The 67,580-nt window shown below is 45.3% G+C and overlaps 1 long non-coding RNA gene across 1 annotated transcript; it reads left to right on the top strand.

The window, feature by feature from the left end:
- The first annotated feature begins 7,405 nt into the window (after positions 1-7,405).
- LOC140906360 (uncharacterized) lies at positions 7,406-41,176 on the top strand. The gene is made up of 3 exons (XR_012157081.1): positions 7,406-7,584; positions 34,703-34,830; positions 36,546-41,176. It is a non-coding gene; the product is annotated as an uncharacterized lncRNA (long non-coding RNA).
- Positions 41,177-67,580: the final 26,404 nt, after the last annotated feature.

Raw genomic sequence — 67,580 nt, 5'->3', positions numbered from 1 at the left:
GCACTAGAAATGCAGAAAAGTACTGCACCACTGCTGTAGTGTAGCCACTTGGGGCTTGGCTACACTGGCGAGTTACAGCGCAAGAAAGGAGCCCCGGGCGCACTAGCTCACTCCCCGTCCACACTGGCAAGGCACGTAGAGCGCGCTGACTCCGCGGCTACGGCGCTGCTGGTACTCCACCTCGGCAAGTGGAATAGCGTTTGCTGCGCCCCCGCTGGAGCTCCGCGGCACCAGTGTGAACGAGGTGTTGCATTACTGCGCTCTGATCAGCCTCCGGAAACGTCCCATAATCCCCGTAAGTCAAGTGGCCACTTGTCATTGTTTTTGAATTGCTGCAGGAATGCGGATATGCCCTTTGAAAGCTCTGTTTCTGACAGCCGGCTGCTTATCTCCTCCGAGACAAAGCGACCATTACTGTGGAATGCTGTGTGTGAGAGAGAGGTGTGGGGGAGGAGGGTCTGCTGCTGTCTGAACCTACAGGACAGCATGCTGACATGCTCTCAGCCCCCCAAAAACCCACTCTTTCTCCCCCCACATACACACAACACACTCCACCCCCCACCCCATTTGAAAAGCATGTTGCAGTCACGTGCATGCTGGGACAGCTGCCCAGAATGCACCGCACCCAGTGCCGCTGCAAGTGCCGCAGATGTGGCCACGCCAGTGCACTTGAAACTATCAGTGTGGACAGACGGCAGCGCTTTCCCTACTGTGCTCTACGAGGGTTGGTTTAACTCAAAGCACTCTACATCTGCAAGTGTAGCCATGCCCTGAGGGCTGATCCACAGGAAAAAGTTACATCAGCACAGCTACATCTCTCACAGGTTGCCACCCTGAGCAACATAGTTAAGGTGACCTCATCCACGGTGTGGATGGTACTAGGTTAACAGAAGAATTCTTCTGTCAACCTAGCCACGGCCTCTCGGAGAGGTGGATTACCGACAGTGATAGGAGAACCCCCGTGTCACTGTGGTAAGTGTCTATACTGAAATTCTACAGTGTTTCAGGGTTAAGTGCAGGGTGGATTTGATTTAAATCACTCATTAGGAAGACTCAATTTAATCCTGGATTTCTACATAAAAGTGCATTTTTGTTGGTTGTTATAACTTTAATAAATATTCTTCACAACTCAGAGATAGATGTAGGTTTCATTTTTAGAAGGTACACCCTACATTTTTAAGGTGATTTATTTTGAAAACTTTTCAGATTAGTTTTACAGCTATATCGGAAAATGAATGATTGGTTATTTCATTTACCAAAGGTAATTGAGGCAGATATTTATGAAGTCACTGGGAAGTGAACTGTCTCCAATTCAACAGGTTAATCATTAATATTTGGAAGATTTTCTTGCCATGCTGTATTAGGAGGAGAACATCACCAGACAGACATTTTAAATTGTTTTATTTAACTAAAACAATGTTACATATTCTGGATTTTTTTTTCAACAGCAAACATATAATATTTTAACAAAACAAGCATATGAATTTTTGATTTTTAGTTAAACATTCAGGTTTTTCAAAATCAGGGTTGTTTTTTGTTAAAATTGTTAAACTAAAACAGTTAAATGAAATCTTTAAAAAACAAACTTTGTCAAAAAAAACAACCACCATTTTTGCTGTTAACAAGCATGTTGTCTCTGGAGATACAAATCCACAGTTTGAGAACTGCAAAACTAAGCATCTCTGATGGTATCTTCTAGACTGAGCACTGAGTCCCATTGGGTAGATAGAAAGATTAACCTAAAGTATCTATACAGAAGCCCCTGGAACCCCATAAGATTGGGTCCCTAATCCACGAACTATTGGAACTCATTTACAAACTTTTCTTAAACGTTACATGAATGTATTGTCTCATGCTAAGAATTCGAATTTATAATCCCTATTCCATGATGAGATATCTTTGAGTTTTAAGGTGTCTTAATTAAAACTATCTTAGGATAAGTTTTTTCCTCAAAAAGCATTTTATCAAAAATATCCAATTTAAATAAAAAAAATCCATTTTTTAAAATTGATTTTTATCCACCCTGGTTAAGTGTAGACATATCCTTACCACAGTGGTGGGAGGTGTTCTTCCATCGCTGTAGTTTTCTGTCTACACCAGGTTTTAGGTAGGTTTAATTACATTGCACAGGGTGTTTATGTAATGAAGTGTAGATCAGCCCTATGTCTGGAACTGATGAGTTGGGTTTCTTCAGTTTACAGGAATCCTGTTACAAGCATCTAATTATATATAATGGTATAAAATATACCATTCTCAGCAAAGCAGTGTTTGTGCTAGATTATAGTTGAAGTTAATTCAGTTCAAACGCAACCTTTATTTTTCACATGATGGTTATTAAAAAAAAAATTAAAATGCAGTTTTGATGGATTATTTCAAAATAGAGAAACCAATAGAAACATATCAAAGCAATAGACTGAAAAGTATGTTTGCAAATAAAATACATGCCAGAGAATTTGCAAGGAGAGGGGGGGCTGAGCGTTCCTGGTTCAATTTTAAATGTCCATCTTTCCAGAGGGGCTGTTGCTCTAGTGTAGTGCTTCCCAAACGGTGGGTCCCAGGTGCTCTGACCACTACCTCTGTGTTCTGATTTGCCCTGGGCAGCAGAAGTTCGGAGGAAGCGGCTGGAGTCAGCAAGCAGACAGAAAAGGAGTACTTGTGGCACCTTAGAGATTAACCAATTTATTTGAGCATGAGCTTTCATGAGCTACAGCTCACTTCATCGTATGCATACCGTGGAAACTGCAGTAGACATTATATACACACAGAGACCATGAAACAATACCCCCTCCCACCCCACTGTCCTGCTGACTGTCAGCAGTCTGGTAGTGACTGCAGCTCAATAGTAGGGGGAGAGAGAGGCCGGCTGGCACTGCAGGAAGGGGCAGGGCTGGGAGAGCAATGGGATTGGGATGCTGAGGAGCTTGGGGGCCGGACAAAGTGGGGAGTGGAGGGGGAGGCGGGGTAATGGTGGATCCCCAAAACCACCATACAGTTGGTGGATTGCCTCAGTGTAAAAAATAAAAAAAAAAAAGTTTGGGAACCAGTGTTCTGGTGCAGGACATCTGTGTATTTCAGAGATTTTGGCCAATGACCCAAAAGGTGGCTCATTGGTCTCAATATGGCATGTGAAAAATTCCTTGGAACTTCTAGTTCAAATCCCAACACAGCCTTTCATCCTACTCGGGGGTGTGTGTGTTTATATATATATATATATAGAGAGAGAGAGAGAGAGATCGATCTTTTATATGGAACTTTTCATCAGTAGATCTCAAAGCACTGTATAAAGGATATCAGGATCATTATCCCTATTTTACAGATGGGGAAACTGAAGCACAGGGTGGGAAGAGACTTGCCCAAGCTCATTCAGCAGAGCTAGGAATAGAACCCAGGTCTTCTGCACCCAGTCCAGTGCTCTGTCCACTAGGCGACGCTGCCTCCTGTTTAAATTAAATTCCCAGTCTTTCAAGACTAGATCTCCTCCTAAAAAATGTGTTTTAATCTGATCAGAAGTTACTGGGCTTGATGTACGTATTACTGGGTGCAATTCTGTGTGGCCTGTGTTATGCAGGAGGTCAAGCTAGATGATCCTAATGAGCTCTTCTGACCTTTAAAATCTGTGGAAGTGCTGTTATAAGGAACAAACAAGCATTGTAGTCTTTACAGGTAAGAGTCTAAATGGGTAAGAATGAGATTCAGGTGTGTGCAGAGGGCCAGCAGAATGGTTGTGTCTCCCCTTAAGCTAATCTTAAATGAGATTTAAATGGTGCATAGGCCTTAAATTTACTCCCAATAAATTCTGTTATACAACAAAGTACAAAGAGCAGGGAAATGCTCTGATCTACGCGTTGGTGACAACATATTTTTGCAGGTCTTATCAGGTAATAAGTAAGTGGCCATCTTGGAGCTTAGTGATGGCAGGGGTGGGACTCAGATCCTCCTCTTACCAATACAAAGATCCCTGACACTTGAATAGTAAGAGGGTGTGGTGTTCCGCTCACCCCCTTCCCCCCCTTTGAATCACCAGTTGTCAGACCCTCAGTTTTGCATCCAGGGAGGGAGGAAGTGTCGCACTGTGGCTTCAGTGTGTTACATCCCCCTCTAGTGGCTGCTCCCCATAGAGGTATTACTTCTCTAGCTCAGGAGGTAGAGAGAGGGGGTTGTGGTTTTGGTTTTGGTCCTGAAGAGCTGAGGTTCAGTCCCCGCTGAGACTCGTCATGAGCCCAAGTGCTCTTGTGGGGAATTTGGTTCTGAACTGACACAGAAGTAGTAATGCTACATACAGAATCAACCACTTCATGACCAATAACACCCTGGGTTTTCTTAGAGCTGTCCTGTCCTAACTGAGTGCAGACCTTCTGCCCTTCTTAGACTGTGAGAGTTGATAAGATAATAGCCTCCAATAGTTTACAAGGGTGTTTTTTTTTATTTAATGCAGTAATTGTCCATTTTTTATCTATATGAATATTCTATTTTTTCAGGTCCTCAGTGAGAATAGTTTGAAGTTTATGTGCAGAAGCTTTGCTACCCCCTTCTTAAAACTGCTTAAATATTATAAATGCCAATTTTATGTCAGGAATGTTTCACTCATTATTTGCTTTTTTTGGAAAAATTATTTGCATGGCCATCTTGAGAGAGAGAGAGATTCTTACACCTACCTCAGAAACCAAACCTGCTGTTCTTTGGTCTGGGGAGTTTTTGCAATAGCTCATGTGAAATGGTTCAGTGACTCTCCATTAAAGATTTCAGGGGCAGGGTAAGGGGGAGAGTACAATGCATGTGATTCATATGTGGGATTTTCTCTTCCTTTGTGCAGTGTGAAGTTGTGGAGGTGTTTGGGGTTTTTTTTGCCCCCCCGAAGCACCCGTGTGAAACCTCCGATGGAGGCATGTGCTATGACTCAGCCCCCTTGGGAGACCCTTTAGGTGTTCCCCCCACCCCATCATCAGAGATTTCACATGTTGAGAAAGTCCTCTAAGAGGGTTTTGACTTTTAAATTTTGCATCTCAGCAGACTTTGCCAAAATGCAGTCAGTGGATGGAAAGGTCATACATTAATGGGTGTGAAAGATTAAGAATTTGCTTTTAGCTGTTGCCTAAGTTAATAAGATGTGTGAAAAAAAGAATAATTTGTTAGTAATCCCAAAGTCTGGCTGCTGTTTTGGCTATAGACAATGCATTGCCAGGAAAGGATCCTGACCAAGTGACCTGCTGCTGTAATGAATCTACTCACAACATGAACCTAGGGTTGTTCCTTTTTCCAGTCTCTCTTTCTTAGGCTAGCAGGGACTGGGAGCATGACAGTCAGAAACGCTGCAGTCTGTGAGTTGTAGAGAGGGCAGCTTAATGCATGCTTTAGGCCCCGATTCAGTAAAACACTTAAGCACATTCTCAGTTTTAAACACATGAGTAATGCCAGCCCTATTCACCAAAGCAGTGGAAGTCTCTGAGGGCTAGGGTTAGGCTTATGCTTAAAGTTAAGTACATACTTTAGGCCTGCTTTACACATGGATTTTGTATTGGTATGACTATTTTGGTTAATTGTTGCTACTGAGAGAGAGACCACTATAATTCCTGATGTGGATGCGGTTGGCGTACTGGACTGGGACTCAGGAGACCTTATTCTATTCCAGGCTCTGCTGCTGGCCTGCTGGGTGATCTCAGGTAGATCACTTCAATTGCTCCGTGCCTCAGTTTCCCCTTCTATAAGATGGCGATAATGACCTTCTTTGTAAACCGTTCAGGCTCCATGGATGAAAAGCATGATGTAAGGGTTAGGTATTACTGTACCAGTATAGCTTATTCCCTTGATAGGAGAGGCTATACTGTAATAAACATTTTTATGCAGCTATTGCTGTGCCCACACCAGGGATCCGAGGGGGTAGATTGTAACACTTTGATTCTACTGATATACTGAAAGGAATTAATTTTTTTACTGTGTGTGTAGACAAGGCTTTAAGTGCTTTGCTGACAAGTAACGGCATTACTCATGTGCTTAAAGTTAAGGATGTCCTTTTTCTTAAATGCTTTGCTGAATTGGGGCCTTCATGCTGCCATTGGCCATGTTGGTCCCTAACTAGTGCAATGTCTGGGTAACAGTTGTCTTTCGTGGAACACTGTCAGACCAATGAAACTCACTCAGTTACTGTTCATGCCAAGGTGATTGTTTTTAATTACACTGTTCCTCTGGGACTTCTGCAATCAGATCTTGGAGGGCACTTGGCACCGAAGCAGCGGGATATTTGCACACAATCTATTTCTGTCAGGGGTGATGTCTAGAGCAGTTTATGAGCCTTCTACTACTCTGTTTACAACCATAAAAACATTATGGAATATGTGATCTAGCTGCTGGATTTTAGCCCGATTGCTTAGTGCTCCCAAACTGGTACAGCTTCGAAATGCGAGCGAGCACAGCTAATGAAAGGGTCTTGTCCCAATATATTGAAAACCCTCCTTTGCCCAGGCAGGGGAGCAGACCCGTCATTGGGATCTAATGTTTTATTCTCCGTGCTTGCAGAAATCCTAAGCTTTCTGTGTTTAAAGAAGTATGTTTGAGTTAGGCCCTCAGACACTATGTTGATGGGCCCAGTATAAGGATCAGAATGACATAGAATAAAACTTGTAACACATTTGCTTGGTGACTTTGGGGTTTTATATGGAGTTGATATTGTATCCATCTTCACCAGTAAATACCGATACCTGATCCCTTTTGCCTTTGAACCTAATGAAGTCAATGGCGCCCTTGAGGTGAGAAAATGCACAGATGTGAATCATATACCTCGCTTCAGAACAGCTGCTTATAACAGGTTATTTAATAGAGAGTCAAAGCAGAATTGTCCTGTTTCTCTCTTTTTTGTGGGGTTTTGGACTGGCTCCAATTCCTTTAGTGAGTGTGTGTTTTTACAGTAAGATATTTTTCAGATGATTCTCCCGTCCGTTTACTTTCTGCAGTCGTGATTGCCTCTAGATCCTCTGTCATGCTCCATTATTACTGTCCCAGCTGTGCCCTCTAAATGCTTTCTTGATTTTACTTCTCTATTAATGTTTCCTTTCTTCTTGTTTTCTTAACAGATCTGTCTGGAAAATGTGAACCATGAGACAAGCTGGGTCACCATTAGATAAGTATTACGGATGACTCACATTGTTATGATGTTGATAGGCATGTAGAGTTTGTGTGTGTTTACTTAACAGTACTTAAGTACTGGAGCATAAGTATATATTAAAATATGAGAGACAGTTGTCCAGTGGCTAGAACACAGAGCTGGGAGGTAGGAATCTTGTCTTTTGCCCCTCACTGTTTGGCCATGTGTCCTTTGGCAAGTCATTTAATTTCTTTGTCCCTCAGTTTATATGTCTATATAGTTAATGCTGATATACTCACCTCCCTCAAGTGGGGCATGGGGAGGGTTAGTTAATTAATATTTGTAAAGTATCTTGAGACCTACAAATGAAAACACTAGAAGTGCTAAATTATTGTAGTTGTAAATATTTTTAATACTGGCAGTTAGTGGCTTTCCTGTTTGTTTTTTTTTCTTTCCAGCACCTTATTCCCTTCTCCAGAATAGCGACTGAAAGAGTCCTGAAGCAGGTAAGGAGACAGCTGTTTTGTTGGGAGCATATTACATTTGATGCACAAGGGGTGAAACCTGGCCCCATTAACATCAATGACAAAACTCTCATTGAATACAGTGAAGATAGGATTTTACCCTGGGGATCTGTGCTTATTATTTCATCTGAATTCTTGAATACATTCAGAGAAGAAGGTCCAGGTGATCTGGAACCAGGCTGCTTAATGTGTCCATGTCTGCAAGAGCACAACCAAAGAGTGGCAGAACTTTTTGTACGTCACAAAAGGTTGAAGCTTGAGGCTAAGCTTCAGATTGGTGCATTTTTATTTCAAATTTAAGTTTCTCCTCTAGAACCGTCAGCAAGAGATTCTCCTTTGGAGCTTCCTTCTCTTTACCCCTGTGTGGAAATACAAGTACACACAAACACGAATAAAACGTGTGTTTCTGGGATGAGTCACTGTCTAGTAGAATTTGCAGATCATCATCCTTATACTCTTTGCCTATGCACTAGCCTTCCATGCCAAGAGTTGTTATAGTTAAAACTGATGACATAGGTGATATATAGGACCTGGTGTAGTGGGGCCCTGTTCCTGAATGAGGCCTCTGTGCATTACCACAATACAAAAAACAAGTAATAATAACAATCAAGAAGCTTCGGCCAGGGAGAACAAATATGTTCGAAGGTGATAGTTGCAAAGACCTGAAGAACTGAATTGGAGCGATACAGGGCACCTAGGAGATGTCAGGAGCCGCGGAGGAGAAGGCTCTGGCATCACCAGCGTCAAAGCTGTGTGGAGGGACAGAATGGAGGTTGGCCTTAAATGAGCGAAGGGGGCAAAGATCTGTGAAGAAGTTGGAGGGAGTCGTGGAGTTTTAAAAACCAAGGCGAGCAGCTTTGACCTGGATGGTGAGCTCCTGAGGGAAGCGTGTGGAGTACAGGGAGCGAGGGAGTCATGTGTTTTTTACAGGAGAGAAGGCTGGCATGGGCATTCTGTCTTCATGCTTGCTTGTCCTGTTGCTTTGTTTAATTCACCAGTTTCGGATTTGAATCCCTGTTGTCCATCACAAGTTTCCCTGTCTCTTCTACCTCTAGCGCAGTGTTGGGATCCAGTTACAACCATGTTCCATGTAGTAGTGTAAATGGGAACTTTCCTATGTCCCTGAATGGGATATGCCCAAGACTTTAGCACCATTCAGCAGTATAGGTACAATATTATGCCCTACCCTTGCTACAAAAATGACCCATGTTGTTACTAGCTCAGGGGAAGTGTGTTGTAACAGGGTCCTCAGTCTGATTTTATTTGTTATGTAGATATGGCTATGTTGTTTGACAGTGAAGCAGAGATTGCTTCTATAAACCTTTCGGTTCAGGAATCATCATCATCTGTTCATCTGAGGCTGACTCTTCTCACTGCAAAAATGCTGAAATTGGAATCATATCATTGCCCTTAAAAAAAAAAAAACCAAAACAACATTTTGCTTTCCAGAGAATCTAGATCTTATCTCTCCTCAGTCAATGAGTGCAGGGCACTGGTCTCAGGAATGTTATTGGGAGAGATTCTCCAATTTGACATGTCATCCTGCTCCACTGATGGTAAAAATGAGTTTTTAAGAGCTGCTAAAGGCTCTTTGCCATTGCTTGATGGAAATACTCTGAGGGTAAGGCAATGGAAATCCCAGCCCCTCCCCTCTTTACCTTTTTGGGTATTCTCTGTGGAGGGGAGGATTCCAACCGGAAGTGATATTCTGGTGCTTCCCCTGTGCACTGTCAGAGGTAGAGTTATTCAAATATGGCTCTCAGGCGTATCGCCCTGCTGCACAGTGCAGCTCTGAGTTTGAGGTGGCTAATCAAAGGGGCTTTCCAGTCACATAGGCCATTATTAGTAAGTTAGCACTTAATATGTCTGTGGGTTAAATCTGCGAACTGCGAATGACTTTTACAAACGGCCGCTCAGCCCTGTAAATAATAGACTCTCGCAAAGTTTCCGAGAAGCGTTAACAACTTTCCTAAATATTTTTACCCTCGTGAATTCTCAAATGTTCCTTTGCACTGAGAAGTTTTTGAGAACAATACAGAGCGCGCGCTCTCTCTCTCTCTCTCTCTCTCTGAAAAGCTCATCAAGAGGGTGGACAAGGACACCCTTTGTTTAGCAAGGTTTCTCTGTGGTTTCAGTGGCTGGCTAGTGGATACAATTAGAACAGTTTGAATGACTTATGTAGTATATTTATAGGCATTTAAAGGCTGCCATACCAGGTAAGGATAACATTTTCAAAAGCACCTAAGTCCCCTTTTCAAAAGTGGGTATACTTTCTAAATCACGTAGGCCCTTTTGAGAAGGATACTTAAGCTCCTAAGTCACTTAGATGTTTTTGAGAATTTCACCCTACACCTTTACTCCAACTGGTGCAGTGTCCTACTCCTGCCACCTGCAAATACACCCTCAGGCACCAATAATCATCTGGATACATAGCACTTTTCATTCTAGGATCTCAAAGCATTTTACAAAACTGGTAAATATTGTCATCCCCAATTTTTATTACGGGTTAACCTGAGGCTCTGAAACGGAGAAAAGATGTGTGAGGCTAGAAGTAGACGCCCGTGCTGTACACCAGAACTGCACCAGCGGGGCTCCCAGCACCAGCCACTATCATGGTCCCCTGTTATACCAGGGAGAGGGTTGTGGAGGAAGATGTGCATGAGCAAAGCAGCCAAGAGATACTGGTACCGGGACCACAGAGGTGCTATAGCGCTAGGTGTTTACTTTACAAAAGCTGGTTGCGTAAATCTTAGTGAATTGAGTGTCTCTTCTGTGTTTGACACTGAAGATCCTCAGGAAACCAAGAGCAGTTTCTCCTTCTCCCAGGGGCCGCTGCATTGATACAAAGTTGCCATTTTCAGTTCAAATGACTTTGACTACGAGCTATCTCAATACTCCACTTTTTAGGATGCTTTAAGTTGCAGAGTGGGATTTCTGTCCATCCTTTTGCTAGACACTGTTGTGAGTTATTGCAGGATCTGATGCAGGAAACTTCTCTCCTGATTGTCAAAACTCTCCTTAAACCCACTCTCTAATCTCTGACCCACTATCCACTTTCTCCCTGTGTGCTGAGGCTGTGCTTTGCAATCCTAGCTTCCTCCTGATCCCCACCCATTCTCCCCATGCCAGAGACTCTTTCCGTTTTGGGTGTTTGCCGTCGTGAGATCATTACCCACTTGCAACTTCATCAATTTTTAAGCCTCTTCCCTTCCTCCACTGGACCCCCTCAGTCACTTCCCCTCTCTGTTTTTCCCAAACCCGCCGTTTAGTTGGTTTCACTCTCCTTCTCTAGCTTTTTTTGAGAGAGAGAACTGTGAGGGATATTTTTTTTTTTAAAGGAAGTTCTTTGAGGCCCTCTCACAGGGAGACCCCAAGCTCCATTCAGCCACATAAAGGAAAAAGTTAATATATCTTAGAACTGGGTAGTTCTGTGCATGTTTCAGAACAGAGATCAAGCTCTGTGTGGGGACGAGAGGAAGAGATTTGTATTGGATGGTGTTTGTAAGGCCTTGTCTACAGTAGGTATAAGTATTCCCGTATCCTGTATTGGCAAAGCGCACTCCGAGAGTGGACATAGCTTATACCAGCAGCAGTGAGCCCACCCCCATTCCTCTCCCCTCTCCACGCAAAATAAGCTATACCAGCAAAAGCACAGTTTTGCCATCATAACAGGTAGATTTCAGAGTAGCAGCCGTGTTAGTCTGTATCCGCAAAAAGAAAAGGAGTACTTGTGGCACCTTAGAGACTAACCAATTTGTTAGCATAAATTTGTTAGCCTCTAAGGTGCCACAAGTACTCCTTTTCTCATAACAGCTAGGGCCTTCTTCCAGCTGGGGACCATGCCTCGTCACACCTCTCTGAGTGATAGCTGTGCAGGCAGAAGTTTGTAATGTAGACGTGGTCTTAGAAACCACTTCAACACATGTAGGAACGGAATCCAGTGTGCAAGTCTGGGACCTGGAGGGGCTGCTGTGTTCACGTTTAGCCTTCAGGGCATGCTGCAAGAATCCGCTTTGCTTGGGGGCTTGTTAGAGGAATGTTGCTTGAGGCAGACTTTAAGGAAGGTGGTGAATATTTTCCTTTTGCTCTGAGGTTTAATTAGTTACTGCTGTTCTTGGTGGAGATTGCTTTGAGTATTGGTCAGGCTTCCTGGATGTTAGGATAAGTGCCTTTTGGGGGGGGTGGTGGTGTTGTAAATCTAAATAACTAACAAACACAAAATAGACAAAGGAGAACACTTTGGGGGTTGTATTCTTGTGCTCTACAAGTGAGACATAATTAAATCTGGTTGGGCATAGAGAATGGTTAAATCAGTGGTTAAATCAGTGGCTCCGACCCACATATATTGAGAGATCAAACTCATAAATGCAAAGTGTTTTTGAATCATGTCCATTTTAAGCAACTGCTGTAGGGTGAAGCCTTGAAATTGACAAGTCAGTAGAGGAACCGTTTTAAGTTGAGTCTGATTAAGGGAAGTGACAGGCTCAGAGCACGCCCTGGACACCCTCTCAGAAATGTGTCTTGCCCTGGTCAACATTGCATAGTCTTGTCTGATCTGTTTGCTCATGTTCCGTCTGTCTGTTGTGAGGTTTTATCCTGCTACCCATCATCGTAGTGTCTGAGCATCTTCCCTGTAAAATCAATAGCACTAGTGAAGTCCCTAGTGGACTGGTCTCCCTTTTCAGGGGTCAAGCTCTGCTTGCAGTGAGGTAAGGTTTTGCCGTTTTTATTTAAATGTTCAATGCACTTTCTCCATGGGATGAGCTTTTAAGCAACCTATCAGTCTACAGAAGAGTTTTTTTTCTTGTATGGTGAGGCGCATGCCAAAGACAGGAGGTTGAAAGATAAATCACCATGCTCTCAGCCACTTAGCCAATCACCAGGTACAATGGGTGAAATCTTGGGCTCCATTTGGGTCAATGGCAAAACTCCTAGTGACTTCAGTGGGACCAGGATTTCACCCATTGAGTTGTACCGTCCTTGTACCCCGGGTGAGGAGTGCCTGTTAAAGCACAGAGGCAGGATTCATAGATTCCAGGACCAGAAGGGACCATTGCGATTATCTAGTCTGATCTCCTGTATAACACAGGCCAGAGAACCTTCCCAAAATAAACCAGTGGTGCGTGGCTTTATCTCACTAAGCAGGGCTAACACACCAAGGTGTTGCTGATTAACCTCTGTGTCTTAACTCCAGTTAACTTTGCTGGGATCTCCACTTAGTAACTGTACCTTGAGTGAGGGCAGCCACACAGTGAAATATCACTTGAGCTGCTGTGTCCACATTGGCACTGCACTTACTCGCGTGTGTTGCTGGGGCTTCTGGAAGCACATCTCATGATTCTTAGTGCTGCGGTAATCTGAGACCTCCATGAATTATTTCCCAGCAAATTGTGGGAAAACTTCTCTGTCCTTCCTGGGCACACGGGGAATTGTGGGAAGGCACTGGAGGACTAGCAGCACTCGAATGGAACTAGCATGCATCCATGCATACAGCCAACAATCAGGAGCCCAAGCTCTGTGGACTCAGTGCAGAGGTGCTTCCGCAATCACGACTTTGGTTTCAAAACCAGTCCTGGCTCCCAGTGTCTGTGGAACGGAGCCCAGGTTACTCATTGTGTCAGAAGATGAACATTTAGTGGAAGCCTCCCCCACTGCAGTGTTCCGCTTTCCAGGATATGGAAAGATTCCTCTATCTTGGCTCGCTGCGATATGCATTTTGCCAGGCTGCTGTGTAGAGAGAGAAGCAGCGCCCAGTTCAAGGGGGTAATTTTTATTTTTATGTGGCCATAATCTTAAAATATACAGCAGCTCTTTCTGAGGAGTGACGGCCAGTTACTTTTATGCAAATGCAGGCATTTTCTGCTGCTTATAATTCAATCAATCTAGGAGCTGGCTTCACAGATGGTAGCAGAATCGATGGAGCTTTCAAGGGTACCGCACTGTAGTGTGGACTTGGAAAGAGATGCAAAGAGTTCCTTTCGTTATGCTTCAGGTTGTCAGTATCGGTTTCTTTCGCCACCCTCTGATTTCACATTGAGAAGTTGGGCGGGGGAGGAGGGGGACATCATAGGGAAAGAAAACTGAGACTTCATAAGGATCATCTAAGGACATAATGGTCTAAGAAAAGTGGAAAGCATTATATCTGGGTGCTAATTCCAGCCATGAGAACCCAGCACGATCCCCCATCCTGCTGTTAAAAACTGACCTCCCCTCACCACCAATTTCTGCCTGGTGCATACCAAATGATCCAGGGAAGCAGCTTGCTTATCCTGGCCGGTAGTTTGTGTAGGAAGATGTGCAGACACTCTTTTCTTAACCTCTGTATTATATAGTTTTTTAGCATTAGCTTTAATAAAAATTGTAAATATTTGAGTGAAGATGCCAATGGGCTTCTTGAGCTGCTACTGTTTCAGCAGCATAGTGTGTATTTTTACACTCCTGGTGATGTGCTGTCAAGCCTGCCTCATGCCAGGAATACCAATGAAGGGGAAGGAACATGACCCTGCCGGCTTGCTGTGCTCGGAGAACTCATGGGAGCATTCAGCATACGGAGCTGGCAAGCGGGAGGCGAGGGCTTGTACAGATGTTTGCAGTACGTCAGAAGACAGCAGCTCCCAGAGGCTGCCTCTCTACTGACCAAACTCAGACCCGTAATTCGTGGCCACTGGAAGCTGCAGTGTGGACAGGGCTCTCACATCTTTACCTTTGTGCCATCAAACCCTATTCTGAATTAAGGGTCTAACTCGATGTATCCAATTCATCCTGCTCTGGACAGGGCCTTAGAGGGCTACATGCGGCTTTCCTGTGTTTCCCTTTTCCAAAGGATGTGTTATGACTAGTTCATAGTCGTAAATGTTAAAGCTGACTTGCTCTGAGCTAAAGAGAGAATGAGAGCAGCAGCTCTCTTAATCCCCGGTTTTCGGTGGGTCCGTACTACAGCAGCACAGCTACGGTGCTGCACCTTAGCGCAGACATCGGCAGATGGGGTTTTCCCCTTGACGTCGTCAATCCACCTCCCCGAGAGGTGGTAGCTAGAATTCTTCCATCAGTCCAGCTATGTCCACGGTGGGGGTTAGGTTGATCTAACTCAGGTGCTCAGGGCATGACTTTTCTCAGAGCCCTGAGCTATGTAGCTAGGTCAATCTAATTTTTAGGTATCGACCAGGTGTTACATGTAGGCTGTGTGGATGAATGTGCACACACACAGAGTCTATAATATATGTAACCCACATACATACATATGTATTAACAGGGGGGAGGAGTATAGTAAATGGACAGTAATTCTGTGTACACAAATAATTTTCGACACAGAAACCCAAATCCCAATACCAGATCGATATAGCCAGGAAATCACAAGACCGTCATATTAATTTGTGTGAGAGCTGGTTGTGGCTCTCTAATGCTGCATAGATTAGAAGAGTTGAGGAGGTGGTGTAATTTATGCCATAAAGGTGCCTCAGGGTTTGTTCACATAGGAAAATACTTCCAATGTAGGTTTTTCTGCTCTGATATAGATTTAGCTATAGTGAAACATTGTGTCCATGACACTTTGATTAAAGTGTCCCAGCTTTCTTCCCTTGTGAATCCTTGTGTCCACACAGCTCCATGCTTTATATGAATAACTGCACAGCATTCTGGGTAGATATCCCATGGTGCAGTATTCCGCTGCGAGGCTCTAAGCATTCTGGGATTTTTCTCCCGGCCATGGTGATGACACCTGTGGGAAGCCAATGCAATCCTGGGGCTCAAATGAATGAACTCCCATGATTCGTTTACTGGCATCCCAAAATTCATCATTTTTTAGTGAGCCAGGGCCATTTCCAAACTGCTGTCAGGCAGCGTGGAGGGAGCACTCCTGGATGCTGGGCACTGATCATCTGTCACGTCTGCCTGACATTTTCCTGGGCTGGCTCTGGGCTGTTGGCTTGGCTAGCTAGCACTGACTGGTGGGACAGAATAGAGATGCTAAACTGGGACAGCCAGCATTGATGCTGGAACTGCTGGTGACTTTATTTCTTTAGAGGAGCATATTGCAGAATAGGGGAGCTCCACTCAACCGCACCCCCTCTCCCTCCTCTGAGATGCTCCCTATATAGTAGGTGGGAGGTGTGGCTGGGGCAGGGCCTAGCTCTGAGTCCGCTTTATAGTATCAAAGGGTTCCTCTATACAAGGGAATTCTTCACTAGCCACAGCAGTCTGAGCAGTGTCGTGTCCAACCGGGGAGGAGAATCCTGCCATAAACATTGCAGCAGTTTGTAGATTTGCCTTGAACAAGGGCGAGGGGAGGCACTTAAATGGCCTGGATGTCGTCTCCCACTTTGAAAGGGCTGAGTTGATTAGTAGGGAGGATTGTATGCTGAGTGGTTATGATGAAGTAAAGCCTGCTTGGCATAGGCAGCGATTTGGCATGAAAATCACAGGTGTCCAAGGTACTGGACTTGCTACATTCAGTCCAGAACCGGTGCCAAAAATCACCAGTAGATAGACATACCAATGATAGTTCGAATCCAATATATTGTGATCTGCCAGGGGTGGGTGCAAACGCCAAATGGCATGGGAGTCTTAGTTTTCTAGTGCTACACAACAGTTATTTCTAGCTCTGGCAGGTCAGGAGATATCTTAAAATCCTAGTCCTGATTACTGGCTGGCTTCCCTCCCTCCACCCCCTTTTAATGTGTTTTCAGAGGCTGCTATCTTGAGAAGCTCCAGAACCAGAAACCAGTGTCACAACTGTTACTCACGTGAAAGTGTAGACTCGGCTCTAAGGACACAAGAGCAGCTGCTAGAATAATATCAGAATGGAAGAGGGGAACAGAAAGTGAGACGGTGAGTACGTCTACACTGTAATAAAAGACGCACGGCCGCAGCTGGCTCTGACTCGGGCTGGCAGAGTTATAGAACTACAGAGTAGATGTTCGCGCTTGGACTGGAGCCCAGGCTCTGAGACTCTGTGAGGGGACAGTCTCAGAGCATAGCCCAAACCTGAATGTCTACGCTGCAATATTTAGCCCTGAGGCCCGAGCCTGCAGACTCAGGCTCTGAGACTTGATGCCACTGTTCTTGTTTATTGCAGTGTAGACGTAGCCAGTGATTAAGCGCTGATATGACTTGCTGTCAGGCTGGTGATGTGATAGTGCTAATTTTTTCTAAGCATTGATCTTGGGCCAATGATTTTATTGCTCATAGACTTTCCTGGGGTGCTTATCAATGTAGTATCTGAGTACTTCACAAACATAAACTCGTTAATCTCCCTGATACTCCTGTGAGGCTAGGTAATAATAGTATCCCCATTTTACAGATGGAGATCCAAAGCATGGAAAAGTTAAATGTCTTGCCCAAGGCCATGCAGGACGTCTCTGATAGAGCCCATAATTGTACCCAGATCCCAGTCCAACCATAATACCATCTCAACCACAAGAACATCCTTTCTCCGATCAGATGTTGCAGTGCTACATCTGGCATAAACAAGGGGGTTCACTCCTGGGGGAATTCAGCGCCACTGCGCAATGCGGAATTTTGCAGAAATTAACGTGTGCGCAGAATTTCCTTTTCCCTCACAGAAATGCGCTGCAGTGTTGCTAGCTGCCACTAGGGGCCACTGGACCCGGCAGAGCCCAGCTCACGCATAGAAGACACTGCCATGGGGAGGGGGAGGGTGCTAGAGGGTTCCTGGCAGCTGCGGTTCCCAGCATGCTCTGAAGGAAGGAGACCGTGGTGCGCAAGAAACTCCATGCAAGCCTGGGACCAAGCATCAGGCTGTTTCTCCCTCTTGATCCCTGGGCTCGGGGGGTGGGAGTGGGGCACCTCAGCTGGGCTCTGGGGGCTAGGGGGATGGGTATGTGGGCTGGGGGGGCACAGATGGGCTCTGGGGTGGAGATGGGGCAGGTGTCTGGGCTCTGGGGGGCAGGGGATATGGCTATCTGGGCAAGGGGTGCCCCCGTAGCTGGGCTCCGGGGGAGAGGGTGCAGGTATCTGGGCTGGGGGGGGGTGCTCCTGGGCTCTGGGGGGAGGCGGTGCTGGTGTCTGGACCGGGGGGGCCTCACGGCTGGGCTTTGATGGGGGAGGGGTTGTAGGTGGCTGGGCTCTGGGGCCAGGGAGGGGGGCAGAGAAACAGGAACTGGGTTGTCATAAGGGTTTCTTTAACTCTCTACTCCTGGGGGAATTTTTGTGTGTCTATATTGTTAGACATACTTGCTGACAGGTATTTTGAAATAAATTACCAAAATTATTGAAACGGGTGTGATTATGTAGTTTTAGTTTGACAGATAAAATTTGCAGAATTTTAAAATATTATGCACAGAATTTTAGTGCCGAATTTTTAAGTTTTGTCTCAGAATGCCCCCAGGAGTAGGGGTTGGAGCACAGGACCGTGGGACTATGGTCCTCTGGATTCTAATCCTTCCTCTGCCAGTAGAACATTGTCCAAGGTTGCACAGCAGAAGCAGCTCTGCTCCTGTATGATGCCACCTACTCTCACAGCCATGAGAGGAGATGCAATTAGCTATCTATAAAGTTTCTTAAATTCCTTGTGTGCACACATGCCACAGAACCCCAAACACTCAGAGGTTGGTTTGCATCAAAAGTTTTTTTTGCCTTGTTTACACCAGGAGATTGTGGAGAGAGCCTCTCAAATGTGAACCAAACATCAACTGATGCAGGATTGTCTTTCTGAGCATGCGAACGGACAGCCTGACACCAAAGGTTCCAGGTCTGGGAACTGCTATAGCATTCATGATGATCACCCTGGAGCGTAGCGGGGGTCCAGGTGCTTTAACTGTTTCACAGCTGATTTTCTCAGCAGAAATATCCACAAAATATGGTGAAGCTGATGGCAGTTCCTTGGGCTGCGATAGAGAGGGATGGTTGTGATCAAGAGTGCATGGTTCGGATAACTAGGAGTTTCAAGCCTCATCCCATAATTTCAACCCTACCAACTCAGTCCAGGTTGGGGAGGGCAAGAAGAGTCTCAGTTTTCCTCCCTAGTGCTAGAAGCCTCAACTGAACCTGGGTGGCAATTACCCAGACAATGAGCTGCCTCCTTCTGTGTCCTAAAAGCAGGTGCCCCACACCTCTGTATCTACAGCCTATCTCAAGACTAAATGTAGCAGCACAGCACACCTGAGAATTTCTAAAGTGTGGCTAACACCTCCTTTCTCATGCCTCGTCTGTCTTGTAAGCTCTTCACCTCTCACTGTGTTTGTTCAGTGCCTGGGGGGGGGGGGGAGGGGGAGGGGGCTGGGATCTTAGCTGCAGCTATTGTACTACAAATAGTAATGATAAATCCTCAGTGGTAGTGCAGGAAATGTCGATTTCGTTCTCTCACTCTAAGCTGGTGTCAGTGGCGTTCTGCTCTGGCCCTGTACACGTATCTTGTTTTCATTCATGTTTCTTTCCCTGTGCACTGTGATGATCCCTTATGCACTGCTCTCCCTGAGAGTGGCCTGAGGTAGTGCCTGACTCCAGCAGAATAAAAGAAAGATACAAGAAGCCATGTTGCACATTCAGGCAATGCTGTGTTTCCTTTCATTTCCTGCTGCAAGTCATGATGCTGAAAGCAGTGAAAAGCATGTTTGCATTAAAGAATAGAGCCTTAGCACATCCACTATGGGGGAGAAAGGTACATTACATTACATTCAGTGCCCTTCATCCTAAAGGATTTCAAAGCACTTCACAAACTACTTTCATATTTCTAAGAAAGGTATGTTCAAGAGGTTTAGAATGAATGCCCTTCCCAGCCTTAACTGTAGCATCTACTCCTTCAGCTACAGTGCTGTACTAAACAGGAATCCCCTCAACCGCTGCTGAAATGCACCCACTTCTACTGTTGGACAAAGCAGCGGTTTGCAGTTTATCACCATGTGGTACATCAGCTTTAGGACAATAAAGAAGTTACACACGTTTATTTTTAGCTCGTGTGACTCATTTTGGAGGATTTAGGTCAAAGGAGAGGAAATATAGCACAGGTACAAAAAAAAAAGGTAAACAACTCTCTTAGAATTGGAGGGTCCAAGGACAATTTAGAGATGGTGGCAGATTGCCAACCCACCATTTGTTTGCTATGTGCAGTGCCGGCAAGTCTAAAACCAATGCTGTCCTCAGACAAACTTGCAAGTAAAACTATAGAGGAAATAGTGCTGAACACATAACTCTAATCCAACAGCATCTGGAATCGTTGGGCAGTTCTGGTTCCCCAGCTCAGACAGGATATAGAAGAACTAGAGGATCGGAAGAGGACAACAGAACTGATACAAGGATCGGAGGATGGGACGTGCATACTGCTGGGCCTATCCTATTGTCCTTACTCAAAACTCCTGCTGCCCTAAGTGGGAGTCTGGGGGAAGAAGTGCAGGATTTGGGTCATAGCGCAGGAAAGCCAAGCCTCGCAGGAACATAACCTTCAATCGCTGGTATAAATGGAGGAAGGGAACTCTTTAGTCTGAGCAAAAGACAGGAGAAGGAACAGTGTCCTGAAGCTGAGACAAATTTACGTGGGACTTTCAGAACCAGATCTTAACCGTGAACAAAACTGGAGATTGGGACTAACGCCCAGGCAGCTCCTCTAGTCCAGTGAGCCGCAGCAGTAGTGAACAGCCCTTCCACAATGCCATGTAGAAGAGCCAGGGGATCTGGGCAGAGGCTCTCTAATTCTGTGTGACTCATTACAAACAAAGATGGATCTTCTCTTGTGTTCATTCCAGATGAACAGTTCCATCCCCAACTCCACCCGACAGTGTCTGCCATCAAAATATAATAAAAATAATCCAGTAAAACAATGAATGATGAAAACTCTGGTTGGAGATCATGGGTGGTCTTGTAGTTAAAGCACAGGCCTGGGAGTCCAAAGATCTGGATTCTCTTCCCCTGCTGTGCTACAGACTATAGATGTGACCTTGGGCACATCCCAGAGTTTGCCTGAGGCTCAGTTTCCTTGTCTGTACAATGGGGACGATACACCTCTTTCACAGCTGGATCAGTTAACCTTACCCATAAGACCACACAGGTAGCCGACACAATCCTGTTCTGGGAACCCAATCTGCTGCAGGGATGATAAGCCTCGATAATGCATTATAGAATAGGGGACCAATACAGGAAACAGGCCCTCTGCCGAGAATTCCCTGCCACTGGCCATACAGAGATTCACTCCAGGAACAGACCATGAAAGTGACCCGCCTAGGACAGACTCCTGAGCTGGGAATGGGAGAGGCAGTCCCTTGGCCCTAATTCAGCAAGGGGCTTAAGCACATGTGTTACTGTAAGCACCTGGGTAATGCCAGTGAAGTCAGTGGGACTCTGCCTGTGCTTAAAGTTAGGCATGTGCTTCAGTGCTTTCAGGGTCATGCTAATGCCCTGATCGTGCCCAGCAATAATGAACAGCTGAAGGATGCAGCATCGGCTGTCTACTTACAGCATAAGGATGCAAGGGGGAGAAGGAGCTGGAAGGGATGCTGTTTACAAACACATCCCCTCCAATTACTCATTGAGAATGGCAGATGTCACGAAGGGATCCAAAGGTACCTTGACTCATATTGCACTCGGTTTTCAAAGCCCACAAGTAGGTAGAAAAGGTCATTTTGTTGCTGGGTGCTGATGGAATATAAACACGGAGGCCAGGTGGGCTTGTCACATTCCCGCAAGAAAGACAAGCATCTGTGTGATGATGGGAATCCGACATGGAAATAAACGAGAGATGAAAAACAACCTCCCCCCACTCCCCGCTCTCTTAGCAACCCTTTCCAGTTTCCTCTCTCACATCACCCGGCAGCCAAGAGAGAGGGAATAAAAAAAGCAAGATGCCTTTTGAATGGGTGCCAAGGTTGATTTAATTAGCTGTATTGAATTCATTAACTTTTGAACGATGTGTCTGCCGCAGAGCACAAATAATAAGTTGTGAGTGGCAATGGTGTGCTGCACCGATCTGCCAAGAGACTCAGCAAAGCAGAAAGATTGACCTACTTTTATCTGATCTGAAGGGATCGCCGTTTAATGCTCTTCTCGCAATGACACTAAACTGCAATTCACCCTCCCCACCTGGTAGCGTTTGGGAAGCTTTTAATCCCTTCCTAAGAGGCATTTCTCCTTGGATAAAATATGGCTAGATGGGAGACCCACAATCAAACAGGACCTTGCACAGATCCACAGATGTGCGTACATGTGCTCTGCCTGTAAGAGTCGGATTGTATTGAGAAAGAGCTCGTACTGTATGTATTGACTGACTGTGCACTGACTCTCTGGCTGTGACTTGCTTCCTCTCTCTTTCTCCCTGCTATTCCACTGTTGTTGTTGCTTTAAATTTAACTACTGCCGTATTCTACAGTAATAGACACGCACTGCAATGCAGATGGTAGGACTGTTTTAGTCACCCTAAAAAAATACTATGGCAACCTATAGATCCAGAAGGGACGTTTGTGATTATCCAGTCTGACCTTCTGTCTAACACAGGCCCTACCAGAATTATTCGTAGAGCAAATCTTTTTAGAAAAAAACCTCCAACCTTGATTTAAAATTGTTGGTGATGGAGAATCCACCACGATCCTTGGTAAGTTGCTCCAGTGGTTAATTACTCACTGTTAAATTCAGACTGGAAATAAGGCATACATTTTTATTGCGCTTCAACCTCCAGCCATTTGATCGTGTTATACCTTTCTCTGCAAGGTTGAAGAGCCCATTACTAAATATTTGTTTCCCTTGGTAGTACTCCTAGACTGTAACTTTCTCTTTGTTAAGCTACATAGACTGAGCTTCTTGAGGCTATTACTAATAAGGCATGTTTCCTAATCCTTTAATCATTCTTGTGGCTCTTCTCTGAACCCTTTCCAATTTACCAACATCTTTCTTGACTTGTGGACACCAGAACTGGACATAGTATTCAAGCAGTGATCACACCAGTGCTAAATTCAGAGGTAAAATAACCTCTCTACTCCTACTCAAGATTCCTTGTTTATGCATTCAAGGATCATATTAGCTCTTTTGCCCTGGAAGGTTGTGTTCGGCTGATTATCCACCATGACCCCCAAATCTTTTTCAGAGCCTCTGCTTCCCAGGATAGAGAACCCCCCCACCGCCTTGTGTAAGTATAGCCTACATTCTTATTTAGCTATATTAAAAAGCATATTGTTTGCTTGCGCTCAGTTTACCAAGTGATTCAGATCGCGCGTATCTGTGACCTGTCGTCTTTGTTATTTACCACTCCCCCGATTTTTTTTTTTTTTTTGTCATCTGCAAATTCTCTCAGTGATGCTTTTTTCTCTTTTCTTCCAGGTCATTAGTAAAAATATTAAATAGGGTAGGGCCAAGAACTGATCCCCGCAGGGCCGACTTGGAAACACCTGCTAGATCATGATTCTCCATTTACAATTGCATTTTGAGCCCTGTCAACTAACCAGCTTTTCATTCTCTTAATGCGTTTGTATATAGTGGTGTGTTTGTGTATATGTGTGTACGTATATATATACTATGCACACCTCTTGTTTTGTGTACTGTGTATGCACATATGCATAAGTGTGTCCTAGGTTCGACTGAGAGATTAAATACCTTGGAACTATCCAGCTGTATGGCATGATCCAGTGGGTGCGGCTCTAGGGTGGGACCCAAGAGTGATGGGTTCCGTACTAGCTCTGCCAGTGACTTGCTCTTGGCAAGTTACTCCCTCTCTCTGTGCCTCTGTTTTCCTTTTTATCGGTCTTGTCTGTTTAGATCGTGCGCTCTTGGGGACAGAGGCTCTCTCTTGCACTGTCTGAGGTATGGTGCCGAGGAGAGTGGGGCCTGATCTCAGTTGGGTGGTACTGTGATACTAATCATAACTATCCACAGCGTACCAGAGTAGGAGATTTGGGTTTTGTTGACATCGGTTTAGAAAGGAATCAAAACAGCAGAAACGCTACCAAAAATAGTCAGATTGTTGTCTCCACCAGCCTGCCCCTCTGTTTCTCTTGTGCTGTTTTGTTTACAACTGTCCCCTTGTAGCTTTCGTCTGATGACCTAAGAGCACTTGGGCAGACAGTAAACCTCACAAAGTCCCTGTGAGAGAAATATGATGCCCAGTATTACAGACAGGCAGACTGACTCCCACAGAGGGTTAAATCACTGGTCCAGTGTTTCACAATGAGCCAGCAGCAGATTAATGAATCGCATGCAGGAGCCCTGTCTCCTAGCTCTTTGCTCTAATCACAGGTCCAAACACCTTCCCTTCGCGCTCCATCCTTTATGTCAGAAACCTAAATCATTGAACAGTGATACAGCAAAATATCCTGGAGAAGATCAAACATCTCTGCCAAGCAGTTCAGGAAGAAAAACCCCAGGCGGAGGGGAAAGGGTTGACCTGGACTAGCTACATTTAGATCAAAACTACAGCGCCTTGTCTTACAAGGACTTTACAATGAGAGAGCTAGCTTGATATAAAAAATACACCTTTCCTTGCAGTGATGGCAAAGCCTCAGGCTTGTCTACACTTACAACTTCGGTCCACCTAACTAGGTTGCCTAGAGATGGAGTTAAGCCAACCTAATCCTCGGTATAGACACTGATGGGTTGATGGAAGAATTCTTCCGTCCACCTAGTTACTGCCTCTTGAGGAGGTGGATTTACTACAGCAATAGAAAAACCCCTTCTGTCGCCATCACAAGTGTCTATGCTACCGTCGCTTAGCTGCAGCACTTGTACTGTAGACACAGCCTCAGTCCCCTCTTTAAGCCTCTGCACCCCGCCTTGCTATTTCGTGAGATGACTGTATCACTTCCTAGGTGTTGTCTGACTGATATCCCCTTGTGGGTTCTCGGCTGTGTGCAGCTTTGCCACTTCCATTCTTCCCTTTAAACAGGAAAGCGTCGCGTCTGCATAGGATGTAGGAGGTGAGGCATACAGAGCTCCGCTTCACAACAGAGTAAATAGAAAGTGGATCCAAGGTGAGGTCTGAGCACAGGCCTGGGAGCCTGGATCTCCTGAGCTTTAAAGGAATTTCTACATGGCAGCTCGGGGTGCGAATGGCAAGTTGTGTAGATGTGCCGCAGTAGTTGTACTGTAACTCGCTCGCTAAAAAAATAGCAGTGAGGATGTAGCTGCATGGGCTAGAGAAGCCCACCTGAGCACCTGGGTACATATTCACTTGTGCTGCCCATGCTGAAACCCTTACTGCTGCTGTTAGTGAGCTAGTTGGATTAAAGCTAGCGTTGGTATGTCTACACTGGCTGCAAATCACACTCCTGGCTGCAGTGTAGATGCACCTTAAATCTGGTTCTGACACTGCTACCCTCAGTGACCTTGGGTAAGTTACTTTACCCCTCTGTGTCTGTTTCCCCCTCTGTAAAATGGGATAATCCTTCCCTGTTTGCTTGACAAGGGTGGTGATGGTGTTTCTAAAGTGAATGTCAAGATAAGTGCTAAGGATTATTTTTAAGACCCCCCATTCAGCAAAGCACTTAAGTACATGTGTAAGTGCTTTGCTAATTTGTGGCCAAAGTCTGGCTGGCCTTCATGTGATCAATATATTTCCATACAGCACCTAAACTGAATAGTAAGTGAAGTTGTATATTTTTTTAATCATGAAAAGGGTGCAGTGCTCCCATGAACTTTCTCCTTGCATGAATGATGAACAGCCCAAGCTGGTTGGCAGGGTACTTTGGACAGCCCTGTTATCAGCTTAACTTAGATACCTTATGTGTGGCTGAACTATCCAAGAACCCAGCCACAGAGTTGTGGTTTGTAATGAACCCGTAACACAGCTGCACATCTAAGAGAACTGTAGGGAGCTGGATACACTGCAGCAAATTTGCATTGGAAAATCGTTAAAAATATATTCGGTGAACTGGAAAAACCCTCTCATGGCCTTATTCCGTTCTTACCAGATGTACAGTAAAACCCGGTGTCTTGCTATAGAATACGATTGACATGGGGGGGTGGGAGGGCTGTGTGTATTATCTGCACCTGGGCAGCTGATTGACCATTTTAGAAATCAGATTGCTACTTTGTAAGAATCATAATAATAAATGAATGCACTGACTCAGCCAAGGCTAACTTGCCCACTGGCTGAAAAGGGAAGGTTAACCCCCGGCTCTGTGTATGTGCATTAGGGACGTGTGGTCAGGCTGTTTCAACAACAGTCCTCTGTTTGCTTTGTGTTTTACGGGGCAGAAATGGTTGTCAAACACAGCTTGCTGTAACGCAGCACGGGGGATGGCGCACTGTTCTGGAAAGGCGGAGGATGGCAGAGCACCACCCCCCGTGGCGGTGTACGAGACTGAAGTGGTGCGTGATGTGAAAATGCCGGTGGGCTTTTGGTTGGTTGATGGCTCTTTCCTGTTTCCAGATATTCAGTTTGATACCTGATCATCTGAAGCTTCTGCCTCATGGGGCAGATTCCTTCTCCCACTCCCATGAGCAGCAGGGGTGGGGAAGACAGGGGACGTGCCCTTTCTAGCCTACCTGGCTGTGGTTGGGGCCGGGACAGTGCAGGGAGCTGTCCTGTGATAATTCTCTGAGGTTACATCTGCAGCCTTAGCTTCTCCAATCTGGTCCATGGCAGAGGGAAAGACCATGGGGCCTGGGAACAGCAGGAGTCAAGGAGACAATGGTAGCACCCAGCTATTTACGTAGAGGGTTCTGTGATCATTACATTGTTCACCTGTAACTTTGTTACTAGGGAGAGCAGTGTAAGGGTTTTTGTAAATGGCCCCTGGTTTATAAAGTCAGATTCACATTAGTGAACTCAGTGTCTCTCTAACGAAGGTGCTGCCTCATGGAAAAATAGTCTGTTCAGCCAAGTTCCCCCAACACTGCCCAGTCAGTGCATTTGAGTGGTACGTACAGGAGGGAAACCTGGAGCAGTTCCTTACTTCCCCTGTTACCGTAGCACCCGAGCACCTTACCAGCGATAATACGGTAACACTCCTGCGAGGTAGAAAAATGCCATTATTCCCGTGTTATAGAGCGGTTAAGGCCAGAAGGGTCCACTAGATCATCTAGTCTGACTTCCTGTATATCACAGACCACCCACGCAGGGAACTGAGGCCCAGATCCTACCTCCCATTGATTGTAATGGGAGTGAGGCACCTGTATACCTTTGAGGCTCTGGACCAGAGTGTCTCAGCTTATCCTGGATGTTTGTGTCAGAGCAGGGAATTGAACTCAGGACTCCCGAATTCCAGGCCACTGCTCCTTCTGTTACGATCCTTTCTTCTGCGTGACCCTCAACACCACTCATGCAGGATGGAGAAGTGTTGTTAAACCTGTACAGAGAGAGAGAATGAGGGAAGGATGTCACTTAACCAGTGCCAAACTCCAGTCATATTGGAAGCAGTATCATGTTTTCCTCAGAACAGGCCGATTACATAAAGCCCTTTATAAGCAGTACTCCTATCTCCTTCAGGGAGGAGAGTCCTTCCTACGGTTTTGGGGGTTTTCGAGGTTTTGTGGTTCAGCTTTCAAGCTGGTTATTGATAGCAGGGATGTTTTCCTTTTGACTTCATCTGTTGACGATGCTGCGCAGCCGGCTGTGCCCTGAGAAGGTTCATATCTCTCTATCAGGTATGACTAATTGCATTGGGGCAGCAGTAACTGTGATACCGTTTTATTTTTCTCTAGAACAACTTCGTTACAAACTGCCTGGTAGCTGAACCTCGTCAAATGTTTTTGCAGGGCTTTTGCTGATAGTTCAGACCAGATAACTTGTGAATGTGGGCGAATAGGGAAAGCACGGGATATTCCACCCCTTCTGTGACACACACAAAGGCCAGGAACAGACTTGTTTTTATCTGTTGCCTGGGCCAGCTTTTAGCTGTGCATTGTGGGTGCTGTGCAGGAAACTGACCAGTTCTCACCTATCTGTCGCCTGTAGTGTTTTGGGAAGGCCACTGTGACGGGTGAGGGCATGCATCCAGCCAACAGCAAGGCTGCTGCTTGCAGTGGCTCCAAACTAGCCCTTCTTTCCCCTGGTCGGTGCATCTGCTGTGCCGTCTCTCTCTGATCCCCAGCTCTTGCCTCTTCCATCTATTCATGGCACTGAGTGGGAGGGTTTAAATGAGGGGCTGGGACAAACAGGCAGGGAACACTGAGTGGCTGGGAGCAGGAAGGCAGGGACCCTTAGGGTATGTCTATGCTGCAGTTAAAGCCCCCTGGTTGGTCCGTGCCAGCTGATATGGGCTTGCGGGGCTCAGGCTAAGGGGCTGTTTAATTGCACTGTAGACACTCGGGCTGAAGCCCAGGGTCTAAGACCCTATGAGGTAGGAGGGTCCCAGAGCCCAGGCTGCAGCCTGATCCCGGATATCTACACTGCAATTAAACAGCCCTTTAACCCGAGCCCCTTAGCCTGAGTTCATAGAATCATAGAATATCAGGGTTGGAAGGGACCCCAGAAGGTCATCTAGTCCAACCCCCTGCTCAAAGCAGGACCAATTCCCAGTTAAATCATCCCAGCCAGGGCTTTGTCAAGCCTGACCTTAAAAACCTCTAAGGAAAGAGATTCTACCACCTCCCTAGGTAACGCATTCCAGTGTTTCACCACCCTCTTAGTGAAAAAGTTTTTCCTAATATCCAATCTAAACCTCCCCCACTGCAACTTGAGACCATTACTCCTCGTTCTGTCATCTGCTACCATTGAGAACAGTCGAGAGCCATCCTCTTTGGAACCCCCTTTCAGGTAGTTGAAAGCAGCTATCAAATCCCCCCTCATTCTTCTCTTCTGCAGGCTAAACAATCCCAGTTCCCTCAGCCTCTCCTCATAACTCATGTGTTCCAGTCCCCTAATCATTTTTGTTGCCCTTCGCTGGACTCTCTCCAATTTATCCACATCCTTCTTGAAGTGTGGGGCCCAAAACTGGACACAGTACTCCAGATGAGGCCTCACCAATGTCGAATAGAGGGGAACGATCACGTCTCTCGATCTGCTCGCTATGCCCCTACTTATACATCCCAAAATGCCATTGGCCTTCTTGGCAACAAGGGCACACTGCTGACTCATATCCAGCTTCTCGTCCACTGTCACCCCTAGGTCCTTTTCTGCAGAACTGCTGCCTAGCCATTCGGTCCCTAGTCTGTAGCTGTGCATTGGGTTCTTCCGTCCTAAGTGCAGGACCCTGCACTTATCCTTATTGAACCTCATCAGATTCCTTTTGGCCCAATCTTCCAATTGGTCTAGGTCCTTCTGTATCCTATCCCTCCCCTCCAGCGTATCTACCACTCCTCCCAGTTTAGTATCATCCGCAAATTTGCTGAGAGTGCAATCCACACCATCCTCCAGATCATTTATGAAGATATTGAATAAAACCGGCCCCAGGACCGACCCTTGGGGCACTCCACTTGATACCGGCTGCCAACTAGACATGGAGCCATTGATCACTACCCGTTGAGCCCGACAATTTAGCCAGCTTTCTACCCACCTTATAGTGCATTCATCCAGCCCATACTTCCTTAACTTGCTGACAAGAATACTGTGGGAGACGGTGTCAAAAGCTTTGCTAAAGTCAAGAAACAATACATCCACTGCTTTCCCTTCATCCACAGAACCAGTAATCTCATCATAAAAGGCGATTAGATTAGTCAGGCATGACCTTCCCTTGGTGAATCCATGCTGGCTGTTCCTGATCACTTTCCTCTCATGCAAGTGCTTCAGGATTGATTCTTTGAGGACCTGCTCCATGATTTTTCCAGGGACTGAGGTGAGGCTGACTGGCCTGTAGTTCCCAGGATCTTCCTTCTTCCCTTTTTTAAAGATTGGCACTACATTAGCCTTTTTCCAGTCATCCGGGACTTCCCCGGTTCGCCACGAGTTTTCAAAGATAATGGCCAGTGGCTCTGCAATCACAGCCGCCAATTCCTTCAGCACTCTCGGATGCAACTCGTCCGGCCCCATGGACTTGTGCACGTCCAGCTTTTCTAAATAGTCCCTAACCGCCTCTATCTCCACAGAGGGCTGGCCATCTCTTCCGCATTTTGTGATGCCCAGCGCAGCAGTCTGGGAGCTGACCTTGTTAGTGAAAACAGAGGCAAAAAAAGCATTGAGTACATTAGCTTTTTCCACATCCTCTGTCACTAGGTTGCCTCCCTCATTCAGTAAGGGGCCCACACATTCCTTGGCTTTCTTCTTGTTGCCAACATACCTGAAGAAACCCTTCTTGTTACTCTTGACATCTCTGGCTAGCTGCAGCTCCAGGTGCGATTTGGCCCTCCTGATAACATTCCTACATGCCCGAGCAATATTTTTATACTCTTCCCTGGTCATATGTCCAACCTTCCACTTCTTGTAAGCTTCTTTTTTATGTTTAAGATCCGCTAGGATTTCACCATTAAGCCAAGTTGGTCGCCTGCCATATTTACTATTCTTTCGACTCATCGGGATGGTTTGTCCCTGTGACCTCAACAGGGATTCCTTGAAATACAGCCAGCTCTCCTGGACTCCTTTCCCCTTCAAGTTAGTCCCCCAGGGGATCCTGGCCATCCGTTCCCTGAGGGAGTCGAAGTCTGCTTTCCTGAAGTCCAGGGTCCGTATCCTGCTGCTTACCTTTGTTCCCTGCGTCAGGATCCTGAACTCAACCAACTCATGGTCACTGCCTCCCAGATTCCCATCCACTTTTGCTTCCCCCACTAATTCTACTCGGTTTGTGAGCAGCAGGTCAAGAAAAGCACCCCCCCTAGTTGGCTCCTCTAGCACTTGCGCCAGGAAATTGTCCCCTACGCTTTCCAAAAACTTCCTGGATTGTCTATGCACCGCTGTATTGCTCTCCCAGCAGATATCAGGAAAATTAAAGTCACCCATGAGAATCAGGGCATGCGATCTAGTAGCTTCCGTGAGCTGCCGGAAGAAAGCCACATCCACCTCATCCCCCTGGTCCGGTGGTCTATAGCAGACTCCCACCACTACATCACTCTTGTTGCACACACTTCTAAACTTAATCCAGAGACACTCAGGTTTTTCTGCAGTTTCGTACCGGAGCTCTGAGCAGTCATACTGCTCCCTTACATACAGTGCTACTCCCCCACCTTTTCTGCCCTGCCTGTCCTTCCTGAACAGTTTATTACCATCCATGACAGTACTCCAGTCATATGAGTTATCCCACCAAGTCTCTAGCATAGAGTTAGCTAGCATGGGCCAGGCTGCAGGTATCTAATTGCAATGTAGATACACCCTCAGTTTCTCTCGACGCTGGTGGGGAGTGGAATCCCTCTTTAAATGCTCCCAGGAGTGGGGAGATAGGAAGGTGCAAGAAGCCTAGGGAGGAAGGATGGTCCAGTGTTAGGGTACTAGCCTGGGACTTGGCAGATCTTGGGGCACGTCCCTAGTCTGCGGATACTGACCTTGGGAAGTCACTTAGGCTATACCTGCACTGCAACTGGGAACAAGCCTCCCAGCCTGGAGAGACAGACTAGTGCTAGCAGGCTTCAGCTAGTGCACTAAAAATAGTGGTTTGCACATTGTGGCTCTGGCAGAGGCTCGGGCCAGCTCAGTCTGAGTCCGAGTGGCTAGGCCGAGCCTCCACTTGGGCTGCAAGTTGCACGCAGCTATTTTTAGCCTACTAGCGCAAGCCTGGCTACCCCAGCCTAGGAGGCTTGATCCCAGTTGCAGTGTAGACAAGTCTTTCGTGTCTGAGTCCTAGCACTTCCCTAATACACAGCGACTGTTACACTCAAAAAGCCTGCATTAAAAGAACGTTATTGGGGTGGGAAAGTCAATACAGTCAAATATTAGAAAATGCCAGCATTTAGGTCGCTTGTGCAGAATTTTTTAACATGGGAAAAACACTGTGTTTTTTCTCTAGCTTTGTTCTCAGAAAGAGCCGAACCATTTGGGCTGAAATTTGCCCCCAAAATATTCAGACTGAGGCTGACACCCAGTGTTGAAAACTTCTGCCCAGAGGGTTACAGCTTGGTTAAAGTTATTAGCAACTGAAAAGAAAGTCTTACAATAGGAAGAGTCTGGCATCCATAACCAGAGACGGTGCTACAAGCCCCACCTGTAATATAATAAATATATTAGATTGGGAGGTGCCCAGATACTATGGAAATGGGGGGCATATAAGTGCCACAAATAGAGATTTTTTATTTTTATTTTTTTTTGGAGAAGGGATTGACAGAGGAATAAGATCCTGGGACCCAAGGAGTTTGTACTCTTCCTTTATCTCCCTGCTCAGGATTCACCCTTGCATCTTTGATTCTGCCCTTTCCTGGGCAGCCCCATTGCTGAGACTCTCCTTTCATGCATTGATCTCTCTGGTCTCCCTGTTTCTCATCTTGCTCCCACACCGTGTGTCCTAAGCGCTGCCACATAAACCATCTTTCTCTTCTGCTGCACTGCTCCATTCACTTCCCCTTGCTCTCTGTGTCACATGAAAGCTACTTGCCTTCACCTTCCAGACTCTTTGCAATCCTCCCCCTGTGACGTCTGCTGCCCTCCCTCCCCCCGCGCCAATACACAAATAATGCTTAGCACTTGCACGTTTATAGCTATCAAAGCGCCTAACAGAGTTTTATCCTAATGATGCAGATGGGGAAACTAAGGCCAGGTCTACACTAGAAAATTAGGTGGGCTTAACGACATTGATCAGGGGTGTGAAAAATCCACAAAAACTATACTGCCTCCCCTCAGGAACTGATAACAAGCGCACTAGCCATGCGTCAGTTACGTAACCAGAAGGAAAGGGTTACCCTGTCCTTTGCTCGCTTCATGATGCCAGGTGTGGGAGGGAGTCCTGACTGAATGCATGATGTCATCCACCAGTGTGCTGCCATAACTGAGGCACAACAGGGACAAAACTCCAGTGTTCAACTTCGACTAATTAACCTCGCGCCTGTCAGTTACACTGTAACGTGCTGAGGGAAGGAGACGAGGGGGTTTGGTTTCTGAAAATGTTGAGGGCTGTGCAAAGTCTGCCCTTGCTTTGGCTCCAAGGCCCTGCTTCACGTAAGGCCTTCACAGATTTCCCTTGACCGTCTGTGTTTCACTTTTTCTGCGGACCTGCACTGTGCATTATTTCAGACAGATCCAGTGAATTAACGTAGTGTAGCTACTTGGGTAGTTACAGGCCCAGATTCTGCTCTGCTCCTTTCGACGTAGTCTCGATCTGCTTCCCAGACAGAAAACAGTGTTGCAAAGTATCACCCAGAGTCCTTGCTCGAGGGAGGAGGAGAGATGCCACTGAGGGGAGAGATGCCATTTCCGAATGCACTTCTAGCTGTGGCTTTAAGGCTGGGTCTACTGAGTCTTTTGTACTGATTTAAAAATTTCAGTTGGAGTGTGATTCACTGATATCGTTAAATTGCTAAGACCATTGTTTGGGTGCAGTACACAGATGTTGGCCAGCACAAGTTATTGGGCTCAGTATGGGGTAAGCAGGTGAAATACACTGACCTGTGTTATACAGGAGTTCAGAATCAAAGATCTAATGGTCCCTTCTGGCCTTGCAGTCTATGTATTGATGGCTACGCTGGTATAAAGGTGTGTAACTGGTCCATAATAGGAGGTTGTACCACTTCATATGGATTTCAAACTAATAGAGAATCATAGAAATGTGGGGCTGGAAGGGACTTCAAGTCCAGGCCCTTGCCCTGTGGCAGGACCAAGTAAACCTAGCCCATCCCTGACACATGTGTGTCCATCTTGTTTTTAAATGCTTCCAATGATGGGGACTCCATGACCTCCCTTGGGAGCCTGTTCCAGAACTTAACTACCCTTAGAGTTAGAAAGTTTTTCCTAATATCTAACCTAAATCTCCCTTGCTGAAGATTAAGCCAATTACATCTTGTCCTACCTTCAGTGGATGTGGAGAACAATTGATCACTGTCCTCTTTATAACAGCCCTGAACATAAGAAAGGCCATACTGGGTCAGACCAATGGTCCATCTAGCCCGGTATCCTGTCTTCCGACAGCGGCCTATGCCAGGTGCCCCAGAGGGAATGAACAGAACAGGTAATTGTCAAGTGATCCACCCCCCCCGTCGCCCATTCCTAGCTTCTGGCAAACAGAGTTAGGGAAGCTTCAGAGCATGGTTTTGCATTCCTGCCCATCCTGGCTAATAGCTATTGATGGACCTGTCCTCCATGAATTTATCCAGTTTGGAAGATGGTTATCACATGTCTCGTCTCTTCTCTTCTCCCCCATCATTTTTTCTCAAGACTAAACATTCCCAGTTTTTTCAACCTTTCCTCATAAATCAGGTTTTCTAAACCTTTTATCACTTTTGTTTCTCTCCTCTGGACTCTTTCCAATTTGTCCAAATCCTTCCTAAATTGTGGTGCCCAGAACTGGATACAGTATTCCAGCTGAGGCCTCACCAGTGCCAAGTAGAGCAGGACAGTTACCTCCTGTGTCTTACATAAAACACTTCTGCTAATGCCGTTAAAGAGGTGCCAAATCTTTGTGTAGACAAGTCCTAAGAATCCTGGGAAAAGTCCTGTGCCAACTCAGGAGATGACTGTGCTACAGAGACTGTAGTGGCTTAGCTATGCCAGCGTAGCTCCAGAGCGTAGCTGTAGCCAACACTGACAAAAGAAGTTGTAGGAACACCACCTCCTTGGTCAACAGAAACATTCTTCGGTTGACTTAGCTGTGTCTATGCGGAGGGTTTTGTTGGGTTGCTGAGGAGTGTAGTTTTTTCACACTCCCAATAGACATAGCTGCGCTGAAATAACTTTCAAGTGTAGGTCAAGTCTAGGAAAACAAGCCAAGTTTGAAAATGTGTTAGCTAACGTTTTCAAACATGGCCTCTCTTCCTGCTGTAGACACAGTTTAACCCCTTTAAAAACTTGTTAGCTGATCATGATCCACTCCTGGGGGGCTGGGGGGAATGGGAGACTTTCGGGGTTTGGTCTAAGAGGAGAAATACGGGTTACGTTCAGTGTTACAAGGGTTAATTGTATCCCTCAGTATGCTTCCCTGGTTTGTGACCTTGGCCATCACAAACTGAAAAGAGGGAGGCTTTGTGAGTCAGCAGACCTGGATTCTGTTCCGACCTCTACCGCTAACCTGCGGTGCGACCTTGGACAGATCGATAATTCTCGTTTTACATTCCCCTCCGATTCATGTGGCGATTGGGTCACTGTTTGTACAGATTCTTTTAAAAAGTAACTACCTTGCAATGACTAAAAAAAAAATCTTGCTAATTTCCATCCTTTTAGGAGTGACTGTTGGTCATTTCCTGTCTCAGCCACATAATCACATTATTTTGACCGGATTGGAAGTGTGCTCAAGCATTTTTTGCAGTACGAGGAATGGGGAGAGGACCATGAAGAGACCACACCTGCAAGTTAGTAGGGGTACTGCACTGCTTTCAATGTGTTCACCCTGTTTTCTGTTGTGCAGTCTATATAGTTGGGGGGTAAAGCATTTTTAAAATGTTGCCCTTGTTATGTTTTCGTAGAATTCACTGCCACGGGGGTGTGACTTGGGTGGGAAATACCACCCGCGCTTCAAACACAACAGTGGGAGGGGAGGGTGATTGTCCCCTGACGCTGTTACTGTACATAGTATAGATGGGCTGTGACAGCATTTCCTGACCTGTCTAAAAGCTTCAAAATTTTAATATGTTCTCACTGTCCATCCAAAAAATCTCCACGGCTTTCCAGTGGTGTTAAAGGGCACTTTCCTAACGGCTGCAGGCAGTTGGTTGGTTGTTTATGATAGTGCCCGCAGTGTGATAAGTGCCTTCCAGAAGGGAATGCAGCCTCTGTTCTGAGGAGCTCACGGTGTGAGGACAGCCAGTTGAGTAGACAGAGGGTAGGGGTCAACAGAGCTTTGATGTCATCAGATTCACTGTCAGTAGCATCAAAGATCTGTCTCCACAAATGGCCCTGGAGTGTGGATTTCAGATGCAGGGTTTTTTCTCTCCCCTGTAAGCCACTTCACATTGCGTGCGCTGTGTGATTTTCATACTCTCCTCTGAAGCCTCTGGCTTCAACCACTGTTGGAGCTGAAATGCCAGTCTAGATGACCTGTCCAGCTGTGACATTGGTCTGTGCCTGTGTCCTTCTCTTGTGTCGATAGACTGGACATTTCCCACCTCTCTGAAGAAGAGAAGTCTAGCGGCGGCAGCAGCTTGCTAATAGTTTGGTCTTGCTCCCAGTTAAGTCAGTGGCCAAATTCCCCTGGACTTCAAAGGGAGAAGGATCAGGCCCTGAAAGATAATGTGATTAACTGAGTTCTGGATTAAGGAGGAAGTGTGGTCTGCTGATTAGTATCATCCCTCAGCCTCTGCCTCAGTTACTCATCTGTAAGCCAGGTATTCTACTCACTGCTGTACTGCATTGTGGTTAATGGTCGTTAAGTTTGCTGAGTTCCTTGGATAAAAGGCTAATACAAGTGCAAAGCATTATATAACAAAAGCATTCATACTATGCTCACCACTGAAGAAGTTTATTTCCATGAAGCCAGATACACCGTATTGAACTGATTACTGTGCTTGTGCTGTTAGATTCTGAAATCTAAAGGGTTAGAGTTTAAAGGGGACGCTGTCAACTTGAATTTTTTAGATCCAAGAGCTTTGGGAAATTAATCAATTTTTAAATTTCCCTAATTTCAAGAAATTTGTTTCTGATAAAGCGGCTTTTTAAATAGTATGACCTGTATTTTTAAAAACAAAACAAACCCCCAAACCTTTAAAAATTGTTTAAGGGTTGTTCTGCTTCTCTGTTAATGTTTTATAAGGTCCCGTCCCCCCCTTTCTCCCTCCCTCCCTCCAGCAAATGGGAAACTGACATGCACGGAGAAACAGTGAAACGGACTATACACAAACTGCTGTCAAATGAACAAATCGAAAAAGTAGGGAAAAAATTGGCTTTTACTAAGTTTTCTATTACAAAAATCATAGCTGTTGCTCGTAATTGTAGCAGGCCCAAAAGCTTCTTTTCACGTTGGCGCCGTGTCCCTTTCTAATATTCTACCCCCTGCCTGCTAATTTTGTACCTTGTTTATTAATGGTGAATCTTGACAGCAAATTTACTCACCTGATCATTTTCCATTCAGTTTCAGGGTTCCAGCTGCTGGGAATTCTTGGAGGACTTGCATCAGATGCTGACGCCCAAGGAACAGTGAGCAAGGCATTGGGAATAATGGAGGCTTTTAATGTACTGCAATATATTGCTTCAATGAGGAGAGGATTTTTGCCACATTATACAGCAGTGAAACCCATTCCACCACTGACAGCCAAAAAAAGTCTCACCTTTTTTCTGAGACAGCCAATACCACCAGCTCGAATTTTTGTATGCAAATTAAGGTAGCAGCAGCAGAAACAGTCATATGGAGAACCAAAGACCATTTGGGACATTCCTTTCTAGCACTAACTGGAGCATGGTTCAGATAACTATTTTTGTCTTCTGTCCTACGCTCAGGACTTGTATTCTGGCTCTTTGAGCAATTCTCAGAACCTTTTTACCTATGATTTATGGTACTTATTATTCCTCATGCAATTCCATGGCAAAGGAAACCCATGATGAAGAATCTAAAATGTTGGAAATTCCAATTAATGGATCTTCTGTGGCAACCTGTGGAGGTCCTTGCCGGATGATGATGTGAAGGCCAAGACTATAACAGGGTTCAAAAAAGAACTAGATAAATTCATGGAGGACAGGTCCATCAATGGCTATTAGCCAGGATGGGCAGGGATGGTGTTCCTAGCCTCTTTTTCCAAAAGCTGGGAATGGGAGATGGGATGGATCACTTGATGATTACCTGTTCTGTTCATTCACCTCTGGGGTACCTGGCATTGGCCACTGTCGGGAAGCCAGGATACTGGGCTAGATGAACCTTCGGTCTGACCCAGTGTATCCGTTCTTCTGTTCTAAAACATCTCCCCAGGATTGCTGTGGTGCTAGGCCTGAGCCTCAGAGTGCAAATAGTCATCTCTCTCTAGTGAAGATTTAAGCCAAGAAGAACTGAAAGGAGAAGAGGCAGGAGAAAAAGAAGCCATCTAAGGAAAGCTATGACCAAGGGCCAGGTGGCAGCAGGATGCTGAGGCACCCTTCCCATGTTAAGTTCCATTGAATTCAGTGGGAGTTTGATTTGGCTGTCATGGAGTAGCTCAAGCGGTGTCACTCCCACCTTTCCTTTTGGACCCCTAGAGCTCGTCCTCTCAGAGTGGCAGTTGAACTAAAAGTGTGGCCTTAATCCTATGTAGTTAAACCAGTGCAAACTCTCTCTCTTGTGTTGGAGTGGTTTAGTTTAAGGTGATGAGGAGCAAGTGTAACCTGAGCTACAAGACGACACTCTTCCATTGAAATATGAGTGAGTGCCCATGTAAGGGTTTTCCTGGGTTTAACTAAGCCAGTGCAAGTTTGTGGGGAGACCAGGCCTAATACATACAGCGTCTTCCTTCCATTCCTTTGTGAAACTCGTGCAGCAAACCAGTGGATCCAGGGCTGTCTGTAGTGTCTTTTCCCCGCCAACATTTCACCCACTGCAGGTCTGGATGGGAGTGCCAACCTGGACCAGCCACTGGCTTATCAACCACCAGGTCATCTAATGCTGCTCCGAGCAAGACTAGACCAAGTGGTGTCTAAAATGCTGGTAGCCACTAGAGCCCTGCCTACAAACCGGCACCCATCATTGCTGCCAGTGGTGGCACTGTGCTCATGGTAGCAACAGTGGGAAATTTTAGGGCAAAAAGACTGGCTTGGACAAGGCCAAAGGATAACACAGGACATGGCAGGATAATATCAGGACTCCAAGACTTAGAGAACGTTCTAATGAGTATCGAAAGATATACTGTACTCTGGGCATGGTCCATTCACACTGTGGTTGCTCTGGCAAAGTTTGATAGTTGTTTTTTAGTGTAGAATTATCAGTCAGAGTGGGGTAGGTAGGGCAGCAAGCCTGTTAGGGCTTTTATCTTCCCAGAACCTGGGAACAAAGACCACAGGAGAGGAAACTGGGTTGGCCAATTGTGGGGGGTTATGCATTTATCGGTCTGGGAGTTCAAAGGAAAAGGATGCAACAGTCAAATACACAAATGTATCTGGGGGTCGACTGATAAGTTGCATTTCAAAGCAAAAGACAATCTTAAAGGGACAGTGCTGAGTAGCTGAGGCCTAGAATGTCAGTTTTTGGTTGTTTTTTTTTAAAAAAAGAGGATTTCACAAAAACTAATATGAACAGAAATGGCTTCCCTGTGGTTTGACACATTCCAGACATGCCATGACTGTTCCTGTCAAGGATGAGCAGTCTCTGGTTTTTGTGGTGTATTTGTTAGTTTCAAGCTAGTTCTCTTTATCCACAGTCTTTCAGTGGAGCTAACTGGTCCCTGCTTTTCCACTCCAAATGATGCTCGTGCTGGTGCCGAATGACGTGACGGGAATATTGTGCTGGATCATGTAAAACAGAAAATGAAAGCCAGTTTCACTGTCCCAGCTGAACGAAATAGCAGAAACCAAACAGCTTTAAATGGGGAAAAGTGAGAGCTACAAAATTATTCCTGTGTCAGTAATGGAAGAGGTGTTATGATTATATGCCTAGCGGGTGGAATTCTACCTTAATGCACAGCACTTGATTCCCCATTGTCTTGGACTCTGTGCTGTCCCGGACACTCATTTTGCATGGGGGTGAATGACTATTCTGGGTGAAGAATGTGACCCACATTGAGATTTTAACTCTTGGTGGTGCTCTAACTCTTGGTTTCTCAGAGCCTTCAAAGACATGGTGTCTTAGGCTTTGTTTACGCTCAAAAAGTGGTGCTGGTTTTACTATACCGGTATGAACTATTAATCCCTGTAGTGTGGTTGCGGTTATAATGGCATTCGGCACCTTTATACAGCTATAACACTATCCATGCTAGGAGTTGTACTATAACAAATTGCTTAAAAATAAATCCCACCACTCACTGACATAGTTATATCTGTTCAAAAGCTTGGTGTAGACTTGGCTTGAGTGAAGTGCTCATCCAGAGCTTTGGCTGGGACAATTTGCCTGGGCCCTGAAGGAGGGCTCTTGCAGAAGAGCCCGTAGAACTAACAGCCCGTCTACACGCACAAGTTACATTGTTTTAACTTAAATCTGTTTAAAAACCAATTGAGTAAAACTGGCGCGACCCCCAGCATTGACACGCTTATGTTAGCTTCAGATAGGTTGTATCAGGTTAGCTTGCATTTAGCCAGGTTTAAATAAACTTAGGAGTGTCCCCACGTAAAGTTGCACCTGTTTAAAATCATATCTGTAATTACATGGGTGCAACTTTGTGTGTAAACCAGCCTAATAGACCTTGTTGTCTGGTGCAAGTAGGAAAGAGGTACTATGTGGGTGTCTGTCCCACAGGCTGGGGTAACCTATCTTATATGGCCTCCATCACGTAGTATTTGAGTACCTCACAAAGCCTCTATGAGGTGGGGAAGTGCTAGTGTCCCCATTTTACAGATGGAAAGACTGAGGCTTGTTCAAAGTCACACAGGAAGTCTGTGGTGGAGCAGGGAACTGAAGCTGAGACTCCCAAGTCCCCTGGACCATCCTTCCCTTCCAAGGAGTATGATGGAGTACATAGAACTTCTTTGTGTCTCAGACTAGTAATTGTCTTCCCAATTTCCTCTCCACGATGAAGTCTGGCTAAGCCCTAGCAGTGAGTGCAGACACAGATTGTGGGGTGGGAAATGGAGGGCTAGGGAGTGTCTGCCTGAAAGCAGCAATAAAAGAAATGTTCTGTAGGAGTTAACTCTCTGGTTTCTTTTTATTTTATTAAACATGACTATGGCTATCACATGCTCAAAAAAGGGGAACGCAAGGAAGAGACATTAACCCATGGAAACTTGAATTCCCACCCCACCCCACGAGATGATGAGGCCTGTGGGTGCAGCAACATAGAGATGGGGGAATTTGCTCTGCACTTGCCCTGGCTGTAGGTATGTGGATCAAGAGAACTTTGACCATCAGTTTAAAAAGTTTTAAAGAGAAAAGAAATCACATCCGTTGGATGCTCAACATACATTTTGATCACATCAGGGAGCTTATTCTTTCAGCCTCATATAGACACTCACCACATTGGGTTTGTTTTCAAGTGGCTGTGATTGGATTTGCCATTAAAGACCCCAGCGCTGATGAGGCATGCAGGCCTTTCCCTTTCTAAGAAGCAAAAGGCCGGATGGGCATGGGCTGTGGAGAGTTTGGGTTTTTTTTCTACTCAGCACAGCTTATGAAGAATGGTTTTGAAGTGGGTGTTTTCGCCTTTCAAGGTCTCTATGCTGGACGTGTTTATCAGTGTGGAACTGTCATACTTCGTAAAAGCACTAGAAAAGGCTTTTAATATTCCAATAACTATATATGTGGTTGCTGTTTGCAGAGTTGTTATTTCTAACCAAGATAATCTCTCCAGAGTTTTATCTATTACGGCAAAACAAGTGAGCCTTGAATTGCATTTTACTGTCAGATTTCAATTGTATGGATATAACAAAAGGTTACTTGGAGATACTCTGTTATCTTTGTATTGACATGTCCTTGTCTGATACTTGTTGCTTGAAAATCTCCATTCTCTCTCTGTGTGTTTTCTAAAAGAGTAAAAATAGATAGTGCCTGTAAGGACAGAGGAAGCATAAGTGCAAGTTGCACACCAAAAAAATAAAAATAAAAAAAAAAGGATACTGGAAACCAATGAAATAACCAGAAGTCTTTACAGAACAGGAAATAATTGGCACCTTGTTCAATCATTTGAAGTCTTTAAATCAGGCTTGGAGACTGTTCTAATAGAAGTTTCTGCTTCAGCCACAGAGTACTGGGATCAGTGAAGGAATTCTGTGACTTCTATCGTGCAAGAGGTCAGACGAGGTGATCTTAATGGCCTGAAAATCTACGATTCATATTCTGAGCATGGTCAAATTTTGGAGCTTCCAGAGAGGTTTGCCTTGGAGGGATGGGGCCCAGAAAACTAATCCACTCTGTTCTGTCTTCCATTCTTGATACCCCCAAATGAACTGGGGCCTTTGGATTGTCTTGCTGGCTAGGGCGCTGTGAAAATCAGGCCTGTTACGTAAATTTCAGTATTGATAGCTAAAAGCAAATTCCACCTTGATTTTTAGGGGCCTCCCATGACCACAGGAATTGTAGCTGCCTAATGCCAGCCATGATTCCAAACAAATCTAAGGCTCAGCTGATGGCCACAGTGTAACCAACAACTGTGTCTGCTTTTCTCCCTGGGGGAACTGAATGCTGTGATGTTGCAGTATAGCAAAGAGGGGAGACAGGCTTATAAACAAGTACATATACCCTTGTTACTGGCCACAAATTCCACACACAGACTGCCAAACCCAGAGCCACAGGAAGCTAGAAAGGCAAGGGAGAGAGGCTTTAGTTACTTGCCTGTATAAAAACTCCCTGAGCAAAACAAACTCCATTGCCACAGAGTGGCTTGTGGCAATAGGAAAATTCAAGAAAGTCCAGAGCAATGGAGTAATTTCAGAGAATAAAACTAAAACTGATGTCTGCCTACCCTTTGCTCTGGCTTTCTGTGCAGCCAAAAGTAAAAACGAAGGTCACAAGTAGAACCGTGCACAGAAATGAGCTCTGTCTAATCACAGTTCCTGTTCCTTTGCATGTGCACCTAATGACCTGGAAAACGACACCCACCCCCATCCTTTGCCATGGTACCAGTTCAACCAGTGATCTTGAGTCCTGTGCCCCACTGAGTTAATAGACCCAACCCTCTGGATTTAGAATATGCATCGTGGGGCTTGCCCACACTGCAACTTTTAAATTACACTTGAGGCCCTGTTTACATGAGGAAAAGAGGTGTGTTTTTAACAAGTTAGCTAATGTGTTCCAATCCTAGTGTAGTTTTAACGTGTTAGCAGATCAAGGTAAACACTAGCCTGAGGTGAACAGTTTTGCCAGCTGTGACAGGGCAAGGTCCAGCTCCTGTCTTCTGCTCTCTCTACACAGACTGTTCGGAGACTGTCTGTTGTTAAACACCACGGCATAGTTTATTTACATTGCTCTGCTCCCCACCCTCAACCAGGCATACACCACACCATTTACAGCCTCAGTTTCTCCTATGCCGAGGAGAGGGAAGAGATCTCTTCACCCAGGGATCCTTCTTGCTTCTGGCTCCATTAGCCTCTCCACTACGTCCTTCCTGTGCTGCCTTCTACCCTCTCGTTAATGGGCTAGGTCTTTAGTCCACCTTAGCCTACTCTGCTCTGCTAATTAAGGCACAGTCAGGTCCACCCGGGGAGGTGGGGAGGCAATGGATTGGTGTTTATGTGATCAGGCTGCTGGTTCAGTTGCTTTTTCCCAGCTCTCTGTCACACCAACTCTGGTGATTTTTATCACAAGTCTCACAATATTTGTTGTCCTTTTTAAAGCCCCAGCTCTCGGAGTCAGCTGATTATATGAGAATCTCGGATTTCACTTAAAAAATCCCCAAAACATTTCTAGTCCTCATGGTCACAGAGAAAAGCTAGTTATTCTAAAAGCCACCATAAGAGAAAGCAAGTAAAAACAATCCAATTTTTTTAAAATCCCATGATCTCGTGATTTTTGCGGAGGCTGACTCATCACTTGGGATTGGCAATACTGGGTTAATATGTCAGCGTACAGTGAAACCCGCCCCACAAAACACCTCTTTTTGGCAACCCCATTTCTTCATTGAACACTTTCAGGTAACCGTAAAGTATCTAGTAAAACGTTGTTTGATCTTCAGTTAAAATCCAACCTCTACTGCAGAAACTGATTTTGCTGTTCCTTAAAGTTTTCACTAGTTGGATAGAGGACTGAGAGTAGTTTAATGTTTCCCTACTACAGCAGTAAGCTTGGCTATCAAAGGAGGACAGGCTCTTTTAGGAAGGTGACACATATGTTTCTTTTTTAAACCTCTGGATAGTGAATAGCTGACTAGTTGGGTATCAGATACACATTGAAATTATCATACCAAATATTCAATGAACCTTTCAATAAAAATGGGAGTTGATTCCTGAATAAGTTGCTTCGTGGCATTACTGAGTGAAGCTCAGACTCTTGCTGCAACTTGCAAACAGATAAAATTGTTGCTTGTTAGGTAATCAATTGAAAAGCAAAGTTATGCAATTCTAAGTGACATAAGTAGGATAACTGACTTGGTGAGAAACACCCAGATAACGAATATGTCTCATTCGCACAGAGATTCAAAATGGAGTCTGCACCAGAGACCAAGGTTAACAGGTGGTAAACCTGGCTGGGCATTCTTTGAACCCACAGGGCCGGACTCTCATTTACACTCCAGTCCCTTTACACCACTCTAACAGTGTAAAAAGGCCTTAAAGTGTGAAAATATAATTACAGCAGAGCAGTGTAAAGGGGTCTTAGTGTAAACAGAGAATCAGGCCCAAAGTGTATCGGGCAGTTGCCTTGTCTTGGGAAGAAGTGACTATCAAATGGCTGTGTGGGAATCGTACCTTCTTTCTGGACTAGGGATCAGTGAGAATTCCAATTTGCTCCAAGCCAGGCTGGATTCGTGTGTAAACCTGATGTGTTCCATGATTCGTGACATCTCTCATTTTCCTACACTGACACCTACTTCTTTAACTGCCATTGTAAGTCAGGAACTATTAGAACAAACCACCTAATAAAAACCCTTCTAGTGCTTTCCATGTTCAAAAGAATGCAGAAACATTAATCAGTTCTCACAATCTGAGTATTCCCCAGCGGTCTCCTATCAGAATACTGACACAGTTCCTGAGATCTCAAGGCATTGCAACACAAGGTTGTCCAGCGGCTGTCTGAAGAAATTACAGAGGAAAATGATCTCAATAGGGAAAAGGAAACACTGTGGTAAAGCTGATGTACTGTGAAATCCTCTTTAATGGTCGATGTAGGTAACCCACTTAAATGTGAATGGTCGTCACAGCCAGAGTAATCTGACAATGAACTTCCTATCTGAGGGACGTGCATAGGAGCGAAATCTCCATCTTGCTAAGCATTTTAATAACCTAATAGGTCTGTTGGGTTATAAATGGCTTTAATTGGCTCTCATGTTGCAACATTCTTTAGCTGAAGCCAGGTGACATTCAAAAAGACGCAACATTCTTTCTTACCTTTTGGAAACTTCAGGGAAATTGAATATGATCCTACCTGCTTCCATTGGTCTGTAGGAGTCAGGGGCAGCACCAGCAGGGAATTCCGTTCACAAACTCATTTTTGATCCATGTATTTGGTTGAATTATTGCTATGAGCTTAATCCGTGCGCGACTCCCCATCATACGCACATCTGTCCCTGACACCCACCACCTCAGCTTTGTCTAGGTCAGGAAAACTGTGTAAATGCTTCTCATTGTTACTAACAACCTTTCAGCTCCAGGGGCCCTAGTGACATTGGGAGCCCAGCTCGTGGTGGGTCTAATCAACACAGTGCTTAAAACACCAGCAGCAGCCTGTCTACGCTGCGCCTCCAGACACTGCTAAAATCAATGGATCTGAAGCGCTGCTCGTAATGGTGGGAATTTTTGGCAAAACTATCCCAGTGTAGACAAGGTTTAAGTCATGCAAACTGGTTGTGATGAAACCCAGAAGAAAATTTCACATCCATTTTTGTTCTCTTCTATGTTTCCTCCATCCTAAGCCTCCCATAGAATCAGGTTCTGTCCTGCATCTAAGTAAAAGAAATTAAAGGCTAGATTCTCAGATGATGTAAATTAGTGTCGCTCTATTGACTACACCAGTTTAACACCAGCTGAAGATCTGGTCCAAAGTCTTCTGATTCTCCCTACAGTGCATAACATCAGTGAGAGTGAATATGTAGTGTAGTGGTAGAAAGTGGCATTCCATTGACTGGATAACAAATGTCTACTTCATGCGAATCCTTTGACAAACCAGCCAGATAGGCATGAGTAAACCAGATTTTGCAGCGTGGTTGCCACTGCATCCTTCTTGGTAGTCCCTTTTTAAAGTAAAGACTCTTAATGAATGAGCTCACCATTTATTTATTTTATTTATTTATTTAAAAGCCCATTCAAACAGCCAGCTAACAGACTACATCTATAATAGCTACGGTTGGCATTAGCACTGAGCTGAACCTGCGCACATAGACCATATATAACACTCGCTGGGAGTTGATTGCACTGATGCATGATAACAAAACTTCATCAGAATCTGAACAAAACATAGTGATTGTTTCCCTCACCTTGATTTTATGCTTTTTTTTTTTTTAATTGAGTGGATAGACAAAGCACAATTCACTTTGTGTTATTTTTCAGTCTCATTGGCTGATGGATGTGATTCTTGAACAAATGTGAAGTTTTCTAAACCTTCCGTAAAGTGGCCTTTGTGAGTTACTACCAAATCTGCAGGAGAATGTTGTCTCTTTGGAAGAATGGAAAAATACTTTTTCATCCTCTTTTTGACTGGATAAAATCTACTCAGTAGGAGTGGTCAAAACTCTTGCCAAAATGTTTTGGAGGTTGTGAGAAAGAAAGTCTTTGAACCACATGAATGTTTTCATATCATTTGAAATTTTCCAGTTTTAAGGTGAAACAATGCAAAACTGGAAAAGAGAAAAAGATAAAATAAGTCATTTTTTTTGTTTTGATCTGATTCTAAACAAATATTTTTTTCTTACTTAATTGAAATGAAACTTTTCGTTTTGAATTGTTTTGTGGAAAAATCAGAAAATTACGTGGAAAGTGTTAAATTCCCACTTTTTGACCAGCCGTGGAATTCAGCTTTAACTTCACTTCCAGATCTCAGTAATGAATGAATTGGCAGCAGCCCCAAGAGAAATAGTGGAAGCACCATCATTTGAACCCTTTACAACTGGACAGGCCAAGGTAGTTGACCGTATACCGCAGGCAACTGTCCTACGGAGGCAGGGGATATGGACTAAGGTCACTCAATAGGTCTTGCTTTCCTCGGGTTTCTATTACTCCGTGCTAATAAGAGTGGGGCTGTTTTAAAAACGGTAATTCATTCAAATTAGCTATCTCATTAGCTTCTACATAGCAACTCATACTACTTTCTTGCGGGTATGTTTACATTGCACATGAAAGGTGTGACCGTGACACGGGTAGGCATATTCATGTTGGCTTTAATCTAGATTCAAAATGGGTTACCAACCAGAGTAGTACCCAGGGTCCCTGGAGGGCTTGCACTCCAGTTGGTAGCCCATGCCGATGCCTGTGCCACCAGATGTATGCTGCTATTGTTACGCTGGCTAGTTAGATTACATCTAACTTGGGTATGCCTACTTTGCTACAGTCACACCTTTAGTTTGCAGTGTAGACATACCCTGAGGGGGTGGATGTATAGATAGGACCACATCCTCAGCTGGTGTAAATCGGTATAGCTCCATTTAGGTCAATAGAGTTAAGCCCGCTGAGACGCTAGCCTTTGGTGTGTATTATAGGCAGCTGGTAGCTTGTTGCTTGACGCTGCCCATTATGAGCAAAGGTATCAGCAAGTGAAAATAGGGACTAAGTTTTACTGTTCGAGCTGAAATTTGCCATGCGCTGCCAACCTTAACTCCAGCATTTCCTAACTTTTGAGTGCTTGACTTTGCAAACTTAATAATGTTCTTTTAAAATGTAGGGTGTGTGTGTGAGATACATAATTATTATTTAATTAGCACCTTCAGTGTACTTGGCACTGCACAGTTAAAAACAAGAAGAAGAATTAAACTCCCTGCCCTGACTGACAATCTTACAGACTAAAATCTGTAATTCACACCCACCCTGCTCCATTCAGTGTGTCTGAATATATGTAAAATGCCTCACCCAAGTCCTGGCACTTTGCTTGCAGTAACTGAACTAGGCTTCGTTCTCCATTGCCTCACGTATGCCTGGTCTGTGCTTTGAATTAACGTTGTCATGGCTACATTGCTCAGGGATGTGAAAAATCCACAACCTTCGGCATCATCACTAGTCCGACCTAACCCCCACCCCCGCGTAGATGCAGCTACGTTGGCTGAAGAAGGCTTCCTACCATCTAGCTACCATCGATCGGAGAGGCGGTATTCCTACCTTTCCATCACTGTAGGATGCATCTATGGGTTTGTGCCAACATAGCTGTGGTGCTGTAGCCATGCCATTATAGTTCTCAGCGTGTAGACAAGGATCTGTAATATCCTATACGAGTCCTGGCTCTTGCCCTGCTGTAACTGAACAAGATTCATTCTCCATTGTGACTGTTCTGGCAACCTTTCCTTGTCCCTGTCAAAGCAGTCCTTTTTTCAGTCTCTTTGGCACACCGCAGGCAAGCAGCACTTACGCTTCCTGATAGCCTGCAATGTTTTATTTTTGGCAGTTGTCAGGTAGATGGAAGTATTATCCTGATGTTTCAGCCTCCGAGATCATCTTTGGGGACACCTCTAGCCAAGGTCTGGAATGGTCGAAATATCTGCTTGTTTCTTTCCACCTGATACAAATAAGCCCTTTGAAGGGCAGATACAAGAGAGGGTTCTAGCCCTCCTGTACGTGATAGCTTCTGGGCTGCTTCTCCTCTCAGGCTGGTGCCCATTGAAGGTCCCAGTTACTGGGGTTTTGAGCACTTCACAATCTTTAATGTACTTCTCACCACCACACCCTGTGAGGTAGGGCAGTGCTATTATCCCCATGGGAAACTGAGACACAGAGAAGCTAAGTGGCTTGCCCAAGATGTCTGGTGCAGAGCAGAAATTGAACCTATGTCTCCCAAATTCTAAGATAGCTCTTAACCACTGGACCACATTCCCTGTCCTAAGCCAAGAGTACTATTGAAATGAATGGGGTTACACCAGGTTTGTCTCAGCAGAATCGTGCCTCTCTCTAGATATCCCACACCCCCTCAGAGACATGCTTCCCGAAAGTGGGCTGTTCTTAAGCAGTGGACAGTGAAATACTGCACAGATTGCCTAGGGCATGATGCAGCAGAGCAAAGGACCTACAAGGAGAATCTGGGGGTGTTTGCATCAGGGGCAAGTGAAGTCATGTGAGGTTGTGAATGGTCCCTGAGCAGCTCCACCACGGGGTCTTATCGGTGTGAATTTGTCAGGTGTAACAGGCTGTATGTTTATGTGCCACTAGTTGCCTCTCTCTACTTCAAAGCTGGAACAATCTGCCCTGGAACAGGCTGACCTTTGGCATAAATATTTCTTTTTTCCTAACTCAGGGGTGCTTGACCGAAGAATTGAGGAAAGCTGAAGCAGACTTGGTTTTTTGTCCACTTTCTTTGACAACGTAACAAGGCTGCTGTTTTCCTCTTGGCACGACGTGAGAGATCAGTGTTACCACTGGCGCAAATGCCCAGGCTGGTGGTGATCACACCTTAACCTTAATACAAGAAACAAAGTCTCATTTCAGATACATAGAAACCAGAGCGATTTCACCCTGTGTCTGTGTGAAATTGTGCATTCTGGGGAATAAATAATGTGTAATCCGATCAGGCTAAGATCACAGACGAATGAATATTCATTGCCTTTTAATATGAACCCAGGGTTTAATTTGTAAAGAGGGGCCAGGGCTCAAACAGAGTGCGCTGCCTGGAGGATGCCATTTTGCAGAGCAGGCTGCTTCGCCCTCAATGACATGACCTCGAACTCATGGTGCATGGAGGCTGATGTGACAGAAGAGGTAGCTCTGGCAAAATTAAGCTCTGCTCAAACACTTGTTTCAAGGTGGACAGCTCAGAGGGACGGGAGCCAGAACTCCTGGCTTCTGTTCCTGACTTTTCCACGGACTCATTTGGTGACTTTGGCAGTGTTACTTTGAGTAACATTTTCAAAAGCGTCTAAGTGACCTAGGAGCCTGGGTATAATTTTCAAAAGGGATTTAGGCACCATGTCTCATGGAAAGTCAATGAAAGATGTACACACTTTTGAAAATGTTATCCTATCTCTCCCTTCCCACAATTAAATTAGGTTCAGTTGTTTGTAAAAACATATTGAGATCAACATATACAAGGTGCTACATAAGTGCTGTATTTAGATTTATAAATGAAGAGTGCGTGAAGTTTGCTGTTGCAGTTAATGTCCACTTTGGAGAATTTCAGTCTTATCCATTTATAAGCTGAGGAAGGAAAATGAGTGACTAAAAAAAAGAAGGTAAGTATATTGGATCAAGCTTGTTTGGTTTCTGTTCTGGCAACTTCTGAATAAAGTGCGCTTGTGTTTGTGCCAGATCACATTTAAATGTTTCTTGCAATTGAAAATGATTATATGCCCCGGTGACTAATGCCTGCGGCTCTTTGATCCAGATGGCATGTGCCTTGTTGCACATCATGCAGTACAATTGCCTAATAGTGAAAGTGAACAAAGTGTAAAATTGAATGAACAAACCTGGGAAGGGATATAAAGTTCTACAATAAGATGTTTCATCTCAGACTCCGGGGTTCGATTCCTTGAACCATATCCCTATTCCAGAAAGTCAAGGCTGCTTGTATTTGGCTTTGTGGTTGATCAGCCTCGTTAACTTTAAAGAAAATAGATAACAATGGTTGTTGCCAGGAGTTTAAACAATCGAAAATGGCTAGTACCACATGGGCTGCAGTGCTATATACAAAGTATCCTGTGTTTAAAAAATATTGTTCACCCCAGCCCTTTAAAGGGAGACTGAAATTGTGTTCAAGAGAAAACCAGGCATGCCCAAGAAAATGGGGAGGGGGAGGGGGGAAAGGCTCAGATCAGGAGACCTGAGCGCTGGTGTCACGCACAGCAGTGATTCTCAGGGACCCCTAAACTTAAATAGACAAATCTGCAGACCCCCAACCAGAGGTGACACGGGGGGGGGCAGGAGGACATGTGCCCCCCAGATTTCTGTCTTCCATTTGGCCTTGCTTCCTGAAGTGCTGATGATGCAGGGCATAACAGTGGTGTGTCTCCTTGGCTAACTGCTTCCTGCTCATGGAGTCAATGGCTGTGAGGCATAAGTGCTGGAACTGGGGGTGCTGCCGCATCCCCCTGGCTTGAAGTGGTTTCCATTATATTACAGTCTGTAATATACAAGGGCTCTCAGCACCCCCACTATACAAATTGTTCCAGCAACTCTGCTGTGTGGCAACCTTTTCTAATGGTAGGGGGAGATCTCTTCCGCAGTAACACTGCAATTTTAGGTTGAGTCCCCACACCCCGAACCCAGACAGGCTGGGTGGCCTACTGAGCTGAGTCGGGGTGGAGGTGGTGCTCCCAACCCAAGCCTTGCCACCTGGGGCTTAAACCCTGTTTATTTTGGCAGACCCCTGAAACCTACTTGAGGCCACCCAGGGGGCTCCAGGTGCCTGGTTGAGAGCCAGTGACCCACAGAGTAGAGAACTAGTGAAAATGAAACTAAAAACAGCCAATCGTGTTGCGTGTGTAGATATTTCAAAGTAGTGCAGCATAACTGGGAAAAGGAGCCCCCTGCATTCTGTTTTTAACATGCTTTACTGTCACTCAGGCATGCCAAACCCACGGAAAAAATGCAGAAATTGGGCTTGTTTTTGGCCTAAATGGCTTGAGTTGCTTGTTGGCTAGTTTTAGGCTGTAGCTTATTGCTTGTTTGGCTTGTAACTTGTTGCTTCTTGTAGCTTGCTGTTTTGTTTTGTTTTTTATCGACTCCCAGCAAGCAGGGGCAAGGGGCAAACAAGGAAAGGGGGCGAGAGTCAGGGGTGCACAGCGGGCCACCACAGTCCCAGACTGCACGCCGGGGGGGATCTAGTCACATAGAGTGTTGGGGTTCTTAGGGATTGGCTTGTTTTGGCCTTGTTTTGAAACGGGATTAGCTTAGTTTTTGGCTTATTGTGAAAGTCAGGGTGCTTATTTACCACATGAAAGTCGGCAACTGTGCTATCAGTTTGCTAACCTTGGATTTTGAATATGGTTTACCTTTAATGTGAGGGCTCTCAAACTTTGTCAGACCACCACCCTTCCCACGCAGCATTGCGAAGATCACCAACTCTTTGCATTAGCCATTCCATGACAGCCCTGTTCCATGATCTCACAGCCTCGGAATTTCCCTTACAAGCCACAGCTTGCAGCACAATGGGGATCCAGAATCCACACTTGATTGTCTTCCTGAGTGTGTGGGCGGCTTGAAACAATAGCTCCAAGAGGTTTGAACTGCCCCTCTTCGGCTGAACTGGTTGTTAACACTGAAACCTAAAGGGGGCGGTTGAAATAGCAACATTAGTAACTATTTAATTGCTGATTATTTTAGTGAAAATATGCATCTTGTTCCATAATCTCAAAATGCTGCCCACACGCCCCAGGCCAGGGGCTGCGAGCACCATCTAAAGGAGGAAAGCCATGCTGGGGGAGTGGAGCTGGGCCAGGTCCTGGCCCCAGGGAGTCAGGCCATGTACGCGGAGTTGGGAAGCGAGTCCACTCCACACTCGCCCCACAGCGGTTCCTGTCCTGTGGAGTTGGCCTCGCTCCCTGCTCTGGCCCATTGGCTCTCACCGCACTGTGCAGGCGGGGCCTTCCCACCACAGCCCTCCACCCTGCCCCCTTTCTGGCCCTGGTGCCATAGGATCGCCTGTCCCAAGCTGGGCTGTGGCAGTCCAAAAAGGGGTTGGACCGTTGCCTCTGTACCCCCGATCCCTTACCAGCCCTCCGCAGCCTGTGCTCCTGACACTTAATTTACATTGTCCCCATGTCAGATAATCACATCTCTAGCTCCACTCACCCCCACTCCAACCCTTTTCACAATTAGGTTGCCAACTTTCTACTTGCACAAAACTGAATACGCTTGCTCCACCCCGTGCCACGCCCCTCCTCCAAGGCCATGCCCATGTCCCACCCCTTCTCCGAAGCCCCACTCACTCCATCCCCCTTCCCTCTGTTGCTCGCTCTCCCTACCCTCACTCACTCGCTCATTTTCACTGGGCTGGCTCAGGGAGCGGGGGGTGAGGGCTCTGGGGTGGGGCTAGGGATAAGGGGTTTCGGGTGCAGGAGGGGGCTTGGGGCTGAGGGGTGGAGCTAAGGGGTTCAGAGTATGGGAGGGGGCTCCAGGCTGAGGCAGTGTGTTGGGGTGTGGGAGCAAGTATGGCCTCTGGGCTGGGTGTGTGGGTTCTGGGCTGGGCCAGAAATGAGGGGTTCAGGGTGTGGGAGGTGGCTCTGGGCTGGGAGAGGGGATTCTGGTGTGGGGAGGGGGGGAGGGCTCTGGCTGGGTGTGCAGGTTCTGATGAGGGGTTTGGGGTGAAGGAGGGTGCTCCGGGCTGGGATCAAGGGTTTCAGAGGGCAGGAGGGGGATCAGGGCTGGGGCGGGGGGCAGGGCGCAGGAGGGGATCAGGGGTGCAGGCTCCAGGCAGCGCTTACCTCAAGCAGCTCCCTGAAACAGCCAGCATATCCCCCCTCTGGATCCTACATGGAGGCACGGCCAGGTGGCTCTTCACGCTGCCCAGTCCGCAGGCACCTGCCCCCGCAGCTCCCATTTGGCTGCAGTTCCCAGCCAATGGGAGCTGCGGGTGCAGCGCCTGTGGACGGGGGCGGTGTGTGGAGCCCCCTGGCTGCCCCCACGCACATGAGTTGGAGGGGGGACATCCCGGGAGGCCAGTAGGGAGTCTGCCAGCCCCACTACATGGCGCCGCCAACCAGACAGTCAACAGCCTTGTCCGCGGTGCTGACTGGAGCCGCCAGGGTCCCTTTTCGACCGGGTGTTCCAGTTGAAAACCTGGCACCTGGTCACCCTACCAATGCAATCGTAGGTTGTCATCTTGAAGGTGAGCAATGAGTGAATGGAGTTAAACTCAGTCACTTCTACAGCTTGAACTACAGGATCGAGTACTCTGCCTGCCCACTGTAGCGCGCACACATCCTCTGTGGTGCGAGCACAGGGAGGGATCAATAACAAGCTCTGAACAAGAAGACTGAGGATTTTATCTAGTGGTCTGTTAATGGCACCAGCGTACAGCAGGGACACTGGTATGGAGCGGCCGGGGGCTATCCTCTCTCACTTTTTACTAGCTGTGGGGGGGAGGGGGCGGTGTAGAAGAGGGAGCATGGGAGCAGAGCCTGGGGGAGAGTGGGCAGTGCATTGGGGGAAGGGGCATGAGCAGCTGGGCATGAGCACCCCTCCCCCAAAGCTCTGAATCAAAGGCTGGGTTAATAGGATTGTCATCAAATTGCATAACACTACTTTTAACACTCTCATAGTCAGTGTATACAGCCCACACTATGTTGTACTGCCCAAACCCCTGTCTATGAAGCATATCCTGCCATGAGTGCAGGGGACTGGGCTAGATGACCCCTCGAAGTCCCTTCCAGTCTCACGATTCTAGGAGCCTTACACTTTGAGAAGGGTGGAAGTCTGGGCTCCTTAAATTCACTCGCTCTACGTTAATATTAAGTGGAAGAAATTTCAGGGAACTTTTTTAGAGAATTACCAGTTTCTGGACTGGATGGGGAGAGGAAAGGGTTACTGGAAAGAGGACCCTTGCTGAATATGTCATTTATTTGTCCATAGTCTGTATTGTATGTGTGTATATTTTAACAGTCGGTTGGGTTGAAAAAATATATATCATTTCTGTTTTTGCCTGGGTGGAAAGCAACTGCTCTTCAGTCCTGAGTTTTTCCTTGGATGGCTGGCTGTACATTGGCATTGCATAGATAGAACTGTCTGGAGTGCTGTCTGCTTGAAACACTTTATCACCAGTCTCCACAAGCCTTCGCTCAGTCTGGCAGAGCTAGCAGCTCGCGTGTTGTAAATGAAAGGCCCTGTTCACACTTATGGCGACTCAAATGATCTCTAAATAAACCAGTGTATGTGGAGGCTAATTCATAAACACATACAACATGATGATAAATTGCAGGCGGGACCAGCCCGTAATTGGTACCCCTCAGGGAAATGTCTCCATCATGCTGCTCCTGATGTAATGCAAATAAACTGGAGAGAGGAGTGGAAACAAGACCTTAGAAAGAGGAACGTCTTTAGGGCTTTATACACCAAAAGTTAGGAGTATCGGGTTTACTATACTTGATCTGACTGTGGGTCCATCCTGTCAGATATCCTGCCTCTAGCTGTCGCCAAACGCCGTATGCTTCACCCATGATGTTGCATGGAGAGAGGAAGAAATGTCTTCCTCACCTCATGAACATCAGTTTACCGCCTTAAGCATGAGGCTGGTTTTCTTCCACATGCATAGTTACAGCTGTTTTTACTGATCACATTAGCCCCCCCATTCCAGGCAGCCACAACTGAATGGTTCCCTGCAGCTGTGAATTCCATAGGCTGGCATTTAGGCACTGTCCCTTTATTTCTATGTTCCCACCAATACGATATTGAACTGCAGTCAGTCTTTGGCATAGCAGAGGCCATATTAGAATTCATCCGCTATGATGATGAGCTAGGGAAGGCCTCCTATCCAGAGAGCCCCAATGCCTCTAATGCCTATCAGTCTCGGTTTCTGGATATGTGTATGACCCCTGGCACTGTAAATGCAGTTTTCAGAAACACCTAAGTGACTTAGGAGCACAAGTCCTCCTGACTTGCAATGGGACTTTTCACTTGGGACTTTTGGAAACCCCACCTTCTGTTAAGCTCCCAAGGCCCAAGCGGGGAGCAAAGACTGACTCCAAATGAGAGCCACAAGAAAAAAAAATAGTGGAAGAAATGCAAATGATTGCAGATCAGGTTTTGATTTGGCCTGGACCACTGTGCATCTGAACTCACGTGTCGTGATTCAACATTCCGAGAGTTAAAATGATTAAAAGCTATTGTGTTTATCATGTGCAGGGTTGGGAGTAAATTTGAGTCCCAAAATCAGTGATATACCTATAACAAACGTGCGGGAGAGGATGTGAGGCAGCATATCGAGGCTCCTTCAATGACTAAGGTCCCGGCTTGGAGGGCCTCGGCATAACTCCAAAGCTGCAGACATCTACAGTAGTTGAATTGGATCATACTTGCAACTGTTGGTGAAAATTCTGCAGATACACACAAATGACTCCTTTTTCTATCCATTGAACTCCAGGTTGGAATTTGTGCTGTGCTTTGTTTACTAAGAATTGATATTTGGGGTGGGGGAACCCCTAGAATGCCCTGAATCTGCACTGGAAAAGCCCCACCTCTATTCTGTAGAGGACGGCCATATTTTTTTTTCTAAAAGTGCAGCCAAATTCCGTGTGTCGTGTAGACTCAAGGCTGGGATTTACAAAGGGACCAAAGGGTGTTAGAATGTCAAGCTCCCACTGCCCTTCCCTTGGATGTGGGTCCTAGCTCCTAAAATCCCAGCCCAAAATCTCCAGCATAAATTCCACTAAAATCTTGCTTATATCCAGGGCTATGTAATGCACAGCTGTACAGCTCTTTGTCTGTAATTCCATCAAACCTGTTGCAGCTGCCTCTCCATATCAAAAACCTTTCCTCTGAATTGAATACACTAAAGTCCAGGGCAGCCATCTAGTGGGATCTACCATTTATGTGGCCAAGACATTAGCACTGTGCTGGCTATGATTTGAACAACAGGGTGTGTAACAGAGCACAGGAGCTTGGGGGCGCATGTGAACCCCAGTGCACCTGAAACAGCCCTTCAGCCCTTTAAAACTGGGAGCTGTAGTCACAGGAGACGTGACCAGAGGCAAACATATGGCATACAGGAAGGCAGATATAAAGCTTCCTGCCTGTGGCTGTAGGAGCTGTAGGTAAGAGAGGATTGAAGAGTTCTGTCTCCCCAAAGCTAGCAGGGAGCTCTTTGTTGCTAAGTATTTTGTATTACTTTGAGCCTTGTGCATATTCAGTTATTTAGTGATCCTGCCCTGAGGGAAGGGATGTAGAACTTGGACTCAAGTGTTTGGGTTGTATTTGGGCTGGTCTATCTGACAGATCTGCCTGCTGGTTTGCAGGGGCTTAGGCCAAAATGCAAAATCAATTACAGAGATAAGTAGCCCAGAACAAACATATTCTGATGACTAGAAAAAACTCAAGCTTTGCGTGCTCTCAGATCCCATCCTTTGGCTAGCGATGCTGGAGAAGTGGAAGGGACTGGATGGGATGTAGGGCTGGCTTGTATAAAAGTCGTATCCATGCTGCTTGGAAATCAGCTGGCAACGTGCATGCAGCCACAAAGCAGACTAGGATCCTTCCCTCCACAGGCTGGGAGGTCTGAGCACCGCCAAAGACTTGCAGCCCCTTTGCCCAGCCTGGTGCTTTGAAAGAATACAGTTTGGCTTCACAACAATGCAGGTTTGTCGGCCGTGTGTCAGATGCAGAGCTGGGGTTACGAAAAGCTACTTACTTGTACTGTGAATCTCACTCAGTATTTCACAGCGTGTGACAACTTCCATAATGGTTTTTAAAAATGCATGTGGAATTAGCCATCGGCTTTCAGTCTGAGGATGTGTGGTAACCCCTGTAGTTTGTAATCAGCGGTTTACGAACACATACAGGAATCTGGCTAAGGTAGGCGAAAGAGAGTCTAACAGTGAAGAGCTGTTGTCTGGTGGTTAGGGGTCTGAACTGGGAGCCAGGTCTGTGGGTTCTGTCCCCAGCTCAACTGCTGACTCCCTGTGTGACCTTGGACATACCACTAAATATCCCTGGGCCGGCTTACCTTTTAGTAAAGTAAGGATAGTGACACCTGTCTGTCTTCAGGGGTCTTGAGGCTTTGTCAGGGGCTTCTCTGTATGGGAGGGTTTGCCATTTGGGGGAAATCTCATAGGCCTACATTTTCCAAAGTGATGAGTGATTTTGGGGGCCCAAGTTGAGACGTCTTTGTTTAGGAGCCTGATCTTTCAGAGGGTGGGTGCTTGAAACTGAACCCCCTTTAACGTGTCTCAAGTCAGGCCCACCAAGCCACTGCTTGCTTGAAAATTTAGGCCATGCTGCCCCAGCTATGTTATAGCACTGCTTGGTCTTGGTTGTGTGCACAGGACCAAGCGGTAGAACATCGTCAGTAGCAAGGTTATAGCTTCATAAAGACCAGGACTGTTGGATGACTCGATAGCTGGTTATAACACAGTTTGGTCCTGTCTACATGTGGCCACGACACCACTGTAGCTCTTCAAGTTCCCCTGAGACAGTAAATTTGCTGTGCAGCTGGGCTTTTATGTCTGAAACACACAGGGATCTTCTGTATGAGGGGCCTCTGTGACCGCGAAGGAGAAGGTACTGTTACCTGACTTGAAGGCTGACTTCATCTTGGCTCTTAGAGAGACAAGGCAGGTGAGGTAATACCCTTTATTGAACCATCTTCTGTCGGTGAAAGAGACAAGCTTTTGCGCTACACAGAGCTTTTCTTCAGGTCAAACAACTCCTCCTCTTGGCTGTGCATTTCAGGAGTGTCATGATTTGACTCGCTATAGAACTTTATACGTAGAGAGCATAAAAGAGAAGCAGGCTCTAAGGCCCTGGCATTAAGAGTTTCATGTGAATGTTTTATTAGGCCTACAAAACCCAGGAACTATGCTGCAAATTGTTGAGCATTGTCTACTTGGAACCTTATCTAGTAATTAGTTACATATACACAGACATCTTATTTACAGAGCACTCCTGTAATACCTTCCTTGGGCAGTACAAAGGCCCTGTAAATGGGTGGAAATATGCCACAGTGGTGTAAAGGGGCCCTAGTGTAGATATGAACTAGGCCTAGATGTCAGTAATAGGCTTATGAAAATGGCTATTATTGCCTCTGCTGTGATAGCACAACTGAGTAGTCCTGCTCTCGACAGCGATGTTTATACATTGTGACTCATCTGCAGGTGACTTTCTGTGTCGATGCATTTCCATCGTCTTAAAATGTATTCTGTCCAAAGAAATTGTTGTGACCACAAGAGCTTTCTAATACCATCCAGACCTGTGATGTTGGGAACCCCAACTAAAAAGTTGGTATTAATTACTTCACAAGTATCTCCATCCCTTCTTGTTCCCCTCATTTCAGTTCAAAGGAGAATCATTTTCTGTCCTGATGGTGGAATGGAACCAAGTCCATGAGAGGTGGTTCCAGAGACTCTGAGAGGCCTCATCCCTTTGTGGGGGCAGGGTCTGAGTGAGTTTTAAGTGTCATAATGCCACAAAGCTTCAGGGATGTGGTGAGGGATGGTGTCAGAAGAGTCTACCCCACCAGTGATCTCTGCTCTGCTGTGGGAAGGGCAAACCAGACTGCATATGGCCATCCTGGCCATATCTGTCTAATCGTAGGCTTTGGTGGTGGAGGGGAGATTTCCCGGGCCCTTTGGATGCTGCCTACAAAATGGTAGGACTTTTGGCCATGCTGAGGTCACTGGTGATGCGATTGCTCTGCCACTTTCTTGAACGTGACGATGAGTGAAAGAGGAGGAATAGTGAGGAGGACGCTGCTCAGACAGGCTGCAAAGACCTTTCTTGAGGCCTCTATGAGTAAGAGAACCTATTTTCCTGCCTTGAAAAATAAAAGTATTTGATGTATATTTTTTTTCTTCCCCACCCCCACATGACAGAAGGAAATGTAGGTTGGGGAGATCAAATGAGAGGAAAATCTCAGGCTTTTCAGTTTCCTTTTATAGGCCTTTGATTTTGCTTTAATTTTATACTTTCCTGTAGATACAAATCCCAGATTCAGCAAGTTTCTTAAGCATGTGCTTAACGTTAAGTAGTGAGTAGTCACACTGAAGGGCTTACGAACTTTGCTGAGTTGGGGATTTAGAATGGGCAGGCAAAAATTTTCCTTGGTCTCAGTGTGTGGAAGAGATGACTCCAAATCTGGGTTGAGTCTAAAGTGAAAATGGGTTGTCTGGTTTTCCAATCTTGGAAAACTGCCATTGATTTCAGTGGGGCCAGGATTTCACCACAGTGTCTGTTGTCTGCATGACATTTCTCACCACTACATGGGCATCCAGGATTACAGAAGAGACCAGTGAGATTCAAAAAACTCCATACTGCTGTGACAAGTGGAGGGTAGATACCTTCATGGAATGGTGGGTGAGCTTGGAGGTTTGGCTAATTCTTTGAAATGTTTTTCCTCCTTCTACCCAGCATCACTTCAGGCTTCAAAGATTAGATGAGAGTAAATACCATGTATCGCTACTGGGGGTGACCTGTACTTTTCTTTATTGATACACTGAACTAACAAAAGGTTCCTCTTAAAGTTGAAAGAAGGGCAGTTAGTTCACGACTGGACCTGAATAGGGCCAGTTCTCCCCTTCATGGGAAAGTATGCTCCCTTGTTTTGAAAAGACCACTTCTCATTAGCCACGGCCAAAACCTGTTTTTTCAGTGAAACACAAAACACGCAGCCACTTGCGAATTTCAGGTTTTCTTAGCATGAGGCAAATGTATGCTTTTTACATGTGGGTGACGTACATATTTTCATGCGGCTCTTGAATAGGACTTCAGTAGAAGGATAGTTCATCTTTAATTTATCCAGGAATTCTTTATTTATTTTTGTGGTTCTTGGGCAGGAGAAGGTGGGTGGGGGGAAAGATTTGAACTTTACAGTAAACAGAAACATTTTATACTTGTCAATGCAGACTTGTGTTCCCGTGTGAGAGCTTAGGGTAGAACACTAGAAATGTTATTCGGGATAAAATTCACAGGGACGTGGAGCCTAAAACAGTTCAGTGATTCTTTCTTTCTTCTTTCTTGCCACAAGCTGTAGTTATATAGTCGCCTTTTATATGAACAGTCCATGAATGGGGCAGCCCCCTCGGAGTTGGGGGCTGTCGCTTGTTTGATAGAGTACAGCAACTCTTATAACAGTCAGGAAGTGAGGTAGAGAACCATAGCCAGTAGGAACCCAGGAGAGATTTAGGTAGGCAGCCCATAGTTACTCAGACTGGAATTTGGTCAGGATACTGGATTTACATCCCCTGCTTTTATAGAAAGTATTATGGGTCTTTAAGAGCTTCTCTCTGTCTCATCTGAAGGCAATATGTGCTGCAGTACAGAGTCCCCTGGAATCATATTGGGGTATTGTACGTGCTTGGAGAGTGTCACCTTCTGAATCACCAATACCATGTCCTAGAGAGTACTTTGGTGCCCCTTGGAATTGCTCCCATCCAAGTACTGGCCAAATTTTTTTGTGAGGTAACATGGTTTCTTATATTGCTCGGTAAAATTCAAGGTAGGTGCCTAGATGGGCTCTGTCAGTGGTGTATCTGATTGCATCCTCTTGTTGAGACTGAAAGAAGCATAGGAGTGGTTAGTGTCGTTCCCCATACCCAGATAGGGTGATGCAGCAATGTTATGTATTCAGTGCTCCCACTCTGTGGGGCTCATCTCAATTTTTGCTGGCAGGGATGCCGATACTCAGCCGTGTCACAAACTGGCATATCCCAAATTGTTGGAAGAAAGAGAGGCTTGTAAAGAAACTCTGCTGAAATACTTCTAACACCCAGCTTTACCTTAGCTTCATCCCATGCAGCCTTGTTTGTGTATGTGAGGCTGGGTGACCAATAGCCTTATACTAACTCCGCCTCCTTTATTTTCTTCAGACCACAGATGCATTAGGGCCTGATCCAAAGTCCATGAGAATCTTTCCACTGACTTCAATAGACTTTGGATCACTCTCCTGCTGTGATTTGGAGTACATGTTCACCGGTCCTGTTAATTTCCGTCTTAAATTACAAAGCACTTGAAAATAGAAAGCCCTATCAGAACAGCTTGTTCTTGTAAGATTTTCAAGCTGATCTCAGGAACTCAAAAAACTCAGATCAGCATCTGGATGCTCTACTTTAAATGGACCTTTTGGAGGGTCGCTCATTTCTAGCAGAAATGGATAATGTGGAAGAAACTTTGCTCTCAAGCAGTTTCCAATTGATAGATTTTTCCACTAAACAAAATTAAATAACCAGCGAATTTGAAAGGTTGCAATCTTTCATTGTTCATCAAATAGCATAACCTTTACAAAGTCTATTTCCCCAGTAACATGGATTAATAAAGAAAACAATTTTTCTCTGCCATCTTTGTCACCACCAAACAATGGCAGATTCCAGGTTTGTGATTGCACTGTATTTTTGGGCACCTACTTTGTTACAGTATCTACTTGTTACAGTATAAAGTACCAAGAAAGCAAGCCCTGTATAACTGTCAGTTGTAGGTGTCAAGATGGCCAAGTGGTCCAAGAGCCTGATCCAACACTTACTGAAGTCAGTGGGAATCTTTTAATTGACTTCCTTGGGCATTGAATCAGGCCCCAAGAAACCAAACTCTATGGTGGAACTCAAAAGTCTTGTCCTTATGAGTACCCAGATCAGTTTGCTTGTATGCTGTAAACTTCTTGGGCCAGGGACTGACTTTTTTGTTATTTGTATACAATGCCTAGCACACTGAGACCTTGATCTTTGATTGGAGCCTCCAGATGCTATTGAAATGCAAATGCATAATAATCATGCATCTCTTTTCTGCTCCTTTGGCGAATTTTATGGTCTCTTTGTAGTATAAGCTCTTTAGGCAGCAGCTTTGTCTTCCTATATAGCTGGACAGGACCTATCAATAGAGCTGGAGAGGAAAACAATTGCAACAATTTTGTAAAAATCTACTTCCCTTCTTTCTAATTTTTTAAAATTTCACCAACATTTTGAAACAGAAGAATATTTTGGCCAGCTCTCTCCTTTGCATACTTTGAATGCTATAACAATAGAGAGAATAGATGTGAATTATAGCATTGCATATGGTCAGTTTTGTGTACACTACGTTTATTAGTTATAAAATCATTTACTATTTTTAAAAGAGCCTTTAAAAAGAGACAGCCGTCTCCCCCAAAAAGAGGAAATGGGAAAATACTGGTTAGACAAGAGTGCATCATGGATGTGGAACAGGGGATTTTAGTGAGTGACCAATTGAATGTGAGTCAGCAGTATGATATTGCACTAAAGGAAAATGCTATATTAGATTGCAATAATAAAATTTTGTGTGTGATAACGAAGTGAGAGAAACCCAGACTTTTCTGCTTTCTTCAGCACTGGTTGGACTCTGATGGAGCAATAGGTTCAGATTTTAAAAAGGACCAAAGAGATTTTTAGTGGAGAACAATGAGTTTTTGTGTGCAAGAGAGAGGAGTGGGCACATTCAGTTTTGAGAAAAGATCAAGGCCAAGTCTTTTAAGTTAGACACCTAAATGCACATATAAGTACCTAAATCAGTGGTTTGATTTTCAGAAGTGCTGGGCACCCAATAGCTTTCTCAGGGGTCAGGATAAATGGGCTAAAGTGGCATGAATTCCACCCCCAAATACTGCCTGGTGTGTTATAGGCTACATCTACACTGCGAGCCAGGGATGCGATTCCCAGGTTGCATACACATTCACACTAGCTTTCCTCAGCCTACCTTGGGTGTAAATAATAGTGTAGCCATGACAGCCTGGGCAACAGAGGCATGACATAGCAGTCCAGAGTGCATGTCCACTGGTTTCAGATGGATTTGTTCCCAGCAAGGCTAAACCATTGCTGCTGCCCATGGTATCACACATGGTACACTACTACTTATATTGTGCTAGCTCTCATCGAGCGAGTGCAAATATGTATGTAAGCTGGGAATCTCCCCCCAAACTCCTAGTGTAGATGTAGCTATAGAGAGAGAGAGTCAGTTTTCTGGACCACTTCTCAAATCCGTCAGATATCCAAGGTACATCGGTTCTGGGGTTTGTTCTGTCCTTCCAAAATGCGCATCTATGCTTTAAGCTGGAAAGGGACTAGTTTGGAGTCATATGTAGCCAAAATACGACGTGTCCAGATATTCTTGGAATATTTTGGCCGAAGACACCAGAAGCTTCTGATAGAACAGTTGATTTGGGGGAAGATTCCCACCATCTTGAATGGCAGGAAAGAACAGCTGATCTGACCAGAGTTCTGCCATGTGGTGCGGAAAAATCACACACAAGTCTGGCAAGATTTGGGCGCATCCCGTGCTATGTCTGAATCTGCCTCTCAGCAGCCACTGAAGCCCTAGGGTAAATCTATTCTGAGTTCCAATACAGCCTATTTCTAGTTATAAAGCCAAGGATCAACTATTCTCCTCAATCAGTGAAGAGTGAACATGAAGTAACAGGGTTAAGTTGCCACAGGGAGTGTTTAGGTTAAATAGGAAATAGGAAAATAACTGTAAGAAGAGTTAGGCAATAGAACAAGCTGACAAGGGAACTGCGGAATCATTATTTTCAGTCTGTAAGCTCTGTAGAGCAGTGTGTATCACTCAGGGCTTGTCTTCACGTGGGGTTGTTCCAGAATAAGAGTGCCTTGCTCCTGTTTAGCCAACAACCCAGTGGGTTAAGCTAAACAGGAGCAAGGCACATTCTGGAATAAGTGTGTCCACACATGTACTTAATCAGGACCAAATCCATGTGTAGGCAGGCTCTTACTTTGGGCCTAGGACAATGTGGTCCTAACTTGACTGAGGGCGGTAGGTGCTACCACAGTAAAAATGTTTAATAATCACTGGTGATATTAAGACCTTGATCCAGCAAAGCACTTAAGCATGTGCTTAACTTTAAGCATGTGTAATACAATTTAAATCAAAGAGAGCATTTTTGCTAAATGTTAAACTTGTGCTTACCTATTTTGTTAGATCAGGGACCTAAGGCTAAATTAGATGCGCGTGTATCTGGCATGTTTTGAAAGAATGACATCGATCTTGCTATGGTACAGGGGAATGATCTGAAGTTGGCCCACCTGGAGAATCCTTCAAGTCCAGATGGTTCTATTGAATGAGTTACCTCTGTAAGAAATGTAGCCCTATTGACTTTCTAGAAAACCCCTTGAAATGGATAGTCCTTATCTGAAATGACAGCAGCTACCTGATCCTAATAAAGGAAACAACACATTGCACTGTTACTTTACCTTGTCTGACAAAGGAGTGCAACAGAATGTGATTTGAAGAAATATAACATGGCATAATTCAAAACAAGATCACAGTTTAAGGAAAAAAATAAAATAAAACAAAACCTAGAAACAAAAATCTTTGTATCAAATATCTGCAGTTGATTTGTTTCGGATAACCTGGTCGGAATCCACATCCTCAGCAGCAGATGGGAGATGATAAAATGCCAAATTGTCTCTGGCCCTCATGGGATGTAAGGGGGGCAGATGCTTTTAGTGATTAGAATAACTGGGCCTAAGGTTTCAGTGTGAGTATTGACTAAGCAGAAGCAACAACAAAAGACTAATGGTGGAGGCCTGGGCCTGTTTTGGCCCGCTATTCTCCATCTTAGACTGGGAGCAATCTGCGCTGCAGCAGATCGCAGTCTATCACAGACCTGCCAGCGCTGGCTTTTTGGAAAGAGAGTGACTTCGTTTCTGGCTCAGGTTATGCTCCTTTTCTGCCATCTTTCCAATAATCAGGGGGTAGGCGATGCATTATGCATGATATTTAAACCTCCATTTTGGCAGTGACTGCTGGTGTGTGTTTTTTTAAAGATATCACCTGCTAAATGCCGTCAGTAGTGAGGCACTGCTGGATCTGTGTTCTCATAGGCGCCGACTCCATGGGTGCTCCAGGGCTGGGAAAAAAATCGTGGGTGCTCTGCACCTACCAGTGGGCTCCACCGATCAGCTCCTTCCCCTCCCTCCTAGCGCCTCCTGCCCGCCATGATCAGCTGTTCAGTGCCATGCAGGTGGCACAAGAGGGAGAGGAGCAGGGGCAGAAAGGAGCAGGAGTGGAGGCTTGGGGGAAGGGGCGGAGTGGGGGCAGGGCCTGGGGCAGAGCGAGGGTTGAGCACCCCCTGGGAACTCTGCAAGTTGGTGCCTCTGTGTGTTTTTGCTGCTTAGGGATAAGAACATAGGTAGCTGTCAAAGGGAGCAAAGACCTAAGTGATACGGTGTTGTTTTTTGAGGGGAGGTTTAGAAATCGTGTGGCTGATCTACAAATGTTTGTTTATGGTCTCTTTGTTGGGGACTCTTCTTTGTGCTGTGGTTATCTGGAGTCCTTCAGGATCTTCCCCAGTTCTTCATGGTTTCGTATTTGCCTCCCCAGTGTCAGGAAAATCTCTGGCCAGTGGGAAATGTTGCTCTGGGGTCAGCCAGAGGAGGTCACTCAAGATACTAGAGAGAGGAATGATAGTCTTGTAGCCAAGGCACTGGTCTGGGAGTAGGGAGATATGGGTCCAATCTCTGACTCCACTACAGACTTCCTATGTGACCTTGGGCAGGCCACTTAATTCTTCTGTGCTTCACTTTCCCATCTGTAAAATGGGGATGTTTCCTTTCTCCCACTTGTTTCCTGTTGTGATTACTTATACTGGCAGCTTATCTGGGCAGGGCCTGTCTCAGCTGTGTATTTTATGTACGTTCGTTAGCAGAACGGGGCCTTGATTTGGGTTGCAGCCTCTTGGTATTACCATAATACTTCTAATAATGCTCAAATATATTTGAGTATAAGTTCCCTCAGAAGAAAAGGAACCATACTGATCTGAAAGCCTTGAAATAGCAAATGCAGCATCTGCCCTATGCACTTAGGTGTATCACTTTTCAACTATCATTTTATTTAGTTCATAATGCATAGTATATACATGCACCTAGCGTAGGCACTATTTTAAAATGATTAAAAACGTTTTAAAAACACTTGTTGCCCAGAGAACTTTACTTTCATACCAAGACTTCCCTTTTTAAGTATTGGAAATACCATAAATGCTGGTGTATGGTGAATAACTGTATTTTAATGGTACTTCCTGGGAGACACCATAATCCATCTCCTGCCTAGGGGCTGTGTGAAGCTATTGGAATGCAATGTGGGATTTGCCAGCTTTGAGATTTCATTACAGCTTTCAAACTCAAGTCAGGTTTATTGAGGTTTAGAAAGCTTTTGGTGAGCTTGGGTTGAATTTTGAGTGAGCCTGGGATAAATCCTGAGTGTATCTGGGCTGATTTGTATTTCAGGATGGAAAGTGGGTGAAATCTGGTGGCCGAGGCAGGCGGCTTGGTTTGCATTGGTGGGACTTGTGATGGGTTTCACACTGAAGGCTCCAAGCTGCAGTGATACTCTGCTCTAAGCAAGGGTTAACTTCTCAATGTCACAAGCAGCGCTGCCCACCCCCTAACTCATGTGGGTTGCCCTTCCATTGTTTGGACTAAACCTTCCCAGATTTACTTACTTCCTTTTGATGTCTGGCAATGTTTGTTTATCAGCGCCAGTGCCCTGTGTTAACTATGACTAAGGCTTTAACTAAATCCCATTCTCTGCCTTTCCTCTTCCCTTCACAGACCTGTGAGCTGATAAACTTCCCAGCTGGCTTTCAAACCCGCTGAGGTTAAACATGAACTTCTTTTACACCTGCCTGCCTCCCCAGCCAACTGAGACACTTAATTACAGAGCAAGGAGAATCCTTTTATGGGGCAGTGTAGGTCACAGATTCACTTTGAGATTGAACTGATTTCTACTCCTTTGTATGTTCCAGTGGGTTTTAACTCTTGAAAAGAAAAACACTTAGCTTAAGATAACTGTGGTAGGGAATTTCATACTGGCTTGAGGTCATGAGTTTATCCACAGCATGGGCACAGAGTCAAGGCAGCTGTTCTCACCCACTAAGTTGTATATCCCCTACTCCACCATTGTGCCTCAGCCGTATTCTGGGGCTCTACGTACATACTTTGAATCAAACTTCCTTAGTAGTGTATTACATGTTAAGAAAAAAGAATACAAGAGAGCTGTTTGGAAAATGGTAAGCACTTTCCACAAAAACAAAAGAAACGCCCTTTGGGGATTTTTTCTTTCATTTTTCAAAAATTTCCATGAAAACATTCCTTCTCTCCCCGCCCCCAAGACAAACTGAAAACCCACATTTTTAGTTTTCAAAAACTTTCATGTTCTCTCTGGTTGAAATTTGGAGGGGGGGGGGCAGAAGGGACAGGGGGTGCCTTGGTTGAGGAAGCAGCTGTTTTTTGAAAACAAAATCCTTTTTTGAAAATTTGGACCATGTGAAAAGAAATTAAAATGTCCGTGAAGGTTTTGTTTCTACAAAAAGGTCTTTTTTCATCATAAAATATTTTTGACCAAAAGTTTCAATCAGTTCTGGTGTATAGTATTTAACTATAGACTAAAAAACCCCTCAAGTGTACATTGGTAGCATGGTTGATCATCATATGAGAATGAAATAGGCTATAGGATCATAATATAAAGATAGGGGCCATTTGGATTTTTATCAGTCCATTATTTTGTCTCCTAAAGCAATCTTCAGGAGGGATGCCTAATTCCTGAGTCACCCAGTGGCTGAAAGTCCCTAAAAAGTCACGTGGGCCCTTGAACATTCTGTTACAGGATCTGTAAAGTATTT

This window comes from Lepidochelys kempii, chromosome 2, assembly GCF_965140265.1.
Source record: "Lepidochelys kempii isolate rLepKem1 chromosome 2, rLepKem1.hap2, whole genome shotgun sequence".
Taxonomy (NCBI): Eukaryota; Metazoa; Chordata; order Testudines; family Cheloniidae; genus Lepidochelys; species Lepidochelys kempii.
Note: the sequence above shows the minus strand (reverse complement) of the source record. Positions and strands in the feature narration are given on the sequence as shown.